The 61,605-nt window shown below is 34.0% G+C and overlaps 6 protein-coding genes and 1 non-coding gene across 9 annotated transcripts in view; 4 read left to right on the top strand and 3 right to left on the bottom strand.

Moving 5' to 3' along the window:
• Positions 1-14,391: 14,391 nt before the first annotated feature.
• Positions 14,392-16,217, top strand: LOC147401205 (glyoxal oxidase-related protein). The gene has a single exon (XM_086442388.1). The coding sequence runs from the start codon at positions 14,422-14,424 to the stop codon at positions 16,126-16,128; it is 1,707 nt and encodes a 568-aa protein (XP_086298514.1). The 5' UTR covers positions 14,392-14,421; the 3' UTR covers positions 16,129-16,217.
• A 6,631-nt stretch (positions 16,218-22,848) lies between these two features.
• On the top strand, positions 22,849-23,858 carry LOC147401204 (transmembrane protein, putative (DUF1118)). The gene is made up of 2 exons (XM_086442387.1): positions 22,849-23,178; positions 23,262-23,858. The coding sequence occupies exons 1-2, from the start codon at positions 22,864-22,866 to the stop codon at positions 23,703-23,705; spliced, it is 759 nt and encodes a 252-aa protein (XP_086298513.1). The 5' UTR covers positions 22,849-22,863; the 3' UTR covers positions 23,706-23,858.
• Positions 23,859-26,198: 2,340 nt separating this feature from the next.
• Positions 26,199-26,271, bottom strand: TRNAA-AGC (transfer RNA alanine (anticodon AGC)). The gene has a single exon. It is a non-coding gene; the product is annotated as a tRNA-Ala (tRNA).
• An 85-nt stretch (positions 26,272-26,356) lies between these two features.
• Positions 26,357-35,755, top strand: LOC147401202 (NADH dehydrogenase ubiquinone complex I, assembly factor-like protein (DUF185)). 2 transcript variants are annotated; one of them, XM_086442386.1, is made up of 10 exons: positions 26,357-26,643; positions 26,742-26,803; positions 26,899-27,042; positions 27,572-27,682; positions 27,839-28,043; positions 30,849-30,907; positions 32,154-32,206; positions 32,316-32,538; positions 34,938-35,046; positions 35,218-35,755. In XM_086442386.1, exons 1-10 carry the CDS (start codon positions 26,418-26,420, stop codon positions 35,382-35,384), a joined length of 1,359 nt encoding a protein of 452 aa, XP_086298512.1. In that variant the 5' UTR covers positions 26,357-26,417; the 3' UTR covers positions 35,385-35,755. The 2 variants fall into 2 exon arrangements, with proteins under 2 accessions (XP_086298512.1, XP_086298511.1); XM_086442385.1 differs by having other exon boundaries at positions 26,358-26,643; positions 35,122-35,755.
• A 941-nt stretch (positions 35,756-36,696) lies between these two features.
• On the bottom strand, positions 36,697-38,745 carry LOC147401201 (Tetratricopeptide repeat (TPR)-like superfamily protein). The gene has a single exon (XM_086442384.1). It carries the CDS (start codon positions 38,614-38,616, stop codon positions 36,772-36,774), a length of 1,845 nt encoding a protein of 614 aa, XP_086298510.1. The 5' UTR covers positions 38,617-38,745; the 3' UTR covers positions 36,697-36,771.
• Positions 38,746-39,343: 598 nt separating this feature from the next.
• On the bottom strand, positions 39,344-48,438 carry LOC147401200 (coenzyme Q biosynthesis Coq4 family protein / ubiquinone biosynthesis Coq4 family protein). 2 transcript variants are annotated; one of them, XM_086442383.1, is made up of 3 exons: positions 48,262-48,438; positions 44,604-44,787; positions 39,344-40,148 (listed from the first exon to the last, which is right to left on the bottom strand). In XM_086442383.1, exons 2-3 carry the CDS (start codon positions 44,784-44,786, stop codon positions 39,642-39,644), a joined length of 690 nt encoding a protein of 229 aa, XP_086298509.1. In that variant the 5' UTR covers position 44,787; positions 48,262-48,438; the 3' UTR covers positions 39,344-39,641. The 2 variants fall into 2 exon arrangements, with proteins under 2 accessions (XP_086298509.1, XP_086298508.1); XM_086442382.1 differs by having other exon boundaries at positions 44,604-44,796; positions 48,262-48,436.
• Positions 48,439-60,637: 12,199 nt separating this feature from the next.
• The window catches only part of ATHB54 (Homeobox-leucine zipper protein family), a 2,495-nt gene continuing 1,527 nt past the window's right edge, over positions 60,638-61,605 (top strand). Inside the window, exon 1 of the mRNA XM_086442381.1 lies at positions 60,638-61,078. Within this exon, the coding sequence (XP_086298507.1) occupies positions 60,967-61,078 (112 nt within the window). The 5' untranslated portion in view covers positions 60,638-60,966. The remainder of the gene's footprint in view (positions 61,079-61,605) is intronic.

The raw sequence follows: 61,605 nt of genomic DNA, 5'->3' as shown, positions 1-61,605 counted from the left end.
GATACCCTCCCATACCATCGATAAGCTCTGACTTAGTCGAAAGGGTAGGGGTTGAAAAACCCTTTTCTAAATATTTTAAAAAAAAATCCCTACACTAATACACACACAAAAAAATGTTTGAAGACAGCCTTGGGCCCTTGACAAAAAAGTCTATATTTTTTAAAATTTGTCAAAGGTATGGATCATAGAAGGTCCCTTCCTCAATAAGGAAACCCTTAATGGTTCAAACCGAAATCAAAGTCCCTCGCGTTCGAAGGCACAAATCGGATTTTTTCGATTATTTATTTATTTTTTTAAATTGATCGAATCCAAAATTACCACCAGTGGTAGAGGAAAAAGGGTACTTAATACCTTCCCTACTCCCTAATATGAACCCCCTTACCTAGATCTAGGATGGACCAATGGGCCTTATCTGTACAAGAGTCACTACTAAATAATTTTTTTTTCAAAACCACTTTTCGGGTGCCCGTTCACACCATTTTCCCAAAAAAATGATTGCAACTCCAAACCTAAGTAGGAGAGATCTTCGGACTCGAAAATCTCATGTCTACAGTGATATTGTCACAACCATTATTTTATTACTATACCCCAAACTTATAATATAAAATGATTGCACATCATCTTATTATAAAATTGCATCATAAGTTAAAATCCCTGAGGAATTCATTTTCCTTGAAAATTAATTTCTTACAATCGTATGGATCCTAAATGTCATCTTCTTTGATCTATTATCAAAATTCTTGATTTTTCTCTAAAAATCCCATTGTCATGAATCTCTAGTTTGAAAATGTTTACCCTCATCTTCAATGTCAAGATTTTGTTTCCTTCAAGCTTCAAACCTCAAGAACAAGATACATTTTTGGAATTGAAGATAATGGATTTCTAGGGAGAAAGTTTAGGTTCATTAATAAGAACAATGGACTGAAGAACAACTTGACATGTTTTGGCATGGGAAACTCCATAAGTTTTTTTTCTCACCGATCTCACAAGATCCAGGATCGACCAATCATATTAGCCCATATGTGTTGAGGACATCCCCGAATTTACATAATTACCTTCATTAGAGTTCACATGTCACGCCATGGAGAATCTATGAGTGAATAATTTCTCAAAACTCAACCCCTCTTGAGAGTGTCAGGTCTTTTGTCTTTGAACCCTAGAAATAGGACAACCTTTAATGCTCCACTTACTTAAGGCTCGTTTGGATACATGAGCCAAAAGTACTTCAACAAAAGTATGGTCAAAAGTACTATCTGAAGGAAAGGAATAAGAGTCGTGCATTTGGATCTTGGTTCTGAGAAGTGTTGTCAAAAGTACTTCTGATAGAGTTTTGGTGTTTGGAACTATTCTGATTTCTGATAAAATGACAAGAATACCCTTATAATACTATTTTCTATTTTTAACATTATAACTCAACTAATTATGCTCTAAAAAGTAATAGATATTGTTTTAATCCATAAAAATGTCGGCCTAACCTCCCTTAAAACTTGAACATATTAAAACAAACATGTTTAAAGATTACTTGTATAAAAAATATGATAACTATAACATAGTAAAAAACATTATATCATCATACATACAACTATGTGTAGACACCTAATTTTTTGCATCCGTCTGACTTGATGATCCGTCACCCGGTTGTTGTGGATTCCTAATGATGAGCACAAAGAACTTGAAAGCTTGTGAGAAGCCTCCTTCCAATTCCTTCTGTCTTCTAATTCTATTCTCTTCTTCCTCCTAACCACATGATATAGAATTACGCACGCTTAGGATCGTTAAACTTTCCACTCGACTTAGTAAGCACGTACGCTTAGGTTCGCTACATAGTTCGATAACTTAGAGACCTCGCTACACTAAGAAAATATGATCTCAAGACTTAGAAATAATCACGTTGGGACTGAAAAAAATCTCACATCAAAATTCACAAAAATGGACAAAAGTCAATAAAATGACGAAAATACCCCTCATGAATTTCGGACCCCTGAAAAATCTTGAAAGTACCTTCATTGTCTTTAGAATATGATTTCGAGTCTAACGAGATTCAAATCGACAAAATCAGATAAATTTACAAAAAATCACAAAATGACAGAAACGCCCCTCGATGTCCAACTTGTACATAGAGACCTTGACTCATAGGAAAATCGAAATAAAACAACCTACTTGAAAATTTTAAAATCAAAATAAAAATTAAATTTTAAACGATCAACTTGAAAACTTTAAATCAATATTCAATCAAAAATTAATCTACCCATCAATATTTAAATTAAAATCCTAATCAACTAATTAACATTCAAATTAAAATCCAATCGATCAACCAACCAAAAATAAAATCGACCAATCAAAATGCAAATTAAAATTCAATCAACCGATTAACATTGAAATTAAAATCCGATCAACCAATTAACATTCAAATTAAAATCGAATCGATTAACCAACCAAAATATAAAACAAACCAATTAACATTAAAATTAAAATCTAAATTAAATTGAAACTAAAACTCAATCGACCAATCAAATTGAAACTAAAACACAATCAACCAATCGAAGTGAACTTTTAATTTAATCAACCAATCAAGATCGAAAAGTAAAACACAATTAACCCATTAAATTAAGATTTTAATTTAATCAATCAAAATTAAAAATCAAAAAATTAATCATCAATTATCCACCAATGTGTCACGAGTCGCGAAGCATAGGATTGCGGTCCCTTTCCTTTTAAACTCAAAATAGAGAGAGAGAGAGAGAGAGAGAGAGAGAGAGAGAGAGAGAGAGAGAGAGAGAGAGAGTTTCTCTTTGGTTCGGTAAAATAAAAAAATTAAAGAAAAAACCAATAAAAATGAAAAAAGAAAAGGGAAAGTAAGCAAAAGGGAAAACAATGATTTTTCTTGTCCAAAAGAGACTTCACTCTTTCTAAAAAGAAAGAACTAAAAAAAGGGAAGAAAGTGTAAATAAAAGGAGAGTCTAACGTAGCAGTCCAAAAAATCAGCCCCATTTCAATCTAAAATCAGTAAAAAAAACCAGCCCCATTCCAGCCATTAAAACAGTCCAAAACTAGCCTCTATTATCCTCTCCATTATCATCTTCTTCTCTTCTTACCACCACCATTAACACTCTCTTACAGCAGCCCCCATCATCCTCTCCATTATCATCTTCTTCTTTTCTTACCACCACCATTAACACTCTCTTACAGCAGCCCTCATCATCCTCTCCATTATCATCTTCTTCTCTTACCATCACCATTAACACTCTCTTACAGCAGCCCCCATCATCCTCTCCATCATCACCTTCCTCATCTTCTTCACTCATCACCCATTTACCTCTCTTTTATATCCCTCATGCTCTCAGTCTATACCATTTTCTTGTCAACCTTTTCAAACGCTCTCTAATTCAGCGACCAGTAGTAGTAGCCCATACCATCTTTTCCGTACCTCAGAATTTCTCTTTGTCCTCTCTCAGACCCTTCTTTTGTTTGGACAGAAGCCATAAGCATCTCTCCCTTCCATCAATTCGACCAACCACAACCTTCTTTCAATCTCAGATTTTGCAGGTTACTCTCATAATTCTAACATTGTTCAGGCATCCTGAAGGAATTCCACAGCAGCCACTTCTCCTTAGAGTAAGTTGTTGCCATTGGTTATTATTATTGTTAGAAGGTTTGCTTCTTGTACAGGTAACTTGGACTCCAGTCTTATAATTTCATATGGAATCTCTAATTCAGTGTATGGCCGATGGGTATGCTCCAACATCGCATGAATTAAGACACACGGTTTAATGTATCTATGTTGAATGCAAGAGACTGATTTCTTCTTTGATCATGGCAACTAGATTTTTCCTTTTTGTTCTTTATCTCGTTAAGATTATCAACTCATGGGTATCGGGAGCGAGTTAATTGATGTATTTTGCTGAGCATTGAGTCAATTTTTTTTCGTGTGGAAGTGGCATTAGTTGATTTGTTTTGAGATAAATATCCCCTAAACTGACTCCCTTATTTTTGTGTATATAAGAAGTCTAAAATCGATTTTTTCAATAAAATTGTTGTCGGAGTTGACTCACTGATTTTCGTGTACATAGGAAGTCTAAAATCGATTTTTTTCAATAAAATTGGCACGTGAGTCGACTCACTGATTTTTGTGTATATAGAAAGTTTAAAATAGATTTTCCTTATAAAATTGGTGTGGGAGTCGACTCACTAATTTTCGTGTACATAGGAAGTCTAAAATTGATTTTTTTAAATAAAATTGGCACGTGAGTCGACTCACTAATTTTTGTATATATAGAAAGCTTAAAATTGATTTTCCATATAAAATTGGCACGTGAGTCAACTCACTGATTTTTGTGTACAGAAGAAGTTTAAAATCAAATCTTTTCAATAAAATGGGCACGTACGTCAACTCACTGATTTTTGTGTACATAGGAAGTTTAAAATCGGATTCTTTCGATAAAACTTGCATGTGAGTTAACTCAATGATTTTGTGAACATCGGGGATGAAATTTTTTTTTTTTTACTTTTCAAAATGTCATCAATGAGTCGATTCACTGACTTTTGTGCACGTGACATAAATTAATTTCGTTTTTCCAAAATATGACCGCATCAATTCACTTTTTTTTTGTGCTACATAAGCATTATCAATCGTGGGACTCCACTATGCAAAATTCGAAGAATTCATGTGATAAAAATAAGTTTTAAAAAAATCATAATTTGCCAATTTTGGAGATTTGTGTAAATTCAATTTGTTCATTGGTTTGGTGAATTTCCTAAAATCATAATTTTTTATTCTGAAAAATTAATATTTATAAATTGTTAATTTGAAAATTTTAATATTCATAATTTTCTATTTTGAAAATTTATTTTTATAAAATTTTAATTTGGAATTCATTATATTTGAAAAGTTCTATTTTGGGGAAGTTTATTTTATCAAGTTTCCAACTTGGCAGCTCATCATGTATCCATAAACTTCTAATTTAAGAAATTTCAAATTTTCTAGTTAGAAACTCCATGAATTACCAAATTAGAAATTTCATTTTCATAATTTTCTAACTTAGAAAATCTTCATAAATTCCTATTTTAATTAATTGGGAAAGTATTTGCGTATGTGAGTTTCAATTGAAATATATTGCCACGTGAATTTTGGAGCATAGGCTAGAATTAAGGTTTTTTCAAATATTTTCATTTTTGTACGGAATTAGAGATATCATGTCACATTTGGGAGAATATTAGCCATAAGATTTGTGTAGCACATCCGATATAAATTGATGATGATGGGACCTTAGCTTGACTTTAGTTTCTGTCTATTGATCATTGGATAGTTTTAGATCGTAGTAAAGACCGATCATCTTGATCGGGTGAGTTCAGTGCCTAACTCCTTCCGAAACCCATAATCTGACCCTTACCCATTTATCTTATTCGTGGACCAACCTGATCCATTTTGGAGTTATCTATGATTTCTAGACCTAAACTATGTGGTGACTCCCTATTTTTTAAAAATCCTCAATTTACCAATCGGACCCCTATTAACTATTTAGTGGAAAACGAGTCGAGGCGATTTCATTATATGAAGATTTCATAAACTCATAACCTGTCATAAATAGTTATAAGAACAATGATCAACTGCGTTATAGTAAAAATAACATGTTTCATAATACATACAACTACCTAATAAAAATATGACAACTATAATAGATAACAAAAGCAATATCACTAATGCATATAAAAATCATTCATGTGCAAAAATATTTGGTATTATCTTTTTCTTCATATGCTTATTATCATCATAATCAATTTTCTCGGCTTCATCAACCCATAAGAAATCATTTTTATGATCTTGTAATTGAAAAATTTTATACATTTTATTTTAAAATAAATAATATCATATTTATAACTTATATAAATTAATGCAAATCATTCATTACCTTCTATGATGGGCACCCATAAAATTGTCTACTTTTGTTACTCTTCGTGTTGGAAATGTACAATCTCATAGCTACAATTATATAGTAGATAAATGTCCCTTCAAACTACAGTTGAGTGAGGTCCACATTATCTCACATTTTCTTTTTCCCCTTCAACTTTATTATCTTTCCTCTCTCTTTCTCCTTCCCTCTTTTTCAATAATATCCCTCTAACTTTACAATATTTCCTTTAAGCCCCTTTAACCCCAATGAGGATGGCATGCGTCATGGGTATAATGAGTAAAATATGTGATTTTTTTGAAAAAATTGCAATTAAATCACAATTTTAAATGTTGACAATTAAATCACGATTTTTTCAAAAAGACACGAAGTTTTTGAAAAAAACACAAATAATTTTAATTATTATTATTTTTTTTAATGTTATTTTATCATTTAATATATGAAATACATATTTTTTTTTTTTTACAATTTTTATATTTAAAAAAGTTATTTCTATTTTTAAATTTATCATATGTTTTTCCAACTTTTTCTGAAACTTTCTATTATTAAATTATTCTTGTTACTATGGGCATGAGTATAATCTAGTCTATATATCTATATAATAAAACACAACGGTGAATTCTACTCTTTTTGTCACACGATTTATACCTCATAAACAACATATCTTGAGGGTTGTTTTTACCTTTTCTGTTCTTCAACTTTCCAAAAATAACCCCTAGCTTTATTATCTTTCTTCTTCTCCTCCCTTTTTCAATATTACCTCTCCAACTTCAATCTCCCCCCCCCCCCAATTCTTAACAAAATCTCTCTAACTTTATTAGTTTTCCCTTTTACCCTTTTAATCCCAAAGTCTCTTAATAATACCTTTTTAACTTTATTATTTTTCTCTTTTACCTCTTAACTACCACTCATGCAAACTCCAATCTATATAATAAAACATAATAATGGGTAACACTCTCTTTATCTCAAGATTTATACTCCATAAACAACATATCTCGTGGGTAGGTTTCGCATTTTCTCTTCTTCCTCTTTCCAAAAATATCCACTATTTCTTCTACTCCCATTTTTCAATATTACCTCTCTAACTTCATTGGCTTTCCTCATCTCCCCATTTTCTTAATAATACCTCTCAAAAGTTATTATTTGTTTTTCAGTTTTACCCCTTAACCTTAAAGATTTATCAATAATACCCATCCAACTTTATTATTTTCCCTATTTTACTCTCTTAACCCAAAAAATGATGCCCATGTCGCAGGCACGAGCAAACTTTAGTATTATATCTCATAGAAACATGGTTTCAAATCTCAGTTTGATGAGTAGTCTCGTCTCGACCGAAATAAACCATTTAACTCGGTTTACATTATTTATTAAAATATATTTACATATAAATAAGTGTTATAAGGTCAAAATGGCATTCAATGTCACTTCTTAGTCTATCTAAGAAGACACGGAAAATGTTGATTTAAACTGGGGATGCTAGCTGTAGAAGTCAATTTTGTGATTACCTTGAGATTGCTTTTGCTCCGTGTGATGCACATCACTTCTAGAAAACTTACTTGTTACCTGTTCCACAAGCCTCCGATGCCTAAATTAGATTTTATCAAATTCTTTAGAATAGAGTTTTTACAACAAAAATTTATACTTTTAGTATGGGAATCCATCCTTATTTGTAGGGAAAGGATTCTTTATTTACACATTTCCACCTTATCTCCCTTTTTCATGGGATTGGCATTGTATAGGATCTATTATCTAAGAATTCCTTTTAATTTTGTCGACCAAATCTCGAGATCTTAAGGATTAGATCTCTTTTTGTTCACGTAGTTCCATCCTCCCAAGTAATATATACTCATAGAAATTTTGATCAGCTACTCAGACATAGTCAAAAAAAAGAGAATAACGAACTTCTCTGTTTCTAAATGACACATGCCATTATCCTATAGGTCGAAGAATTTATCCCTCCACAATACCCCTTTTCGGGAGGTCAAGAGTATCTTGGCCTTTCGAGAACTTCATAAATATTTTACCATTGAGTGATCAACTTTTTTGACCTATATCTCCTAAAACGACACGAGTTAACTCAGTTATGGTTCCCAATGTGCACATTAATTAGTCGTCACAGGTGTTTTGTCCTAGTTGGTCTACAACCTTGAGCCATTGCTTCTTTATGAGGACGCATTTATTTCTTTTATTCGACTTCCCCAACAGTTGATTTTTTCCATGTGGCAAATGGCATTCAGTTGCCTCATTCTTTGGGTACAATAATGCAATAGATAGCCCATTATGTGCCATTTATCTAAGGTAACCCCGATCGTAGGATGAGTAACGCATCTCGAGGTTATTTTCCTATAAATACTTTTCTTTTCTCCATTTTCCTTGTTAAAGTGCTGTCAATTTCTTTTCTCGAACTCCATCTCCATTTGAATTTTCCAATCAAAGCTCTATTTTCTTCTTCTCTGATTTTTCCATTTTCCTCTTCAGTAGGTAGCAGAATCTGAGCCGCTTAAGAGCATTGGAGAGGTTGTATTGGACCCGAATATCAACAAGACCGAGCTTTTGACCCTCGGGAAAATGGAAGTTCGAACCATACCAATCAAATTTCAGAACAACATGGGGAGATAAGGCAACAATATTTACTCATAATTACTTGGAAGGAGTAAAAAGTCTGCACAACGACGCCCTAATTGTTACATTGGCAGTAGAACCATAGACCTGAAAAGTGTGGTATACATTTTCTTCATATCGGCAACCACACAGATAGGGGTGCTTAGAGGGTCAGAGCAGGCTGAAGTTAGCGTGTATGAATTCAATGTAAGTCCAGTTAGTAAGGTAAAATGGTTAATTTACACATAGGGGCTCGGTCCAAGTATAATTACTTAAGAACTTGGAGTCAAATATTACTTAAAAAGGTATTACAAGTAGGATTTTAATAAATAAATGAATTTATTTAAATTGTAAGTAGGAGATTTACGTTATGAGACATAAAAGTTCTCCTACAATGTTTTTAATTTGGTTTGTGTTAATAATAAAAATGATATCTTTTGATTTATTTCGTATTATCGAAAAGGTAATTTGGTTCATTGAAATAGCCGAATCATATTATTTTAGGTTGAACATGACTAAGAAGGTCTAATAAAGCTAAGACTTGGTTCGTTGTAGGAACCAAGCCCTACTTATATGAGGTTGAGTAGGTTCAAGAAGGTTAAGTTTCAAAAATCTAACTTACAAGGAAGATCAAATTTGTAAAAAATAAGCTTGAGGGATTAAGAATTATACTAGTTCGAAAATCAAAGATGGTGCTTACTCAGGTCAGAAGTATTTATCGAAAGCGGATCTTGATACACCAATTTCCACCTTCGAGGGGGGCTATGTGGAGAGATAAAATTATTTCTTATCCGAATCGTTCATTCTTACCAATAACATGCTTCCTGAGATGGACACGTGGCGTCATTTGAAGTGTTTATTTATTAGAGAAGAATCCCAACTTAAGAATATTTTTTTCCTCTTATGTAATTACTAATTTGGATAAGGGGTAAATGTAATTTTATTAAAATTATGACTCTTTTTAGGACTTTTATATTTAAAGGCCATAAGACCGCTGTAAAGGGGAGGAAAAAAAAAGGGAGAGGGGAGGAGACTGAGGCGAGGAGGTTATGTAACAAATTTTTATTTATAGTGAAACGGATCCCTGAACCTATGGACGTAAGCAAATTTGCCAAACCACGTAAGAAATCCTTGTCTTCTCTATTTGTTCATGTTCTTTATATTATTTTGTAGATTTAATGATGAAATCATGATCGATGTTAATTGATTACAAAATCGTCTTTTACACTAACTAAAGTTAGATTTTTGTAAAGATGATGATTCTATAATAATGATTGCTTTGATGTTGGCCCTTGAGCTTCACTTTGGCGGGCCAACATCGATGAGACTTTATCATTATAAGGTAAAAATTGGCACATGCATTTTTGGTATGTAATTGGATTGGTTTTATATTTTTCTAAATTGATTTATTGGGGATATTTGTAAATGAAGGGAGAATTTTATAATTTTTCTTATATTTGGAGTATTTTTTGGGAATAATTGTAATTACAAGTGAAAGAGAGTTATTTTGTCATAATTATAAAGAAGAAGTGAGAAAGTTGTAGTAATTGTAGAAGTACAGATGGAGTACTATATAATAATTGTAAAATGTAAGTGAGGGAGTTGGTGAATAATTATAATATTCTCTCTATACATAGAAGAAAAATCTTAGAAAATTGGCATAATTTATGGAGATAATTTATTTCCATAATTGTTAGAGATCAGAGAATAAGAGATTTGGAGAAAATCAGAAAGAAAGAAAGAGAAAGTAGATTTAGATATTTAGAATAGAATAATGGAGAAAAAGATAAGAAAATTCCATTAATAGAGCTTCGAAAATCTATAAATTTTCTCGTTCTTCTTTATTTTCTTAATGAAATTCTAAAGTTATATTGCAATTCTCTTCTAATTTATTACTCTTCCTTCAATTTCTTTTGTTCTTTCATCTTTTTTGTTTTAATTATAAATTCATTAAGAACACCTCAAATTAGATCTCAAATGTATAATTGATCAGAGTCGATCACCTTGTCGTATTGCGGGGTTGGATCACAAATCCTCTTCCTTGCAGTGAGGATGAGATCAACCAAAAACTCATCATTGTTCCACTGATGTATTGGGATCTGAACCTCAAATTTGAAATATTGGACGAGGTATGAAGAGGGAAAACAAGTATAATTCTTTTTATATCATTTTATAAAATAAGGTAGATTATACGAACAAGATCTTTTTTATTTAAATCATAATAAAATAATTATTTCAATCAAAAATGCAAAATCCTGGTTGGCTTGGCCAAGTTTTACTTTCTCGATCTAGATTGTTAAAATATCATCTGAGTCGTCTTGCTTGTCCCATACAATGATTTGAAGCTTGATAAGCATTGTAATTCAATCTCCTTAGTGAATGATAACGAGATGACTCAGGCGTGTCATCTCGGTTTGGGATAAGATTTGAAACCCTGCATAGAGATGAGTATAGGGATGATTATAATGAGAATTATCCAAAAAACAAAAAGGTAAGTCTAAAATTTGTGATCCTATAAAAGCATGAATTAGGAGTCGTGGTTGGGTCATCTATTAATGAAAACCAAATGAATGGTTCGAGTTTTAACAACAACTGCTTGTTGATCAATTTCTCAAAAACTCTGTTGAATATCATCTTTATGATTAAAATTAGTCTTCAATAGATATATAATAAAACATAACGATGGATTCCACCCCTTTCTCCCCTACATAAAAAGGGGTTGGGATTTGATATCCCTAAGAATCTTGTGGACAATTTTTAACTTTATCGTCTATCCTCTATTTTTTCTTTTCCAAAATACCCTTCCAACTTTATTATCTTCTTCTTCTACCTCCATTTCCAAGAATACCTCTCCAATATTATTATCTTTATTCAACTACCTTTTTTTCAATAGTACTCCTCCAACTTTATTACCTTCCCTTTTATACCTACTTAACCTCAAAAAGAGGAGTCTCATGTCGTAGGCATGAGCAAACTCCTTTAGTATAGGGGAATGCTAATGTTCAAGACCTCATGGGGACTTTAACATTCTCCACCACATTCATTTTTCAATAATAATCTTGTCCATTATAAAACTTTTAAGCTCATCAAAATTAGTTTATTAGTTAACGATAAAAATTGACGATCGATGATTCTTCAACACTTTTGATGATGTTAGAAGTTTCGGAATTGACTGAATTTTTGTGAGGATGATCTCTATGGCGACAAGATCATCCTCACAAAAAAAAAATCAGCCCATTCCAAAACTTCTAACCCATATAGACGGTATGTTGTTGGCCATTTCTTTGACTTTTGATGTGCCCCCTTATATATATATGGGTCAGGATTCGTGTACACATATATCTACAATATGTTTTGTCCTATGTAGGCTGAAAGTTTTGGATTGAGATGATTTTTGGTGAGGATGATCTTTACGACAAGGAGATCATTCTTACAAAAAATCAGCTAATTCTAAAACTTCTAACCTTATATTTATGAGTTGAAGAATCGTGAACCGTCTATTTTTTGTAAATCACTTTTGACGAGGTTAGAAGTTTTAGATTGAGCTGATTTTTTGTGATGATAATCTCCTTATCATAGATATCATCCTCACCAAAAATCAGCTTAATCTAAAACTTTTAGCCCACATAGGACAAAACACGTTGTACATATATGAGTAGATATATGTGTACCCGGATATGTGTGTGTGGAAAAGGTTGTATGGACCAAGGGACCATGTAGAACATTGACTAAGGTCCATATTTAGGCCATGTGAACTGCTTTGTTGGTCCAAATGACTTTTATATTAACACTTAATTCATGCTCTAAAAGAAAAAAAAAATGATAAATACATTTTAAGAAAATAATAGTTGTAGAGAAGGCATTAGTCCATATGAAACATTTGACGTTAGCATTCTCCGTATATTTATTTTTCTATACAAGCAAAATTAATGGTCAATAATTATTAATTGAAGGTGGGATTTGTACCGTGATCACTATATGAACACAATTAGCAAGTTTGGACCTTCAAATCATTCCTATATGCGTCCTACCTAATTGTGTAAAAAATTTGTGTAGAAACATCCATGGCCTTTTGGGTCCCAACCAGGGATATATTGATATTTAGACCATACAAACCATTGTTTTTCTATTGGAAAATATATATTTTTTTTTATAAATGTATTTTGAATATTAGAAAACAAAGTTTGGGACCAAGATATAATAAGAAGGAGTACAAGGGCCCAATTAAATTTGGGGAAAGTGTGAAGGTTGTAGAGCATTAACTCCCTTAATTAGTTCCAACCCTTTGTGGTCCCACCAAGAAAACGATAACGAACATGTACCAATTCACACTCTCATAACCACGCACACCAAGAAAACTACCATCATAACTCATGACTGTCTTTCCTTTAATAAGGTCCTCATCAATGATAAAAATTACATGAACCCTAATTTCTTAAAGGGTAATTTTGACATGCCCCCTCCACTTTTATCAATGTTAGAGATACCCCTTGTTATCAAACGGATGACATCTCCCCTTTATCTAGGTCGGAAGGGTTTAAATGCCCTTATTTTCAACCTCTAGTAAGAACACTTGATTTTCCTCCCAACTCTATCATCTTCAAGCTATTAACCTTTAGGATGATATATTTTTAACGTAATCAACATGTAAGATTTTCTATATATTTTATGATAGGGGATAGGGGTATTCTGACTCGTAGGTTCGACTAGCAAGGACGATGAGGCAACTAACCTCTTAGGGTATCATATCTCGTTCAAATCTCCAGAGTACATGTAATATCCCGTAAACCACACATACTAGTCCAACATTGGGGTTTGAATTTAAGATCTCTCTCAAAATTTTATCTTGTTCTTGATGTTTGTTATTAAGATTAAATCTATCTGAAAAAATTGTTATTTTCAAATTGTTATAACATCTAAGACCAATCGATTTTAACCTTTCAATATCTTATAAAAATCCTTGATTTGTTTTAATATGAAAAGCCTTCCTTCTACTTCTCCGATATTCCTAACTTGTTCTTGAGGTTCGAAGAAAGAATCCTAACGATGAATATAAGAGTTAAAAACATCACACTAAGTTAAAAGATGACCGATCAGAGTATAAAATCAAGTGGGTTTCAACTAGGTGATAAAGTTGAGGGTATTTAAGTCGTTTATATTAGTCTTTCAAAGAAGACCAAGGTCAAAAGCCATGTTTTACATCTCCAATGTTGACTTAAACGTGCAGGGCATGTCTAAAACTCTAAGCACCGTTTCCTTAACTTAGGAAACCCCACCACAACCCTTTTTCATAATTTTTCATAATTCAAGTTGGTTGATTTTTGTTTTTTTTTAGTTCCCCTAAACTCACAAAGTAAGTATTCACGCTTACAATGGGCCTTTGGGAAAAAGATATTCAAAATATATATATATATATATATATATATATATATATATATATATAATATATATATATATATATATATATATATATATATATATATATATCTATATATATATATATATTTTTCACTTAAAATTTTAATTTTAAATCTAAGAGTTAAGAGAAAAATCTATAGCCGCCGTTTTCAAAATCTTGAATTAAGTTTAAAAATAAATATTTATTTATTTATTTTTATTTTTATTAATTTTTTAATCTAAGTGGTGTTGGATTATGACGTGGTAATCCATTTGAGTAAAACGACCCTTAGTACGGCCTTAAATCTTACCAAAGCTAGCAAGGAAAGTGTGGTGGGGGTATCTATAAAAACTTTAAATGACCTTTACCAAATCCCACTCACAATGACCTTTTTCGTAATTTCAATTTTTCTCTCCTATTTCTGGACCTTAAACTCTTATACTCACGTCACGTCAACGTCTCTTGCTGACTTTGAGTCTTATATACAAACAAGAACAAAATCTCATCTCACGAATGGCCACTGTAAAGAACCCACTCTCCTATTTTTTATTCCTCCTCTCACTTCTCTTTCTCCTCGTCAAATCCCAAGATGTGGGTCAGATACCGGTACCAACTTCCGTAGTGTCGTCAAACACCGGCGGAGAATGGGTTGTTCTTCAATCCAGCATTGGCCTCTCAGCCATGCACATGCAGCTCCTCCACAACGACAAAGTCGTCATCTTCGACCGTACAGATTTCGGTCCATCAAACATCTCTCTCCCTTTCGCACGTTGTCGCATCGATCCTAACGACATTGCACTCAAAACCGACTGCACTGCACACTCTTTACTATACGATGTCGCATCCAACACTGTCCGACCGCTCATGGTGCAAACCGACACGTGGTGTTCCTCGGGATCTGTACTCCCCAATGGGACACTCGTTCAAACAGGTGGTTACAATGACGGAGATCGCGTCGTGCGCACATTAGCACCTTGCAGTGATGATGACCAATGTGATTGGACTGAGTTGCCGGAGTATCTTTCTGTCCGGCGATGGTACTCCAGTAATCAGATTCTTCCAGACGGTCGGGTCATCGTTGTTGGTGGTCGGAGAGCCTTTAATTACGAATTTTTTCCCAGAAATTCGATTAGCGACTCTTCTTCTTCGATTTTTTATCTTAATTTCTTGAAAGACACCAGAGATTATAACGATGAGAACAATCTTTATCCGTTCTTGCATCTATTACCAGACGGAAATCTCTTCATCTTCGCTAACAGACGTTCGATCTTACTCGATTACGTCGGAAATCGTGTTCTGAGAGAGTTTCCTGCGTTTCCTGGCTTCGATAAGAGGAATTATCCGAGTACCGGATCATCAGTGTTGTTACCGCTTAATCTCGCCGACGGGAATGAAACTGAGACGCCGAAATCGGAGGTGATGGTTTGTGGTGGTGCGCCACCCGGCGCATTTTATCAAGCGGGGCATGGTATCTTCTTGGGTGCATCGAACACCTGTGGTCGCCTCAAAGTAAATGATCCGAAACCCAAATGGGTCATCGAAAAGATGCCAATGGGTCGGGTCATGTCCGACATGCTGCTTCTTCCAACTGGAGATGTGATCATCATCAATGGTGCAGGAAATGGTACGGCGGGTTGGGAGTATGCGATGAACCCTGTTTTGAATCCGGTTCTTTATCGGACTTATGAACCCGACCCGACCCAAAGATTCAATGTTCTGAACCCGTCACAGATTCCGAGACTGTACCATTCAGCTGCGATTGTGCTATCCGATGGGCGCATTTTAGTGGGAGGCAGTAATCCTCACCGTTTGTATAACTTCGCTAACGTACTTTACCCAACTGAGTTGAGTTTGGAATCGTTCTCTCCTCATTACTTGGGCCCACAGTACACGGATATCCGCCCTACGATCGTATCAGTAAGCGGGAATTTATTATCGTATCGGCAATTGTTTACTGTAACGCTTTTCGTATCGGCTTATCATCCGGAACAAGGGATATCCGTTACGCTACTGGCTCCTTCGTTTACTACACATTCGTTCGCAATGAATCAGAGATTATTGTTGTTAAAAGTAGTAAGCTTTCTACAGATGTCCACGTCATCGTATGAGGTTAGTGTGATTGGGCCCACAACAGCTGCAATCGCGCCACCTGGATATTATTTGTTGTTTCTTGTCCACGTTGGCATTCCAAGTCGTGGTGTATGGGTGAAGATCGAGTGATGGTCGTAGCTATGGTAATACCATGGTTGTATGTATTTGTATGGAATTGATTATTGTTGGAAGTAATTGATTTATATCAGATTTGGTCAGATTTGATGATTCTTTGGTCTGTCATGAATCATGATGGTGGGCCCAACTGCAAAACGGTACAGTTTATGTACATCAATCAAAAATTATGGACCACAATTTGATCGATATGTTCTCTGGCTCTCAAATAAATAGCATCTTCAATGTTTTCAATTTTTCTGAAACAGCATTGTTTTTTAGAACTTCTATTGCCACACTAACTTTTACTAGTGCCACCCCAACACGTCTGCTAATTCTTAAGCTATTTGGGTGTGAATTAGTGTGGTGTTAGCAAAAGTTGGTGTGGTAATAGAGTCTCTTGTTTTTCACTTAAGGGTATGTTTAAATGCATGAAAAGTGATTTTCCATGAAATTGAAAATTCATGAAAAAATTGTGATGAAAAATATGTAGAGTTGAAAAATCAAATTCTATTGTTTGATTTTATTTGGATAAACTTATGGAAAAAATTATATAAGAAAAAAGAAGAAGGAGAGGAGGAGGAAGAGGAGGAGAAAGAAGATGAGAGGAAGGGGAGAGGAAGAAGAAGATGAGAAAGAAGAGGAAGGGGGAGAATGTGGTGGTGGTAACGGCGTTGATGGAGATAAGTGATGAAGAAGATGATGAGAGAACGTGGTGGTGGTGGCGGAGGTGAGGGATGGAGAAGGAGAAGAAGAAGAAGAGAGAGAGAGAATGTAATCGGAGATGATGACGACGGCGACGGTAACAACGGTGAGGTTAGTGTGACGATAGTGTTAGGGAAGAATAAGATATGAACGTGAAAGAATTAAGGATGGAAAATATGAGTAGATTTCACTTTTCCACCCATATGAATGAAAAAGTGAGATCCATGATTTGATAGACTTTTTGATTGAGGTGGAAAATGAATTTTCATTTTCATGTGCAATGAAACACATGAAAAATGTCATTTTACATGAAAATTACTTTTCTACCCTATTTCCATGTGCAATCAAACATACCCTTAAGCTGCGTCGACAAGTTTTCTAAGTTTTAGTAATGCCACATGGAGTGATTATTTGCTCACAACCAAACAACCATTTGACATGTGTGAATAACATTACTAGTAGGGAGAAAGTTCTCCCTCTCTTACCCACACATGTGCCCACTTAATCACAAATTAATTTTTTAAAGAATTCAAATCTTAAAAAGTATCCTAAGCCCACATTTATTATCGTATTGACAATCTAAAGATAACACAGCCTCGTAGATTTCAAGAAAATATTTATATTCAAATAAATATATATATATATATATATATTTGAATTTGATTATAAGTGTTAAAAATAGACAGCTACCACACACCTAAATTTAAAAGTAAAATTCAACAGTGAAAAATAACTATTTTGTAGAATTTATATAATTTTGTCATCTACAACCCTATTGCATCATATCATGTTTTTGAATGTCATAAGATAATCAAATAAATTTTTTTTCTTTTTTTCACTATGGGCAAGAGAGAGAATATTTCTCTCTCATGGTTGATGTCATTCACGCCACATGTCAAACAGTTGTTAGGCTATGAGTATAGTATTAAATATCAACATATTTTCTCGAAATATTTTTATTTCCACAAGTTCCAATACAAAATTTAACTCACATTTTTTTTTTTTTTGTGTATATATTTCGGTGAAAATCATTGTTCATTTCTTAAAATATTTTGATGAATAGTGAATTTCGATTGACATGAACAAATTTTAGGTATAAAATGCAATATTTCGGTGAAAATATTTTAATGAATGATAAATTTTGACCGAAATATTATGTTTTGAAAAAGTTTTTAATTGCTTTGAGAAAGAACTTGTAAATTATATAGTAATAATAAAAAATTGCATATGACATTCATCTGTTAGTATAAATGAATTAGGATTAGTTAGTTATCTATTATATATTATTTTAATGTATTCTAAGCATATTAATACGTTTATATAAGCATGCATACAATCGATCGTGTTTTAATTAGTTGGATCCATTAGCAATTTAGTTATTCTTATTCAAAAAATTAAAAATATATAATAACACATGAATGCAATACTTAATTTTAGTGTCTTACATATTAAGTTGTATGTAGTTAATGTACCGTTATTATTCTTCCTCTGCCAGCTTTTCAATACATGTGTGTATGTGTAGAAGAATGTTTTAATGCTTATTTTATTATTTCCCATATGAACAATTAAAATTTCTTCAATATGTTTGTCATTTGCAAATATTGTATTCATTTCCACACTAATCACAATATTTCCACGAAATATTTTCATTTCCAGACTAATTGAAATAGATATCGAAATCAAAATTTAATACCTTGCTCTGAGCTAACTTGCTCATAGCACATGGTAGTGTGATTTTTTGCTCACTACGTGCCTCTTCATGACTATTAAAAAAAAAAAAAGAAGGGGTGATTTACATGAAACCCCTTCATTTTGGTCAATATTAGAAATACCCCTTATATTTTCAAACTAATGACATACCGCCCTTGTTGTTCTTTCATACATTGAAGTAAATGACTTATACGCCTTCGTTTTCAACCTCCAACATAAAATACCTTGATTTTATTGTCAAAAGCGGTCTTCTTCAATTTGAAATTTCTATCTACTTCAATGTCTAGAATCAAAGAATGAGAAGGATATTGGGGATTTAGAAGACGATATCTTTTACCTTCATCTTGAACCTGAAAATTCTACCTACTTCAACCTACTAGCCCCATCAACGAAGATGGATTTTCAAGAAAGTAGAAAATATAATCTCCTACTCTCATCTTCAACCTGAAAATTCTTCTCCAACTTCATCATTCAGACCTCAAGAACGAGATGGATTTTTGGGTGAGCTGAAAATATTGAAAATAATGAATTAAAGATATGGTCTCTTGGACAAAACTTACGACATGAAAAAAGAATAATACTAAATTGACTACAAAACTGGACACTCAAACACACCCAATTACATGGAATGTGCCCATAAACATAAATTTTTTCTTGTGTATCTCAAGAAAAAAATCTATGGTTCTATGTACATTTCATGTCAATTGAGTGTTTTTTTTTTAGTCATTTAGCGGCTCATTAAAAAACGAGCTATGCTAAAATGACTAAAAAAGACACTCAATTGACATGCAACGTGCACAAAACCATAGATTTTTTTCCTTATGTATTTGAAAGGAAGAAATCTATAGTTATGTGCTCATTCCACACTAGTTGAGTGTATTGGAGGGTTTTTTTTCTTTTTTGAGCCAGTTTACGTTCTAAACTAACTGAAAAAACACTTGCTTGGTAGTTTATAATAAATCATATATTTTTTCTCGAGATACACAAGGAAAAAAGCATTAGTTCCATGTACACTACTACACAAGTGAGTATATTTGAGCATCTGTATTTTTTTTTTTTTTTTGAATCATTTTAGTTATTACGCTAAAAAAGATAAGCTTCATAACTAATTTATTTGCATCCAAAATCATTATCCTATAGTACAAGGACGTAGAGCACACACACACACACACACACACACATATATATATATATATATATATATATATATATATAAAATTATTTTTACGATAAGATAATTTTCATCATTAAATTTTAATTTTAAATTTGGGAGTTCAATGACCAACCATTCTCAAAGTTTTTGCTCAAATATATTTTTTAAAAAAAAACATATAATCAAGATTATGCACAGTAGATAGTTGAGGTATTACTGCCTGCATGGTAACAATGAGGTCCAACAAGCCTTGATAAGGTTACGAGAGCCTAACTCATTGTTAAACCAAAGGAGCAGCATTGTCAAGCAGCAACAGTTAGTGCAATATATCCATTAAATAGGAGAGTCTTTCTTAGTGTGCGTCTTTAATATAAACAACTCGAGATCTAAACCTCGAGACTTCAAAAAGGTGAGTCTTTCTTAGTGTGCATCTGTAATATAAACAAGCTCTAGCCTCCAAGGGGTTGGATTAGAAGTAGAACTTGCAAAATGATTTTGCTATCTTTGGCCATATGTTCAAATTAGGTAGCCTTCTGATGGTATATGTTGGAAAACTTTAGTGGGATTAAGGCGTGGGATCGTAGGGACTAATCCCATCCTAAAGGGTGTGAGGATATCTTGCAATAATAAAAAAATAGTTCTTTTTTTTATTATTACAAATGAAATATTAGTTATGATTCAGAACGGACAAAACTATTTATTTATTTATTATTATTTTTTTTGAAATGAAAGATGCAGGACGATAACATAATACATCATCTAGATCGGATGCATGACACTCAAAAGTGCCTATTGTTAGGATTTTTTTAATTTATAAAATTTATAATTTAAAAATAAATTATGTGTTTATAATTTATTTTAAAATTTCTAAAATTTTGAATTTTCAAAAGATTTGTTTAAAAGTAGTTGCATTTGTACTTTTAAACTATTTTTGTCCTTTAATAAATTTCAAATGTTTTTTTAAGGAAATTCAAATTTCTTTTAAAAACTTTTAGCATTATGGAGTTATAATTTTTTTTTTAATCCAACATGGAATATGAATAAGACTCACCGCAAGTTTATAAATGACTCCTTACTTATAATAATAATTATTTTAATATATTGATTTTGTTGTATATGCATAGCGGTAACTCACGCATGCGTGTCATGCGAAAGGGTGGTTGGACATTTAGGATGTTTTAGAGGTGCACTTTGCAATATTAGGCATAGGATGTTTTAGGACCATTGAGGAGTGGATCAACATAGTTTGACTGTGCAATGACTTGTCAATAGGTATGATTGTGAGTCAAACAGAATGAAGCAACAATCATGGTGCCTATTCAAAGTAATACAATCATTCTATAAAATTCAAATTTTTGAGAACCCTTTTTACTACACTGATATTACAGATTTCTTGTATTTTCAAATCTCTATTTTTATTTTTCTTGGGCATAATTTTTTTTTATTAGTGCAAAAACAATGAGAGATAATAGAAAGATTGGACGGTATCCTGGAATGTGTTTGTTAAAACTCTTTTTACATTCTTGATTCAATTCCGAAATGAAGCAAATAAAGGTTAAAGAAAACGTTGATTCAATTCCATACGATTTTTTCAACATGTATCTCAATGCTAGAGCCTATCCAAGTATTTATGCCAAGAAACTAGCTATCACATGTCCGAGATGCAATCTAGGCATGAATCTTGAGATCTGGATTATATTTGTCTATAGTGCCATGTGAGACAAATATAATTAAGGTATAAGCTTATCTGATTAGGAAAAGAATGTTCAAATGTAAAGATTCTTAATTAATGGAGTAGTCACCTTATTTGCATTATTATGGATTGGACAGTTACAATTTCTGGATTAGACTTTGGGTTTTATGTAATATTTTCTTTCAGAAATTAGTGAAACAGTTCCTCAATGCTCTGGGATTCATCGTTAGATTTTCAATGAATTGCGTAAACAAATTTATCCCATGTAACATTCGAATCCCCCCATCCCTTCCCTACAAAATGGAATAGTCCATGAGAACAAACAAGAAATCATGCTTGTGGGTGTGTAATTACGTTTTATGACATAGACTAGTAAAACGCATCCACATGACTGCAAAAAGCAAAGTAAGGTTGACTAAGGAGAGACATGGGTCTCTTCCTTAAAGTCAATAAGCCCACTTGACAAGCGTGTTATTTAGTCGAGGCAGCCACGTATCAGTTCACTCGACTAGTTGAGAGGACTCAATCTAAGTGACCTTGGTGGAACTTAGAACACTCGATTGACCACGACTGAATAGCTAATTCACTAAGGAAAGGAACAAAAGAATCACAGCGAACATCAAAAAAATGATTTCCTAGAATCATTATAATTCTACATAAATATAAATTCTCAAATCAACTTAGGAATAGACCAATGTAAGAAAGAATTATGACTCATTATGAAATCGATAAGATAAAGAAAAAAAATCCTAATTCTTTTATATTTATCAAATAAAATATCAAAGTATCTGCAAGATCTTTGAGAAAGAAGTTATTAATGTGAAAAGGACGAAGTCTATACACAACTGAGAAGTGCTAGGGTGACACATGATTTATTGTGATTCTCACAATTCTGACGTGGAGATGCATATATAAAGATGACTCTCTACTCGTGTTGTGAAAAAACATATCTATGGTTATTTGCACATCCCAAGTCAGACTTGTGAGAATCACAATAAATACCCTGTGTCATTCTAACATTTTCCTAAACAAATAAATCAACACACAAATAAAAAAACTTTTTGACTCGTGGTCTTACTCAACCTTTCTTGATTCTTAGTAACTTGAATATTGAAGGGTCTTGACATAGGAATCTTCTTAGATTTAAGACTTTTTGCAAAGAATAAGAAATAGACCATTCTCGAGATACGAGTATAGACATGATGTATTTTTTATTTTTATTGACAATACTCTTTCATATTCAATTTTATACTATCTACTTTACTAAACGAGTGGGGACCATCTCGAAAGGTGTACATTAGTGGTTCAAATAGGACATCAAATCGTGGAATCTTCGAGCCCTAATCCAGGAAGATGAATCACATATGATTGAGATCAAAGATTTGATTGATGGAAGGTGATGGACCATTTCCTATCTAACCCTAGTTGTTCCAAATCCCTTGTTTACATTGAGAAAAAAGCAGTCCTAGGGCTGTTCACAAGCCTTTCTATGGCTTGCGAGGAGTTCAAGACACTTGTGCATGGTAGCATGGATAGGCCTCAAGAGCATTTGATTGGCTGTAATAATTCGACCTCATTGAGAAAATTCCACGTGGCAGTTCAAATCCATTGCTTACAACAGAAGAGGAGAAAAACAAACAGAGAAAAAAGCTCTAAACTTTCATCAATGGCGATAGCAGCATCAGGTCCGGCTGCTTATCTTCGAAAATTCGAACCCACTCTCTCTACTTTTAATTCCCAACTCTCTCGCATTTCTCCAGCCAAAAAAGCCCTAACAATTGTCGCCATGGCACCACAGAAAAAGGTAGTAATCCCCCAATTTCGATCTCTGTAACTCCTTTGATTCAAATCAGACTAAAGTTTAGATTTTTTTTCTTGTTTTTTCAGGTTAACAAATATAACCCTAAATGGAAGAAACAATGGTACGGGGCGGGAATCTTCGTAGAAGGAAGCGAAGATGTCGAATTCGATGTTTTTAAGGAATTGGAGAAGAAGAAAGTTCTCAGTAACGTAGAGAAAGCTGGACTGTTATCTAAAGCAGAGAAATTAGGGTTTACTCTGTCTTCTATAGAGAAATTAGGGGTTTTCTCTAAAGCTGAAGAACTAGGGTTGCTGAGTTTGCTTGAAAAGGTGGCTAGTGTCTCTCCTGCGGCCATGGCTTCGGCGTCGCTACCACTGTTCGTGGCTGCGATCGCTGCTATCGTTTTGATTCCTGATGACTCAGTCGCTCTTGTGGTGGTGCAGGCAACGATTGCTGGTGCGCTTGGTGCTGGCGCGGCTGGGTTGTTGGTTGGCTCGGTCGTGTTGGATGGGTTGCAAGAGGCGGATTAGGGCACACAGCCACACACGTGTGTGTGTGTGTGTGTTTGGATGGAAAGTTTACAAGTACTAGTCGTTTATTATAAGACCACATTTTGTCTGTTTCGAGTAATATATGTGTTGATAGGATTTTGATTAATATAAGTTTTTTTTTGTGTCGACTAACTTTGAAATAATGTATTTTTTCTAACCTACCCACCAAAGCTTTCAAAAATAGCTCAAACAACATACACTTTTAATCATCCAAACCCTAATTTTAAGATATTTATGCGCAAACAATTGTCTGCAAGTTTGTTGGATTTGTGATTCTCAATTTGCCATTCTAGAATGAATTTGATTTGTTCGGTAGTTCAATTTACTTGTGCACACGAGTATAATTCAAGCATGCAAGTTACAAATACAGCTGTAACATTAAAAAATCGTAAGAGTTGAATACAAATTGCATCTCTTTATACATCCACGAGAAAGAAGAAGGAAGATGGAGAGATATAATTGGAATTTTTCTAAAAAAATACGTTGTATCTTTCACAATTTGCTTGCCCAACGTTGTATTCCATGAAGTTAGAACGAACAATATGATGGTTTCATGCTGGGTCAAAATTTGCTCCAATAGGAATAAATTTGGTAAAATAGATCCGAAGGAAAAACCTATCTTAGGTTACAAGGAATTTCTATATATCATATTCTAGAAGTTGTCTTAGATCATGACTTTTGTTGCCATGATATCCTTTTCATTGTAGTTCTTCCATGGTTCCATTTTTCTTTTCTTCCTTTAATCTCACAATCTCATTTAGGTAGAAATTTCTCTCCTTTTTGTTATTAAGCTCTCTTTTGATTGAGGGTGGAAGAGATGTGAGGATGCTTGCGAGATCGATAGAGTATTTCCAATGCATTAATGATTCTATTCTAAGGTAGTATTAGTAGAATGCATTTAAATGTGAATAATGATAAGCTGATTCCTCCTCTACTTTCCTGAAGTGGCATGTGTATATAATCATAGATTTTTTTCTTGGGATACACAACTATACATTCTTATAAATATGTACAATTGTTATTCCAAGGAAAAATCTATGGTTCTATTCACATGCTACGTCAAGAGAGTAGATGGGAGTATGTCAAAGGAGAGTTAGACAATCAAGACTCTTTTAACATTATTTCTATGGAGAGAGAGAGTGCAAGAACCAAAACTTGCTCTTTAAACAATGGATAAAAAGTGAAGAACTCAAAGAGATTTACTAAGAACAAGATGATTCTATTCTAATTTAAATTTAAATAATCAAATGCTCTCTTTTTCTTTTTCTCTACATTTGCAAACGAAATGTATTATTTTAGATGCTATTTCATTGTTAGCCTATGAGGAAGGGATGGCAATCTCAACACAACTTGAAATTAGTGGGTTTCGATCAAGTCTAATTAGGTTTGGATCATAATAATATCAACCCATCTAACATGATTATTAAATTGGTTGGATTTGGGTTTTGGACATCAATCTGCCTAACCCGTTTAGATATGTTTAATTATTTTATTGTTAATGTGTAATTTTTAAATAAATCAACAATTATTTAAATTATTCATTTTTTCTAGAATTTCTTAGAACTTTTTCATATTATATTTTTTTTAATATCAAATTTTATAAAATAGAAAAAGGTGTTTTGAGATATTTTTAAATTAATAAATGGTTAAGTATGAGTTTTGGAAAGAAAAATCACTTTTCTTATTAAGTTGTTTATTTATATTTGTATATATTTTTTTTAATCTAAAGTAATGTAGTGTTTGAATCCTAATATTGGCAAAATGACCCTCCGTAAATTTAAAATCTTACTAAGTAGGGCTATTATGTCTCATGTGATAATGAAATGCACTTTGCTTAGTTATTGAAAAATACTTTCCTTACTAAGTTATTAAAAAAAGTTTTCTGACCACATTACCTTATAGTGTCCAAAAACATGATCTGATGTCATATAGTTGTAAAGGAAAAAAATTCTAGAAACTTTAAATTTAGAAGAAAAAAAAAAATTACTTTTCACTATTAAATTTAGTTTACAGTTGTGTAACTTTATTTTTAATAATGATATTTTTTACTTTTAATGGTGGAAATGAAACTTATTTTTTTAATAAAAATTATAATTTTATTAAATAAATTATATATGAGTTGGGTTTTGGTTTAGGTTTGTAACACGATTAATAAATGAGTTGGATTTAGGTTTGATAAATTTTCATAATATCGTTATCTCAACACGAAGATGACTCGACTTGATCCATTGCCACCCCTAACAGTAAGGGATGTAAGTGCAATTGTCGAAATGTTAAGGGATCAACATAGAATTATGCCAAATCATAGGGGTGTAAGTATAATTTAGAGGATGTAGATGCAATTGTCAAAATGTTAGGGGATCAACATAAAATTACGCCAAATCATAGGGGTGAAAGAATAATTTAGTGGATGTAAATGCAATTGTCGAAATGTAAGTGAAAGTATAATTTAGCGAACAAAAAACTATTAAATGGAGATGCGGGGTATCGATCCCCGTACCTCTCGCATGCTAAGCGAGCGCTCTACCATCTGAGCTACATCCCCATTTTTGAAAAGCACCTAACATGATTAATATTATTATTATAATTTTTAACTTGTTAAGCCTTGGTTTCAGTTAATCCCAATGGTTCACACTACACAGAGGAAGTCACGACTTACGATTCACGAAGGACGTAGAACACAAGAGAGAAATGCTGAAAAGGTTCCTACTTTCTCCACTGATCTCTAATGGAGTTCGCCGAACCATTCCTTCGATTCAATCCTTCAACAGAGACTTCTCTTCTTCTTCGTCCCAATCCCAAAACCATTCTCCTCCTCTCCAAGACAACCACCTCGACAATTCAAACCAAACCACTGAAACCCTTCATCCTTCTTCCAAAATCTCCATCGATCGCTCCGGATTATTCAATCCTTCAGGTTTTTATCATACTTTCACTCCAATCCACTTTTCTCATTGATTTCGATATAGCAAAAGATTTGATTTTTATTTTTTCTCACTAATTTCTTATTTGCAGAGCATTCTCATGAACCATCTTCTGATTCCGAGCTCATTAAACATTTAAGGGGCATAATCAAGGTCAGATTGAACTAATTATTTTGTTTCTGTTATTGTTTGGAAATTGGACTGTGTTTGATTTTTCCCCCCTCTATTTTGTGTTGCTGGTTTCTCAGTTTCGTGGTGGACCAATCTCCGTTGCAGAGTATATGGAGGAGGTTTTGACGAATCCTAAAGCTGGGTTTTACATCAATCGAGATGTATTTGGGTTAGAGGGAGATTTCATTACTTCTCCTGAAGTTAGCCAGATGTTTGGAGAGGTAAATTTAAATTTTAGACTTAATGGGTGGCTTTGCATTTCTTCTATCTACTCTGAACATTTTATTAGTCGAAATTAGCGGAAAATATAAGCATCATTGAGTAACATTGGGGATATTTCAGATGACTACAAGACCAAACAAGTGAGACTTTTTTACTTAAAAATGAATAAAACAATAATCTTGGGTCATTTTGTAAGTGTGGTGGGGTACAATTTTGGGTCTCCTAAACACATTGAATCCAAATTGTAGTTGTTAAACATTCAATATAGTTCCAATTAGAATCCAGAGTTGGCCGTTTCAAACAAAATTATTGCTCGTTGATCATCGAAATCATCACCTACATCTTATGCCGGGGTCGGCAACTTGAATTCTATTTCTCCATTTAACTTCATATTGAACCATATCTTCTCTCAACTTTATTTAATCTCAGTGCTAATATGCTTGAACTTTTGTTACCTTTCACATGCACCCGTTCAAGATTTCGTACAAAGCGAATGTGGTTTTATTCATATTGACAATATTCCTTTAGATGGTTGGTGTTTGGACTATGTGTCTATGGGAGCAAATGGGACAACCAGAAAAAGTGAACCTGATTGAACTTGGTCCTGGAAGAGGAACCCTCATGGCTGATCTTCTCCGTGTAAGGCGCCTCAATTTTCATGTATTATCGATCTTTGTTTAGGATTTGTATGTTCCTGTTAATAATACAAAGCAATGGAATGCATAGATATTTATTTTCCCCTTGTTAAGTTTACCTGTCCAGTTTCAAATTACAAGGTGTGGGTCTTTCTTGTAGGGTACATCGAAATTTGGAAAGTTTACAAAGTCGTTGCATATACACATGGTAGAATGTAGTCCCGCACTGCAAAAACTTCAGTACTCTAGATTGAAGTGTGCAGATGAAGATATAGTAGAAAGCAATGGTGATAAAAGGACTATTAGCATGTTGACAGGATCTCCAGTATCTTGGCATGCCATGCTGGAACAGGTTCCATCTGGATGTATGGAGTTCTTCCTAAACTTCTGCGTTTTTTTTTTCTCTTGTGCATTGAAATGTATCATTTTTATTTTGTTTGATTATAATGATTTTTTTAATCTTTCAATATCTCTATCTACCTTTCTTTACATCCATATCTATGTAACGGCTATATTCATTTGTAATTATGTATATATTTCCTAAGGATCATTCTTGGGCATAGGAGGGTAGTCTGTATTAGAAAGACTCATATAGATGTTTTATGGAAAGTTCAAGAATCTTTATCAGTTGTGTGGGTATGAGGGTCATAGTAACCTTTTAAGTTCCATGATTTTTACTATACCTGTGATTAGTTAGTTTGGATCCATCCATAGCTGCTTAGTGGATTCTTCAGCTGAGACATCAGAGTGATATACCGTTACAATATGTGAATGCTATTGTAATGCATGGAGAAGTCAAACTGAGATACAAAACATTTTATTAGTGGGTAAGCTGGACTAGAACCCAATACAAGTGTTTTGTCATTTGATGGTATCTCAAGATCCTAGTCTGACTCATAGTCACAAAGTCGGAGTACGGGTTTAAAACGGCAAGGGAAAACTTCGAAAAAAATGGGAAAATAGGAGAAAGAAATGAAAAAAAAAACGATGAAAAATAAAAGATAACAAATATATATTGAAAATTATGAAAAATGTATATATCTAATTTATTTTAATTTATTCTATATTTCCAATGTAACATGTTCTCGAACATAATTAAACATGTTAGGATGCCAAAAAAAAGTTTACTCATCAACATCTTTTGTTCAAAATAATACACTATTGAAAAAAAAAAAATGAAAAATCAAGATATTAGCATCAAATCCCATATTTTTACATATATGAATCACCGAATTCTATTATGTAACAAACATTAAAAAAGAAAGTGTTCAGTTTTTTTTTTTTTTTTTTGAATTAAAACATAAAAAATACGCGTTTAAAAAAAAAACGTGACTTTATATATATATATATATATAAATGAGACTTTTTTCAAAAGTAGTGTTTTTTTTCTTTTTTCTTTTTTTTTTCTATCGTTTTAATCATTAGAGGTACTAGACACTTTTTTTTTTTTAATTATAAAAAAATGCCCTTTCAAAAAAAAAAAAAAAAAAAAACACCGTTTTTTGTTACTATGGTCTGACTGCATTGGTGAATGAGGATCAGCACCTCACTTGAAGAAAACTTTAAACTATTGAAACTTGTCCTCTCTTGCTCATGCTCAATGGTGATTCACTCCACTTTGACCAGAAAAAAGCAAGAACAAGAATAAAGAGAACTAACCCAAATAGTGAATTTTAATGTGCCTGACGATGAACTCTTCATCATTCGTATTCAGTGTACCATATAGGTATGTAACTTAGATTTGGATGCTTGTGAAATTTGACTACAGTTTGTGGTGCAATGGAAACTCAAGTATAAATGACTAACTGTGAACCATACAGACCTTGTATAGTTTTTCAAAGTACTTCAATCTTGTGCTAATGCATTAAATTTCAAGATATTCATGTTGGTACTTATGCCATGTGATATTATTCAGTTGTCATCATGATGTCTATGGCACTGCCAATTGAATGAGCATGCTTGACTTGTAGTCGTAAAAGAATATCTTACTGGGAACAGGAATAAGTGATCTGGTTACGTTTCCCCTTGGGAGTTGTAGACTTGTAGTGAGATTCTCTCACAGAATTCCCTTTTATTTGTATTCTTGGCCTCTTTCCTGCTGCCCCTTTTTAATATTATTGTCCTTTAACATGATCATAAAAGTGATTTATTTACTGGGTTTTAAAGTTTGCTAATACAAACAATTATCAGCTCCATTGGGAATGAAGAAAAAAAAAAGGTTTTGGCCACCATACCATGTGAATTTTGTAATATAGAAATCAGGGTCAAAGCTTTGGATTTGTAGTTTGGTATCATGTCAGTGAGATGCTTGGCTACATCATTGGCACTGAGGTATATTTCAGTTGCAAATTGTTATATTTGAAGTGATGAAGTGATCTTTACTGAGTTGTGGGACCTTTATTCATGCATTTTTTTTTGGAGTAATCCAAACTTGAATAGCATTCTTCCAAGTTTTTATAGACAACATGAGTAGAAGTCGTCTTAGTGAGGAAGCAAGCACATAAAGTTCTTCACATAATATTAAATTATTTTCTTGTTTGCCTGATTATTTTTTTCTTCTTCTCAATTTTGTAATAGTGGGATGGTTCACTTAATGTTTGCTGCCAAATTAAACTGACCACCAGCTGAGCTGCCATTTATGTGTTTGTTTTCTATTGTAAGTTTTATACAAGAAAGGTTCTGCGATGTTGATTTTCTCTATAACTAACTGCTAGTCTATTAGTTAGTAACTTTGCTAACAAGTCTTTATTTTCCTGAATCTTGATTAGCAATATTTACCAAATAATGACACTTCCCGGTTACTTTCCTAGTCTTACTATATTTCCCAATCCCAGCACTCTTTCACCCGACTATATGCTCATTTACTCTTTCACTTGTTCAGTCATTTCCTTTTGTTATCAAGTTCATGAAACCTTAAACTCTGAAGCATGTTTTTTTGCTTTGCAAGAAGTTCTGAGTCTTCTACTTAATGTTGATGGCTCAATGGCCATTTTAAATTGTGATAAATGAGAAGGAAAGAAAGGATGGCATGTCATATAATGGAGGTGTTACTCTCATTTTAAATTGACTGGATATTGTTGTGAACTCGTGAGTTTTTTTCTTAGATTGCATTGAAAATATTGATTTGTTTCTCCACTTGACACATGGTTTTGCTTTTCTTTTTCTTTCAGTTCCAACCATCATCATTGCCCATGAATTTTATGATGCTCTGCCAGTTCATCAATTTCAGGTTGGTTTCCTATTACTTTTGTCACAAGGAGGTTTCTTATTAAGTGATCCCTGTTTCTGATATATTTTAAATGGACTCTCTCCTTGTTAAGATTTATATTTACGGGAATATATTTGGTTTCAAATTTCAGGTTGTTTTTTTTTTTTTTTGAAAAGTAAATTTCAGGTTGTTATTAAGAGGTAAGGATGATAGCAATGATATTTATCCACAGTGTGCCTGTCATAGCATATCTTTTGAAACTGTTGAAATTTTAGTTGTTTGATTATTCTTATAAAATGATTGAATTTACCTCATCAAATGAATATAAATAGGACCTTCATGCGTTTGTTGGATTTCTGTTTTGGAAAAGTTTGGGTTATGTTACTCTTTTATAAAGAATAAGATAAATTCTCACTTAATAATTTGTCTTATAATATTGCTTCATTCTTGTGTCATGTTAATAAATTGAGCGCGGTCTTTTCAAAAAAAATAAATTGAGCACAGCAGTGATGAGGATATTGCGATGGATCAGTGTAGAGACTAGGAAATATAAAATTAGAAACAAATATATTCGGGAAAAATTTATAAGTAGCTCCAATAGGGGATAAACCAAGACAAAGTTGACTGAGATGATTGGGGCATGTTCAGTGAAGGCTGATTACAGCCCCAGTTAGAAGAAATATTCAAGTTGGAGGCCTAAAAGAGCAAGAGAACACCCCCAAAAGAATGTGGATGGAGGTAGTGAAAGCAAATATGAACTCACATTCAAGTTTCAATAACATAAAATTTGGCTCTGTATGTATCACTCTTTGTATTATAAGGGGAGAACCTTTTATATTTCCATCCATGAGATTATAGATATATGGAATCTCCAAACTTGTTGAGTCCTTTGATGGACCCGTAAGGTTGTCTGAGATTCTTTCAAAAGAGGTTTTTTTTTTTTTTTTTCTTTTCATTTCTTTCAAAAGATGGCTCCATTGATATACTTGAAGGGGTATTTGATTAAGTTCTTAATAAAATATACGCATGGAGTACCTATGTATACTGTATTCATAGGTTCTTTGAAAATCTGAAATCAATTATCTAAATGACAATATTGTTAATTTCCATTTCTAAGAGTTAGATACTAGAGCATCTCAAGGTAATTATAAATAATAAAAAAATTCAGTACCTGGATGTATGGCATTTCTTTGAAACTCAAAGTAAATGAGTTTGAGCAAATCTGTAATTCACTTTTTTTTCCTTCCTAATTTCATACTGTCTGCAGAGGACTTCTCGTGGTTGGTGTGAGAAGATGGTTGATGTGGCAGATGATTCATCGTAAGGGTTTGGGAATATACTCTGTTTAAATTATAGCATCTTGTGTACATATCTGCAGGTTCCAGAAAGAAAGTAAAGTGTTTTTTTCTTTCTTATTTATGTTGGTTAGGTTTCGTTTTGTTCTATCTCCACAACCTACACCTGCAACTCTTTATTTGATAGAACGGTGCAAGTGGGCTGCAAAGGAAGAAATCACTAAGCTTGATCACATTGAGGTTTGCCCAAAGGCAACTGAATTGACTCATGCAATTGCTAAGAGAATAGGTTCTGATGGTGGCGGGGCTCTTATAATTGATTATGGCCTGAATGGAATAGTTTCAGATAGTCTGCAGGTGTGAGAACTCTTGCCTTCCCCTTGAAACATGCACAATTTTTCATTTAAAAAAGAAAATTAAAAATTAAAAAATTAATTTTGACTATTTTTCTAATTGATTGATGATGTGTATGATGGGTTGTCCAATTTTTTTTTCTACTGCTATGCTTATAGTTTTTGGGGCATTGATTCTTTTCTTCTTCATTTAGTTGCTGAAAATTTCTACATTCAAAGGATTAGAATTCACCAATTTATTAAAAGAGGTCTATGGTATCAAGATTCTCCATTTACAAGTATTCTGTCCCCAGACCAAAGTATTATTCTAAGTTATGTTGTCAAAGTCAAAACAGATTGGGAAATTATAAGGGGTGGGACTAAAATTCTAGTCAATATTCAAATCATTAGATTGTAAGTTTCATAAATATTCCTCTTTGCGAATTAAGGGAAATATTAAATAATATTGAGTAATTAAAAATAAAATAAAATGCTTAAATCTTCCATAATCCATTATATAATGAGAAAGTTTGCTACGAAACATTTCATGAGTACTAATGACATAATTTACCTGATAATCCTGATATGGACTACAAGACAGTAATCGATATTCACAATTTATACAAACAAAACATAAATTCACAATTATACAGTAATCTTTCAGTTGCATGCATGGGTGGTATTTCTTCTCATCCATGCTAGATCGCGATTCATGGGGGAAATGCCATAATGAAATGGTAAATAAGTGCTATCTGAACTTCGTGGGTTCAAGTTCAGCTTACCTATCAAAAAAAGAAAAGAAAACGAATGCTTGTTGTAGAATATTAAGTTATGCCTAAAGCAGCACCATCTCACCATCATGAAACTATGCCTGCCTTGACTGGAAGAGAGATTGTTAGTTTGAAAAACAAACAAACAAACAAACAAACAAACAAAAACAAAAAAACTACTCATGAAATATTATATTTTACTTCATTTGAGCACAGTTTTGCCTAGTCAAAGTGTATCTTGTCTTTATCATGAATTATTTTCCTTGGTAAACAATAATTGTCACTTTGTTGATGTCTGTGGGCTTGAACATCAACTTTCTGTTATGACTTTGAATTCCTCGTCCGGTTTTTTAGACTGACTGGTTGCTTCCAATCATGTCACAGACAAGCCTAAAACTTATGGTCAGGAATCAATGTGTGATATCGAGTTGATGAACACATCTTTATGCCTCTTATTAGAAAGTTAAGTTAACCCACACTATACTGAAATGGAGCAAAGATAGAGAAAATAGATTAGAAATGGTCCCTATGTAAAGAATGCTTGTCTCCCATACCCTGATGACTTAGGAGTTGTAAAGCCATAATATTGGAATTTAGGCATCCGGTGTTGGCCTATCTCACTGTGGTGTAAAACCATCTAGATTCTAGAGCAATTATGAAACCTAGTGAGTTATCAAGCACTGAGAAGTTAATGCCTTCAATGATGGAATTGGTATTGGCCGGTCTTGTTATCGTGTAAAATCAATTTTGTGAAATAATGAAACCTAATGAGTTTTATAGCCACACTATTGGGATTTACACAGCTGGTGTTGTCCAGCCTGACAATTGTATAAGACCATGTTCTTGGGATACCGAGTGAAGGGTTATGAAGTGAAACCATTTTTATTGCCTTCTTGTAACTAATGAGAAGTGTACATTAAGAAGAAGAAAGTGGACCGAAGCCAGTATACAAAGAAGCCTCCATACAAAATAGCTAATGGGAGGGATACCACATTAGCTCGAATGAATACACTATACAAGCACTGATATAAGTTAATGCTTTCAATTATGGCGTTCTGTGTTGGGAGAGTGGGTGGGTCTTCCAGGACAACATATGCTTGTGGAGTTTAAAAAGGGGTACTTAAGATTCTTCCAAATTTTTGAAGGAGGATTGCCTTCAAAGTAGGTGAAGGGAGCAGATTTCCCTTTTTGGAGGATCTGTGTTCTGTGGTGTGGCAAGTCTCCTTTGAAGGACCAATTCACAATTCTTTATTTTATATCATTAAAAAAGTATGCTTTAGTAGAGTCGTCTAGTGTTCAACAAGAGGAAGTTTGTTGGGACCTCGGATTTTAGGAGAAAGATGGAAATATGTGGCTTAGATTATTAGAGGCTTGGCAGCCAATGTAGGTTTCAAGGTAATCATCTTACCTCTAGGCAATATTATAAACTGCCAAATCTCTATATCTAAGATTTCATGCTTGATCTGAAATTTAGCTGGAACTTCATTTCATATCAGAATCATAGACATGAAAAAGGAGCTTTTGATTTTAGGCCAGCTCAATGATCTACTATGTTTTATTAAACTTTTGTTTCAGTGTGCCTTACTACTGTTTATTTGTGGAACTTTGAAATAAATCATTTTCATATTCTCCAACCAACGTTGCTTGCGTGCAGGCTATTCGAAAGCACAAATTTGTGGACATATTAGATAATCCTGGTTCGGCCGATCTTAGTGCTTACGTTGATTTTGCATCCATCAGGCATTCTGCAGAAGAAGCTTCAGGTCTTTATCCGTGTAGTTGATATTTGTAAAAGAATTTTTGAGGATTTACGATTCAAATTTTTATCGTTTATACAGGTAATGTTTCCATATATGGCCCAATTTCTCAATCTCAATTTTTGGGTTCGCTTGGTATAAACTTCCGAGTTGAAGCTCTATTAGAGAACTGTACAGACGAGCAAGTGGAGTCTCTAAGGACTGGATACTGGCAACTGGTGGGAGATGGAGAAGCCCCATTTTGGGAGGGACCCGAAGATCAAACACCCATTGGAATGGGTAACCGATACTTGGCTATGGCAATTGTAAACAAGAAGCAAGGCATTCCAGTTTCATTTCAATGAAGTTTGGGCTAGTAAGATATCTGGCACTATTGAATCCGAAAATTTATGCAAAATACATATTCAGAGTGCAGGCTAAAGTGAATCATCTCACAGAGAGTAGAAAAACTTTGTTCAGTTTTTCCGCGGCATCATTAGAGGGGGTTCGATTCCAGTTCTGAGTTATACCAACTTCTAGGAAGCCAGATTGCATCTATTTTCTAGACCATTTTCCAAGGAAATGCCAGTTTGTGTGGGAGTTGAAATTTTGTTGGTGTAAGGTCCGTCGTGTTGCTATTTAGAGGCTTCACGATCTTACTGAGATTGCTTCTTTAGTTGGGAACTATTTGTATCAACACCTGATAAATATATTTATTTTTGTTACTTTCTTTTCATTGCATTTGTAATGGGTGTTCATCTAAGTGTGCTTACGTTTGTTTGTGTACGGTACTGATCTGAAAAGATTTTTAAATTCACTCATGAGATAAAAACCATCAAAGAAAACTAGAAAAAGAAATCCCAACCAAGAATTTTTGTAAGAGAATGATTAGTACAAGATGAGGCACAAGACCCAAAATTTGAATTGATTTGCAAATTAATTGAGAATGTTAGCTGCTTTCATGGTATGGATGTCAATGATGATGCCAATGAAAAATGGTACAATTAGGGCTGCAACTGGGACAGATTGGGTCGGTTTTGGATCAATTCATGCCTAACCCACACTTGACAAACACCAACTTGTGCCCGCACCCAACCCGACCTTGGGCATGAAATGCCCAACCCAAGTCAGGTTGGCTCATTCCTCATTAATATTAGATAATCTAGTAGTGATAATGACTTATATATAGCTAAGTGGCATCTTAAAAAATATAAAATTTACAATTATTTGTTCTAAAAAATTGCATTTCAAAGTTTACATACACGAAATTATAAGTAAATGTTAAGAAAAAGATGAAGATGATTACCTAAAGTTTGAAATGTGAATTGTGCATAACAAATAAACAAAGATATTTAAAAATTATTTCAAATTATAACCATATTAAGTTCGGTTTGGGCAAATTGAGCAACCCAGTGTTTATGCCCGAATCCAACCTGATTTAGTTCGGTCAAAAATTAAAATTTCCCAAACCTGGGCCCAAATCCTAGCTATGTGCCTGAGCCTGACCCAAGGTCAGGTTGAACCCATCAGGTTCATGTTTGGCACGGCCCAAGCTATATTGTAGAGTTAACAGGAAATATTAATAATTCATAACAAGCCTCTTGTCCAAATTAAGAGTTTAAAATCCACATTTTCAGGTAAACAAAAGAGAATGTGTCTAGTGTTTGCTGACTTGCACAAAAACAGTAACCCCCATAAGTTTGTTATGAACTCTTTATGGAAGAAAGAATAAAGAAGCTTAAATTATAAAAATCACCAATAATCCTTACAAGAACATTTCCCATCTTTAAAATGGTGGAATCTGTTCCTATCCCTCACAATAATCTCCCTATTAAAAACCCAAGATATGATCTTCGTAACATCATGACAATCCCCACATACCCTAAGATTCTTCACAATCCTGATGGGCACACCTTCACCCAAACTAATCAACCCAAAAGCAATGGCCACCTTCTCACTATGCCTACACAAAGCATCCTCTTTCTCTTCTTCCTCTATATCAAACAACACAGGGTTAGTGTTAGCTACATACCCTGATAGTCTCAACCTCCTTGAAATCTCACCCAACATCACCTCAATTTCACCATACCTTTGGTGTGTTTTATCCCCCACAAAGAACTCATGAACCTCACCATCAACCTCTATAACACTGCACCCTGGTACCTTCCTCACACCTTTATCCTTCATTAACTGCCTTACATTACTAACCCCATCCCAATCCCTAGAATTTGCATATATGTTCGATAAGAGAACATAGGCGGCATCATTCTTGGCCTCTAGTTCTACTATCTTCCTCGATGCAATCTCACCCAACTTCATATCTCCATGGATTTTACAAGCATTAAGCAATGCCCCCCAAGCACCAACATGAGGTTTCATTGGCATGTTGTTGATGAAGTTAATGGCATCGTCTAGGCAGCCAGCTCGTCCATACAAGTCGACCATGCACCCGTAATGCTCAAGCTGAGGCTCAAGCCCATAAACTTGGGTCATCGAGTCGAAATGCTCGCGGCCTTCCTCAACTAGTCCAACCACACTACAACCCCGTAGTACCGATACAAATGTGACTTCATTAGGTTGAACCCCTTCTTGTTTCATCAGGGAAAAAAGCTCAAGACACTCCTTTCCTGCACCATTCATGGTTAACCCGCTCATTGCACTACTCCATGTGTAGACATTCTTCTCTCTCATCTTCCAAAAGACTTCCATGGCCCTACCCATGTTCCCACACTTAGCGTACATGTCTATGAGAGCGGTCCCTAGTGTCACCGTGATTCGGAGCTTGTTTCTTTCTATATAAATATGGGTCCATCTCCCTTGATCCAATGCTCCTAAGTGCGAGCAAGCCAATAAAACTGAAACCATCGTTGCTTCATTAACCATCACACCATCCATTTGCATCAAATGGAACAAATTCAAGGCTTCCTTTGATTGCCCACATTGCGAATACCCAGCAATCATCGCATTCCATGCTATTGGGTCCCTAAAAGGCATTTCATCAAACAATTTCCGCGCAAGATCAACTTCACCAGTTCTTGCACAAGCACTCACCATTGCTGTCTGTGAGACCAAATCTGGTTCGGATATTTCCGAAAAAACCCGACGGGAACAATCCAAGTAACCCAATTCGGCATACATGTAAATCAACCCGCTTTGAACATGAGGGTCAGACTCAAAGCCGTGTTTGATAACAGTGGTGTGAACGGCAGGACCAGTGTCACGTGATGCGATCTGGGCACACGTGCGAACGAGAAAGGTGAAGGTGTAGTTATCCGGCGAGAGATTATTAGATCGAAGAATTCGGTGATAGAAGTGAAAGCTACGGTGGGGAGTTGAGCTTTTGGAGTGGGCTCTGATCATGGAGTTCAAAGTGAAGACCGTTGGATAATGACATTGATCAAGGAGTTGATTGGAATAATGGAGATTGTGAGGGTGTTTGAGAGCTATAGAAGCAACAAATTGGCCAAAGAGGAGAGAGTCGTTAAGATGACCGTTAATGAGAAGTTGAGTGTGAATTTGGTTGATCTCTCTAAGGCTGGTGCATGATTCTACTAGGGAAATTGTTGAGTGCTTTGCTATGTATCTTAATGAGCTCATGATCTCTAGCTTGAAAGATGGTTTCTCCCGCGCTTTAACAAGTTTATTGTTTCCGTTGGTGGTTTAAAAATTTAAATTATAATGATGAAATTACCATTCTAGCCTTTGGTGAAAATTTGAGTTGCCCTGGGCTTTGAAATCGATGGTATAGGTCTCTTGAACTCAGTCTTCTTTGAGAGATTTAAAAAAAATGACCTAAATGCCCTTGACTTTAACCTCTGCAATCATAAATGCTTTAAATTATTGGACAATCTTTGAAAGAAAAAAAAAAAACATATTTACATTCAATACAATTTTTTTTATTTATTATTTTTTAAAGGCGATCTATTGCTTGCTTTCTTCCTCTTAACTTGAAGAGCTAAAGCAACCAACCCAACGAGGTCCTTTAAGCTCAACTCAAGGGTCTTGCTTCAGACCGAAGAGCTCAACTCAAAACTATTTAACTTGAATAAGACTTACAAGGCCTGGACTCGAGCTCCTGCTTTTTTTTCTCAGACAAAAGCTCCTAGCTCAAGCAGCAAAATTAAGGGAAGGTCCCTGAAAGGGATATGTTCAACTTTATACTTCTAACTCCAAAAGAGAGATTTAAAAACTAAAGAACAAGTCTTATGGTTTGAATAATTAAGCAAATGGTGATCTTTTCGCCATAATTGAGTCTATCTCAGTTGTTAACAATGATGAAGAAGAAGAAAGCATTTTGGGCACAATTGAGAGAGACCTAACCAAATGTTGTAAGCCTGTAACTGACAATTCTGCTTTATTTACAAAGAAATAACAACAATCTTGAAACAAATGGAGTCTTGCAACTCTTCTACAAACTAAAAATTTAAATATCTGAATTCCAACAGACAGACTAAATGCTCATTATCATTAACTAGAGAAACAAGAAATATATAGGAACCTGTCCTGCTGGAAACTGAGATGGATTGCTCAAAACAATTGCCGTTTCTTTTTCCAATTATAGCATAAAAGAAAATGGGATCAAACCCACAATCTGATGAGGTCACAACCAACATCGATTCAGGTCAGACTTCATTTGGTTTGGGATGGGCAGGAGCAGGAATGATCCCCCATTTTTTTCGGACATCCTCCAAATCCTCCTCAAAATGCCGCTCATAGTATACACACATGAGATCTGTGCACCGCATACCAGCCCGTGTGGCCCAGGGAAAGTAGTGCTGGAAGAATAGTGCTCTCTGCTTCTCATTGAACCTCGCTGTGCCTCCGACAACAGATAACAGACACATGGGAAGGAGCATCTGCTCGAACTCTATCACCTTTAGTGCCGACTCGCCAATTAAGTTGGTAGGAAGGCCAAAGAGGGTATGCCAGAAGTCATGCACCTCACGTGCCCGCATGGTTACATATGCCAGCTCTTCTGTGTCCATGAACCGTACCGGTGGGCGGTCATCTGGGGAAAAGTTTCTCGATCCCATGAACCTTGCATATGCTGCACCAAACGTGTTTTCTGGTAGGTCCCATGCATGTCCCACATTTGCAGATATTACACGAGGACGTTCCAAGAGTATAGCCTAAACGATATACAATTGAATGTAATGTAAACTACCACACCATGACTAGAAGCCAGCTACCAACAAGAAAATATTGGAAAAGATAATAATTTAAAAAAGTGGGGACTTGATATTGCCAATGAAATAGGAAATACATAATCTACTAAAATAAAATTACAGAATTATTTAATAGCATAAGAACAAGACAGTGTAAAACATTTTGTTGGAACTTTTTCTATTAAAAACTCATTAATTAAGAAATATGTCTGGCTTCCTAATGATCCTTGCCTGGAATGTGCATGTGCTTAAACACTTATTTTGTTTAATGCCTAATGATCTGGCTTAAGCATTTCATTCTCCATAATAATCCCAAAACTGATCAAGTGAATAATTATTATGTGCTGTTTTATAGCCCAAAAACAGACCTATATAGTCTGATGTAGCCTATTATACAATACTTTTGAGCCCTAAATTTCAGATCTTTTACAGATTTATTTCCCACTTAGTTATTAGTCATTTGTCCCCTGAACCTTGAATTCATATGGGAAGCTGTAATAGATGAATGTGCTTAGGGTTGAAGGTGTATAAGGTATTGCTTACTTGGTGTGATGATTCGAAGTAAGGTAGCTCTTGACTTCTGCTTGAAACAAGTTAATGCTGTTTTGTTGCCATGGCATCAAGGAGATGATGCAGGAAAAAGAGCAGGGTGAAGGATATGCAGTCGAAGCCTTGCAAAGTACCTAGGAGATCATAACCATAACCCTTGAAAAGTGTCAAGTGAAAGGATTTTGATTTCCCAATTTTGCCAATTATGTCTTTTTAGAGTTATTGACCCTCTAAAACAAAATACAGATTCTTATGATAGAGTCCTATTCCTAGCAAAAGATGTAGTGAAAAGTAAAACAACTTTTCAATCCCTTCATTGAACCCTACTACTAGGATTTTTTTTTTCTGTTGCTAGATTGTTCTCAATAGAAACCCATAAATCCTAAACTTATTGCACTGCTGCTCTACCATTCTTGTTTTTATTCATTGCCTAGAGAAGTAAAACTTCCTCCAACCCCTTCATTAGCATTCTTCTCGACCATAGTAATCAATATTGGACGTTAAAAGCTTTGTTTTTCTTTAACACTAAATTCTAACTAGAGTTATCGCCTATAGCACCCAAATACTTCAAAAAAGTTTTTTATTTTCATGCTGCTTTTTTTTTTTTTTTTGAAAGGTATAATATATTGATAAAGAGGGAAAACAGAATACAAGGAGGCCGAGAAAGCCTCCAAAAGATGAACAAGAAAAACTACAATTACATTAGTCACAAAAGGAGTGCCATCTAAAAACAAAATCCTCAAAAGTCGTCCCCGCGAACTGTATGTTCTGTTTCGACCACATGTATAAAAAGCCCAATATTTCCAAGAAGCATGCATGAGAACTACTAGATTTATTATTGAACACTCTATTATTTCTCTCATTCCAGACCCCCCAAGCAATAGCCGTCGGTAGCATATCCCACAAGATCCGTTTTTTGGTGTAAAAAGCTTTACTGGTCCACTCTACTAACAAAGAGGAAAACTCACGAGGGGGAACCCAAAATACATGGAAAAGCCCAAGGAAATTTGACCAAATATTATACGCAAAAGAACAGTGGATTAAAATATGATCAACAGATTCCCCGTCTCTCAAGCAAAGGGGACAACAATTGGGGGTGATCCATCCCCGCACAATCAGATTATCCAACGTAAGAATCCTACCAAGGGAGGCCAACCAAACAAAGAAAGATATTTTAGAGGGGACTAACCTTGACCAAATGGTGGAAACCGAGAGTGATCGTTCTGCACAAGAAATGAGCCACTTATAGAAAGATCTGACCGAAAATCTCAAGTCCTTAGCCCTTATCCACTCCCATTTATCATGCTCGCTATCGTTGATGTGAACCGTATGCAGGAGATCAAGGAAAGATGTCACTTCAGTTAGTTCCCAATCATTAAAGTTCCTTCTGAACCCCAAATCCCAAGTAGGACTGGACACGTTGGCAATCAAACACTGCTGGATAGAGCGGTTCTTCTTAATAGAACAAGCGTACAAAGATGGATATTGAGAAGCCAGAGGCAAGGTGCCACACCAAATGTCCTCCCAAAATCTAATTCTATCTCCCCCTCCTGCTTTGAACCTAATCCCTTTCTGAAAGTCCTCGCTAACCTTGAGAATCCCTTTCCAAACACTACACCCGAATGAACCCTTAGACTCACCACTGTACCATCCTAACCTCCTCTCCCCGTATTTGGCCATAATCACCTTCCTCCACAAACTACCCCTCTCCTCACCAAATCTCCACAGCCATTTTCCTAAAAGCGCTCTATTAGCTATTCTAAGACCCCTTATGCCTAGCCCCCCGTTCTTCTTGGGTGTGCAAATAATATTCCATCTGACTAAATGGTACTTCTTCTTACCTTTCATATCATTCCACAAGAAGTTCCTCATAAGCCTTTCCATTCTCCCTTCAACAGACCTCGGGAGCGTGAATAAAGAGAGAACGTAAACCGGGATACTCGATAAAGTGCTTTTGATCAAAGTTATTTTCCCTCCTTTCGACAAATAGTTTGCCTTCCAAATGCTCAACCTTTTCTCCATTCTCTCGATCACTCCATCCCAGATTCTTATACTATTATAAGGAGCTCCCAACGGTAGTCCCAAATAAGACGTGGGCAATGTATCATACCCACAACCCAACGTTATGGCCATCAAATGGATATCATGAACCTCTCCTACCCCGAACAATTTACTCTTCTGCAAATTAATGTGAAGACCAGACATGGCCTCAAAGCAGCACAACAACACCCGAAGCACCCTCACCTGATCTTTCGAGTGATCCAAAAAAACTATTGTGTCGTCCGCAAATTGGAGATGAGAAATCAAAGGTCCATTCTCAACCCTAAACCCCGAAAGCTTACCTAGATCAACTGCTCTTCTAAACAATCTACCCAAGGCTTCAGCTATAATGAGAAACAAGAACGGGGATAAGGGATCCCCTTGTCTCAAACCTCTCGTACCCCTAAAGAAACCAGTCGGACTCCCATTGATAAGAATCGAGTACGATACCGTGGTGACACATTTCATTATCCAACCAATCCACTTCTCTCCAAAACCCATCCTCCCCATCATGTACTCCAAAAAATCCCAATTCACGTGATCGTAAGCCTTTTGCAAGTCAATTTTTCCAATCATCCCCACTTTCTTACTCTTAATCCTAGAATCAATACATTCATTGGCCATCAAAACTCCATCTAAAATTTGTCTTCCCCTAACGAAAGCCCCTTGCTCGTCACTAATCAGACTAGGAAGAACTTTTTTCAATCTTGACGCTAGCACCTTTGATATAATCTTGACGCTAGCACCTTTCATGCTGCTTTTAGTGTAACAACAACAATAGTATCTCATATTTTTCCAGTATTAGTGACACAAATCAATTTTAAATAGGAAATCATTTGTCTTCTCACCAATTGTTCTCATTCTATTCACAAGTGTCTCCATACATCCGCTTAGGCCTCCTTTTATCCCTAGTACCCACTACCCACCAAATTAATTCTCTAGGTACATTGTCGTTGCTTTATATGACTTATCCTAAATATTTGGGGTGTCATATGCTTTATCTAAGTTTTATAAAAAATTGGAATTGGAGATTCTTCTTTTCTCCCAAGACTTCTCGTTGGCATGTGACTTTGTTAATTCACTTTGGGACTAGTTTTGATTTGGTAATGAGGAGATAATCCCTGAATATCAATAATGGCATTTCTATAAATATCCAATAGGACTGGCCTCACACTTTGACATTTCCTTTTCATGTTATGGTAAATCTAAAGCATTCCTTTGCAAAGCCCTTTAATTTATATATTACAACATGCTAGCGTCTAATAGAATGTTTCCTGACCACCATCTAATATTCCTAAAATCTACCAAACAAAAAACTAAGCTATGAAAAAATCCATTGCTAGTAGAGAAAGGATGCTAACTTCACTTGAAAAACCAATAGCAACCCAAGTAAAGATATTTCCAATAGCCTTTGAAAGGTTCTTCCCACCACAAAAGGCAGAGTTGTCAGTTATGGGAAAGATTGATACTGTGACGCCCACTAGGAGAAAGCTCCGTTCTTGAAGAAGCAAAATAATTCTACTTTGAAGGAATAACAGATTCCAATGGTCCAAATAGTCCACATGAAGACATCAACAATCAACTTAGAGGATTCTTTAAAATCACAACGTGCCCCAGATAGCCAAAAGAGTTGGAATGAAAACACATATGAGCAAATCAATGAGTAGTCTCAAAAACACTTTGTGAAGCTTCACTTTGTTGCAAATGATCAGTTGCAATATTTTGGTTTTTTATTTTATTTTTTTCCAATTGGTAATATTTTGGTATGTTACTCGCCTCCTAATCAATTTCATGAAAAATGATAACCGAGGGTTGATTTTAAAAACTTACTCTGCCTTCTGGGCTCTTTTTCATCCTTTCGAGAACTCTCTCGAAAGCCGGTTTTCCAGTTGTCTCCCCCAAAGCTGCTATTAAATCTGCCCTTCTTGGGTCCAGCAATGCACCAAATGCCGAACCAAGTGCAACCGCTGCCTGCTGCCACCCTTTAAGCCGAACATGCCCACCTTCTAGCATTCTGCCACACCTTTTTACGATCCAAATTTAATAGACAGAAAGAAATTCTTTAGAGAGACCATACAAATCAAACACTCTGGTTTAGGAATTTTATCAAACACCTTGTTGTGTCAAAAAAAATGTTTTATCAAATTTTAGTTCATGAATATTATGAAATTTTGCCACTGTATCATAAATAAATGAATGTGAGTTGTTAGGTTTGTTCGCAAATGCAAAAACAAATCTCACATTTTAGTTCGATAAATTATAGTAAAATTCACAAAAATAATCATATAAGACAAGAAAAGAAAATTGACAGAAAAAAAAAATAAAGATATTGATGTTATAAGAATAACCAAAAATATTATGGCTCCAATGCGTCTTTTGGTTTTCTTACCTTCTCTTGTCGATCAAACCCTAGCTTTGAGGATGAGAATTTTGTAGAAGCAAAGAGATCATCCTCACAAAAAATCAGCCCAATTTGAAACTTCTAACCCCATCAAAAGTGGCTTACAAATTAACGGTAAAAAATCAACGGTCCACAAATTCTAATACACTTTTGATGGGGTTAAAAGTTTCAGATTGGGCTGATTTTTTGTGAGGATGATCTCCTCACCATAGAGATCATCCTCACAAATAAGGCCCTGTTCAGGGGACAACATTAAGTAGACAATGTTGGAAGACAAAAATTGTCCTATATAGCTTAAAAGTCTTTGGTTTAGGCTGATTTTTTGTGAGGATGTCTCTATTGTTAGGAGACCATCCTCACAAAAAATCAGCCCAATCCGAAACTTTCAAGTCATAGGACAAATTTTTTCTCTCTTACGTTGTCCCCCAAACGCTACCCATGTATGTATATATATATTGTGTGAACCAAGGTTCTTAATTTTAAAATGGACAACTACTTAATTCCCACTGGACTCGCAAATTTAAAATTAAATGTTAAAGGTGACAAATAACCTTCTTTTAAGCATTTTTTTTTAATCGTGATGAACTGACTTGAAGAAGGTCACTCTAAAATCACTCAACTGCACAAAACCATTGATATTTTTCCTCATGTATCCCAAGGAAACATATCTATGGCTCTGTGCACATGCCACCTCAGTTGAGTGAATTTCGAGTTTATCACGAATTTTTTTCATAGAATTTTGTCCTCTACTTCCCTGTGGCATCAAATCATTTTTTTATGCCAAAAGGTGACCTCAACAACCCTTAGTAAGATTTGAATCAAATCTTACTAAGTAAGGCTAGCCTTACTTTGGGCCCGTTTGGATAGAAAGTAGAAAGTAACTGTAAAGAAAATAACTTTGAAAAAAATACTTTTTAAAAAGTAAAAAAAGTATATTTGGTAAGCACTTACTGTTAAAAAGTCAAAAAGTAATACATATAAATTATTAAGAGAGATTATTTTGCCACACAACCTTTTGCGAATGCCACCCCAATTCATCTGTAAACCATCAAAGAATTACCCACATATCGGGTGGCGTTAGCAATAGTTGGTGGGAAAATTAAAGCTCTCACTATTAATCAATATCAATGTTGATGAAAAACATCACAACCTCCTCATCTACCACTCCAACATTATAACAACCACCACAACCTAAAAAAACAATATGTCGGACAATGAATTAAAATAGGAACATGAGCATAAAAAAAAGTTTTTAAATTTTAATTCCTTAAAGGTCTATCAAAATATAAAAAATTACATAGGTAAGCAATAATGAATGGTAATTCTCCTACATATCTCATTTCTCATGACCCCCATTTCTCGTCATCATCTCTGGCTCACATCTACATTTGTAGACGTCTAATCCACTTCATTAGGAACAACTATGTCATCTCTTGCATAGATATCAAACATATCATTTGCGAGAATGAGTTCCAACTTCTCCATATTTACAAAATAATTAGTTCACTTGTCTTAAATTGATTACACCTGTGTTTAGATCCCTTTATCCTTCTCCATGTAAAAAGGATTAACTTTTTTTTTTTAGATAAGATGTTCAAACCATCAAACTTTGACTAATTTAGGTTCCAACAGAGTTTACAATCCACAAATTCCTTAATAGAAATCAATAAGGATGCTTCACTAAAATTGGTGCAATAAAATTGCTATGAACCAAAGGGTGAAATACAACCAATTCCTTAATAGAGTTTACAATCCACAAATTCCTTAATAGAAATCAACAAGGATGCTTCACTAAAATTGGTGCAATAAAATCACTATGAACCAAAGGAAATACAACCAATCCTTACTATTTCACATCCTAATCCAAAATTTATGAGCTGACCCTGAAATAACAATATAATTGAAGAGGTTTAAAGGGCACTGAAATCCAAAACTTAGAATTATTTTCATATTCTTTCAATTAAGCCAATCAATCATCAATTGAAACTCATTACTCACAACAAAAATTCAACCAAAAATATACTAGAACTTATGCTATATCTTAGGTCTCTAACTATCTAACCAATCTATGATATTCTAATTATCTAAAACACAAAAGTGGTTTAACCAAAGCCCACAACCAAATATAAAATCTAAAACAGTGCTCTCACAAAATCTAAAACCCAAACTTGAAAACCCTCATTGAACCCTATTTGACTTTGAATTATATCTCTTGATCCACCATAACTATCAAATCCAAGATAAAAACATAAAATTAGAATACTTAAACTACTTTTAAAAAAAATTGCACTCAGATGTAGCACACAAAAATTCAACAAAACTTTAAAGCCAATATCCAAATTCAAAACACCCTAACCAATCCAAAAGACATAACTAAAAGAATCTACCACTTATTGATCATAATAAATAGAACCAATTTATGCCAAACTTGAAATTTCTATATGGGTATTTGTAGGTTTCCATTGTTAGATCATCAGCAACATTAATGTTTTTTGGCAATTGATCAAGACCACAAATCCACGGAAGAAAAAAAAACCAAATTCCTCAAATGTGTATCCTTGTCACCTCTATTTTTTGCAAAAAATCGAGAAGAAAAAAAAAACCCACACAAGTCTCAAAAAAGAGTTTTCTTCCTTCAAGTATTGAAAATCTACAAGGGATTAGAACCCAGCAACTTTGGAAATATTCAAAGTTTCCCACAATTAACTAACACCCTTTCAAATTTTGACTTCAAGTTGGCAATTTCTCAAACATGATCTAACATACATAAATCCTTCAAAGTTTCCCATAACTAGCACCCTTTCAAATTTCAACTTCAACTAGGCAATTTCTCAAACATCTAACCTGCATATAACTTCAAAGTTTTCCACAAATGAAAAAACTAAACATTAAACCTTTTCAAATTCGAATCCCAACCTTCAACAGCCCAAATCAGAATTTGATAAAATACCAAATAAAATTCCTTAATGGATTGAAGAACCAATCAAAACCTGTGAATTTGAGTTCAACCAATCTAAATTTCTTTCAAACCAAGATGGATTCGAGGTTCCATCAAAGAATCCAAAAGATACATTAGAGAGAGCTTACCGTATGATATGGAAGAGATTCTCTAGAGTTAGGATTCTCTCCTAGATCGACTGAGAAGAACGATGAAGAACCATGAGCGGAGCGAGAGCGCAAGGGCCACAGAAGAGATCGATCGAGAGCTTTTTAATTTAAGAGATTTTCCCGGCAGACCAAGTGTCGCATTTTTATTGCAAAAACTCTTTTGGAATTCTGACAATTCTAAGTAAACCTTACTTAATGAAGTTTATTACCCACCAAACCACATTTTACCGACCAGACCCTGGAATACGGATCCACGTCATAAAATTTAAATTTATACTGTTAATTTGTTTCCTAACATACCTTGGAGTGGATTCTAACCGCACCAAAATTGTGAACAAAATTTTAACAACTTTAAAAAAAATAATTAATTAATTAATTTTCACATTTTAATTTTAGTTTTAAATCTGAAAGTTCTATATCCATCCATTTTCAGCACTTAGATCAAGCTCAAAAGGGGTTTCCATTTTTTTTCCATGAAAACTAGAAGACTGTGTTGTTGAATTACTGAGTTTTTAATCTATGTGGGCTTTAAGTAAGATTTGAAATCTTACTAAGTTAGTCACTGTAGCATGATTGATAAAGTAAGTTCGTTCAATTAACAAACTTGATAAAGCAAAAGAGATTTGCAATAAAATTGCAACAGAAAGATCTTTCCGGTAAATCCCTCTTTCAATTTTTCACTTTCAAAAGTAGAAAATTATTATTTTAAAAAAAGTTAAATAATCGTGATAAATCGACGGAGCAAAACATATGTGATTTGTATACGATTAACGTGACAAAGGTAATAGGGTATAGAACCATAGATCTTTTTCTTTGGGATACACAAGGAAAAAGATAAACGATTATGTGCCTTGCCATGTCAGCCATATACGGACAACGAATGTTTTACCATGTCGATTTATCATTAGTTAAAAATTTTACTTTTAAAAAAGACTAATGATAAATTGACATAGCAAAACATACGCGATTGACATGACAATGGTACAAAACCTTTGATATTTTCTTTGTTTATCCGGAAGAAAAAGATCTACGATTCTATGCTCTTGCCACATCAATCGCGTATGTTTTGTCTTGTCGATTATTACTATTCTTTTTTATAGTAAATTTTTAATTGAATCCAAACATATTTTTTTATCTATGAGTCTTGTTAACTTATGTCCTAAAGGAGAAGGGCGTATGTTAAAGTGCATTAAATACAAATTGGGAACAAACACATGGAGGTATTTTGGGTCAAAAAAATATTTTCTGAGGGTAATTTCAATACAAAAATCAGATTCCAAGGCATGTTTAATGAACTTTTTAGCGACAAAATCCTTTATTTTTTTTTTCCTTATAAAAGTCAAAAAAGTTAGGACTCGTATGGATACTAGAGTCAAAAGTACTCTACCAAAGAGTTGGAGTTGAAGTACTATATGAAGGAATTAGGGAAGTACTTTGAAACAAGATACAAGTTTGTGAACAAAACTCTAAGAAGTACTTCTATGTTGGAATTACATTTGGAAATTATTTTGACTTTTGACAAAAAGATTATAATACCCTTATATTGAACATGTTACTATTTTATTTATTTTTTCATTTTTGATAATAGAGAATTTCATAAATAATGAAAAGATTTTTCTTTAGAAGCGCATTTCCAACCAAGCTTAACTGAAACACCTAAAATTACGTATAATACTAAAAAAAACAGACTTAAGTGTTCTAATTTCATTGTAAGAGATTTTTAGCTACAAGTTTGGACTAGAACAAAATCCAACCTTTCAAGTTTGGAAGATAAAAGAGACAAAAATAGCATATGCGTTTTGCACATATGAAATTATTAAATAAATTAATTGTGATGGATGCAATAATCATAAATTTTTAAAACAATTACTTGTTTCAAATGAATTGATTGCCATGGAATAGAGTAACATCAAAGACGATCAAATTAGTTATTATTTCTAAATTTGAACAAATTAATTCAAATCTGATATGTCTAAACAAAATTAGTTGGAAGTTCAAAGGGAAATTTTGAAAGAAATTGATTGCCATGGAACACATCTTTAATTTGTGCGATCGATAGAGATCATGTGTTGGGAAACACATTTCATGGAAGGACCTATTCGTCATCATTTTTAAAACAAATTCAAAACAAAAATAACATTTCTAATGATGGAGAAGGAGAACACGACAACTGAAGTCACAACATCTAGAAATGGAAATCAGAGAAGAGAGGGATTAATGGAGAAGATGATGAGTTTGTGTAATTAAAGAAGGGGTATGTATTGAATTTCATAAATATATGAGGGGCACAAATGTCATTAAGAGCCTTTTTTTTTTTTTTTTGGTTGTTGTAAATGTCGTTGTAGACACCCATTTTTGCATCAGCCTGATTAATCAACTCGTCAACCCGATCGCAATGATTCCCAATGATGGATGTGTATTCCATTGCTTTATTTTGTTACCCGATATGTTTCAGAAATCCGGATGAGGTATCTTGAATTGACAAAACCTTAGAAACCACGCTACGCTAGGAAAATACGACCCCAGAAACATAGAAATCATCATCTTGCAGACCAAAAAGAAGCTTCACGATAAAAATCACTAAAAATTGGCCAAATTACCAAAATACCCCTAACCTCAAAACAACCCTAGTGCCTACGTTACGCTTAAGAAAACTCTCTCAAACACATAAAACAACAAATCGAAACCAAATAAATCATTTCACCAATTTTAACAGAATTTGACAAAATTACGAAAATGCCCCTCATAAAGTTCATAACCATTTCACACAAAAAATTTCATAAATGACACAAACCAATATTTCCATTGAATTCTTTACGAAAAATCGATTCTAAAACATCCTAGAACATAAAAAACCGACTTAAAACGTGAAAAGTCCTCTCCGAGGGGCAAAACGGTAATTTCACAATTTTCATAATTAAAAAATTCAAAATTAATAAATAAAACATTAAATAATTGAAGTGAAACATTAATGAAATTAATTTAAAATTTTGAACCGAAGAAATCGATCAATCGGATTTTCAAGTAAAATTGTTGAGGGTTCGTCAGATATTTCTTTAAGGACCCCTCCATTTGGGGGTCCAAAGAATTAAAGATATTTTAGAGGGGGGTTCTCCCAAAATTTAAAGTCAATCAAGCAAGACTAAGGTCAAGGTATTAAAGTCAATCAAGTGAGACTAAAGTCAAAATTAAAGTCAATTAAGCAAGACTGAAGTCAAGATATTAAAAGTCAATTAATTAAGACTAAAGTCAAAACATTAAAAGTCAATCAAATAAGACCAAAAGTCATAATAGAGTTCTAATTAAATAATAACTCAATCTAATAGAGTTCTAACTTAAAAACAATTCTACCTAAAACAATTCTAATTAAAACACAATTCTACCTAAAACAAGTCTAACTAAAACACAATTCTAATTAAAAAAACTCTAATTAAACACTAACTCTATCCAAATCAATCCCTAAAAACATCTATAAATAGAGGTGCTCACACCCTATTTTCGTATAAAATGATAAACCTTAAGAGAAGTAGGTCTAAAAGTCCCATAGCCTCCCATAAACCCTAGTTTTGGAGCCCCAACTCCTTACCTAACATCCCTCTTTCGATTTTAGCATAAGAAACGCCTAAAAGCCTTCCAAAAACATCTCAAAATCCGCAACAAACTTGAAGAGTTCAGATCCAAAAATAAGGAGATACCTTGTCTCGGAGATTCGAAATCAAATCCGGAGACAGAACGGAGCAAGGGAGTACGGTACAAGGAGCTATTTTTGTCAGATCTGAGGGAACAAAATCCTTGCTATCGGAAAAGTATAAAAATTTTTATTTTTATTTTTATCTAGGTTTTTAGCAATGTGATTTATTTAGGAAGTTAGTAGAGACCGGCTTTGGCCGAGCGAGGTTGGTGCCTAACACCTTCCAACCTCGTAACGTGATCCTCGGACTTTTTTTTCTCTTTCGTAGATTAGTTTGCCTTTTTTAGAGTCAGTTTGGTTCCTAGACCTTAACAACTAGGTGGCGACTCCCAAACCTCAAGGGTCAAAAGCGGATCCGCGCACCCCGCGGATCGAGGCGCTTTCAGTCGCTCCCTGCAAGAGCAATCTTAGGAACACCTTTTTGTTACTTTTTTGCTAGAGAGCTTTTAGCTCCTGCACAGAGGCAAAAGCACTTGGAACTTTTTTTACCAAACGCACTTAAGAGAACTTCTAACTCTCCACAGGATCAGAAGTACTTGAGAAATTGTATCCAAATGTCACCTTACTTTTTTACTTGTATTCGAATAGGCTCTTTATTTGAAATACTCAAATAAAACTGTGTGTTCAATAGATGATTTGTTAAATAGGGGCAAGGCAACTGGCCTCTTAGAAAACCATAACTCATCCAAATCCCTTGGGAACATTCTATACCCCACCAACCACATATATTAGACAAGACAAGATTAATTATTGTGGGTGCCAAACAAAATGTAAGATTCGTAAGGTTCTCATGTTCTGTTGCATTTTGATTCGCATTTCCTCTGTTTGATTATATGCACTCAACAAGTTCCTTACTTACGCGAGAAGTGCATTGTTTACCAAAATCCACATTGATTATTTTTCTTTTGAGTTGTGTGGAAGTGACTCTAAAATTGACATCGATTCACACTTTGCTGACATGGAGGTGCACACATAACCATAAATGCTTTTCATTCGTATCTCAATGAAAATCAGCTATGGTTCTATGTACACATTAACACCACCAAAGTGTGACTTGATGTCAATTTTAAAGTCACTTCAGCATTTTTCTTCTCTATTTAAATTACAAAATGTTGTTACAGTATACTTCTACGTAAGAGCATTCTATCGTAACAAGATGTAAGTCCATTTTGACTAGTTAGTTTGTGATGCATGGACATAGAAGTATAACACGACAACATTTTGTAATATGTGGGTTAATAATTTTGAATTGAGTTGATTTTTTGTGAGGATGATCTCTATGATAAGGAGATCATTTCCTCACCAAAAATCAGTCCAATATGGAACTTCTAACCCCATCAAAATTATTTCAGAATTGTAAACCATTGATTTTTTTTCGAAATTTTGTAAACTATTTTTGATGGACTTAGAAGTTTCAGATTAAGTTTATTTTTGGCGAGGATGATCTCCTCGCCGTAAATATCATCCTCACAAAAAATCAGCCCCAAAAATTTTAAATCATATAAGACAAATTTTGTCAGTCAATGTTGTCATCTTAAGATTGTCAACCGTTAGCTTTTATATGTTCGGCATTCTACTATTTGCCTTAATTGTTTTGTCCTATATGGATTAGAAGTTTTAGAATAGGCTGATTTTTTTGTGAGGATGATCTTCTTATCATAGAAATCATCCTATAAAAAAAATCAATTCATTCTAAAATTTCTAATCCCATCAAAACTGATTTACAAAAAACGGACAATCCACAATTCTTCAACTTATAAATATGGGACTAGAAATTTTGGAATGAGCTGGTTTTTTGTGAGAATAGTCTCTATACGAAAAATCAGCTCATTATAAAACTTCTAACCCATGTAAGATAAAACATGTAGAGCAAATAGTAGGGTGCCGCTTGGTGAGGAGATCATCCTCACCAAAAATCAGTCCATTCCAAAACTTCTAACACATAGGGGAAATAGTAGGGTGCCGAACATTTCCCATGTATATATTTAAAAAATAGTTTGATCACTGTCATTTTCATTCACACGACTAATCTTATATTTTTGTAGTTGACATGTGATTCATATTTGTATTTTTCACTGAGGTGCATTCCACTAATGTTGTATATCCTATAAAACATTTTTTCTAAACCTAACATGATTCAAAGTACCTAAACTTTTTTTTTAATTTTTTTTTTGACTTCGATCAACTTTTATATTTATATATTCATTAGCCACATTATTTAAATATATTATAACCTATCTTATACATAGGTGGGTTGGTAAGCATTTATGCTTTTCGTCAGTTGGTTTTATGATGTGTACGGGTGTCAATGGGTCGGTTCTAGATCCGGGTCCAAAATAAATAGAATCGGAATAACCAAAAATCACTGTACCCATCAACATCGATTCTAATTCTCAAGAATCTAATGAGAAAAAAAATATTTCAAATCATTAAAAATAAAAAATCTTTTCAAAAAATTAACATATCATCAATAAAATTATTAACTTAGTTATAATTTATTATACCAAAGATACAAATTAATGATCTTTTAAAAAAGAAAATTAATCTTAATTAAAAGTGATAAATTTTTACAAGAGTAACTCATTTTAAGCTTCAATCAATAATTTATATGAAAAGTTGAAGAATTTTATATAACATGTATTTATTTTGAAATAAAAAAAAATACCTTAAATCATCTATAACGTGGAAAGAAATGAAAAATAAATCAATTCTGGGTACCCGTGTGTGCCCATTGGATAGAACCTAACAGCTTCGATTTTATTGGTTCGGTTTCATTTTAGATCCGATTCTAATTGATTCCAATAAAAAGGGAATCAAAATGGAGGTTATTTATTCTGATTCCGATTCGGTTTCGGTAAAATGGGTACCCATTGACTCCCCCTGGTTGAATTGAATCAACTCAGATGAGATACAACTCAACCTATCATGTCTCTCTACTTGTACCAAAGTGGTATTTTAAAGAAAGAGAGTTGCTATTGGCACCCTAATTTTTTACTTATTGCACTCCAATTCTTAACGAGTTGTGATTTCCTGACTTGAAAATTGCCACTTGGTTTGTACATTGATAAGGGCATAGAACCATAGATTTTTTTCTTTGGGATAAACAACGAAAAAAGATCAACAATTTTGTGTTCTTGCCACGTCAGCCATGTACAGACCGAGTAAAAATTTTTAAGTTAGAAAATCATTAGTGTTTCTTAAATTATCTATCACACTCCAATTCAAAATTAAAACACGCTCTTCAAAACATTACAAAGGTTTGGCTCAAATTATAAGCTCAACATTGCAAAACATTGTAGCACTCCTTCAAATAATTTCAATAGTTGTTTACAATTATGATAAGGCTCATATAAAAATACTAAACCCAAAAAATAGAAAATCTAGCAAAAACAAAGTCGAGAGAGAAATTCTAGTGGCACTCCAACTTGTACGTAGCCTCAACCATTCACTTTTTATAATAAAATAGGTTGATTCTATTTCTCAAGAGCTTTCGAGAATTTTTTTTGATGATGTAACTTGTAATTATTCGCAGAGGTAATATAATAAAAAGGGTGGATCCCTTTTGTTAGAATTTATAGGGTTGAATTTTGAAAACCCTTAAATATTCAATAGGTTTTAACCATTTGGTAAAACAATCTTTTAACCATAGAGTAATACAATCCCATATTTGTTTTATGATTTATGCTTTATTTATTTACAAGATTTAATCGATGTAACACACTTTATTTTCTATGTTATTTTATTTTCGACTACCAGTACATCTTTATTCTTCATTGTGAGAGCACACAAAATTATCGAGTTTGAAGTTACATTCCAATTTAGAGTATCATTTTAAATACTTGGATTGTTGTATCCTGCAGAACAAACGGCTACAGACTGTGGTACTATAGCAGGGGCGAATTTCGTTTTAAGACAGTGCTTTGTGCACGTCTCAATCATTTTTAAAAAAAATAATTTTCTATTACATTTAATCTGAAAATCAAGATTTGTTCAAATTTCTTCTCTCTCTGTCCATAAAAAATTAATACTCAGTAGATAACACCTTTAACCCCATCTTATCGATAAAAAAAATCACTCATTGATCTTCTTTATTTTTTATTAGGATGTAATAAATAAAAGTAGGGGTGCCAATAACAGCTCTATAAAGAAAAGTAGCTACAATAGGGTAGATTGAGAAATTGATTGCCAAACATGCCCGAAACAGTTGAACATATTTGTCCAATTCAGGGATAAGGTTACTCCAAGGACAATGTCAAGTCAATTGGCTAGATCAATATAGATGGACCACTAGTACAGGGTGCAAGGAACTCATAAAGGGACCACAACCCTCCAATTGCCTTGGAAGTATGCAACGTTAAGAGCCGTGGCATGACCAAAAGGTCCCATAAACATAGTACAATGCATATGCAGAGGAATCAGGATGCATGTTTTAATCAATCACTCCTAATTAAGCTCAATTTGATAACATTTTTAGATTAAAAGATGGAATTATAACAACATTGAACTTCATAAATCGAATGATTATGATAAATCGATCCAATTTTCCTCAATTTCATGCTAATGTGTGTCGTACTCATAGTTACATGTTTAAAGTAATCAAAAATTAGCCTGATCGGTATACCGCACGTGTGCATATGTGGCTTGAGTGTGACATTGGCAGTGGTCGGTGCTCTTAAAGCATAATCGCTTAACTTGGATGTCACGGATTTAGTTAGTATCTCCTCACGGGGCACTCAAATTAATTGTCCAATATAATCCAAAGTCACTTTTTCAATGAATCGTAAAAGATTTTGTGCGTACAAATCTATTTCATTTGTTCCATACCTTCTCTTCTTCTGGTAATTGTTGATTTTGTATTCTTCACCTTTGATCATTAAGATCACATTTGAACAATCAAATTAGTAATTTTTTTAATAAAGTAATCGAAGGTTTGGGATAAAGAAATGGTATCTTTGTCTTCGGAACTTGTTATTTATGTATAGATAATTAATTCCCGATCTTACCAAACTCATTTATGTCGGTCAAATCGTAATTATTGCATGTCCCCAATGAAATTTAATTTACAAGAATCCAAATTTGTTGGTGACACTTACTCTACATTATCAGATGCATATTACTTTGGGTGGATATAATTGCATATTTCCTAGAATCAAGGTTTGAAAACTTGTCGAGACTGAGACGTATCGCCTGAGTTAATTCGATATCGGGGTTGAATGAGACCAACGCACAAGTCACTTTTTTGACCGAGATTTAATATTTCATATTCAATTTTTGAACGAGACTTCTCAAACATATCGGAAAACTCTTCCGAGACGACTCGATATCAGGCCTGGACAAGATGAAACTTGAAACCGAATTTTAAAACCATGCTTAGAATTCAAGTTCTTATTTGTAGGACTTGGGTTGTCAATAGATCGGGTTTGGATTGAATTGTTATTGATTTGGGACCAATTCGATAAGGATCAAATCAGACTTGGAATCGATCTGATAAGAATAAGATCAGACTTTTATTCGATTGGATATTTATCTGATCTCAATATTAAGATCCAAACTCAATTTGAAATATAAAATCTAAATAAATCTCATAAATAAAATAAAATATATAATTTAAATTTGTGTACTCTCAAATTTTACTAGATCGGATCGGATCCAATTATAACCTATTGGTTTTGAATTATCGAATTTGGGTCTGACCCGATCCATTGATATTCCTAACCAAGACATGATAATAGTTTCTTTTGCTCCAATAATTAGATCAATTCTCAAAAGGCACTTAATCAAGAGATCACTCCCAATCATCCGAAAAGATCAATCACATCAATTGATCCATAAGATTATAGCATATAAATCCATAGCCAGTTAGGCACTTTAGCAACTTCCATGGCCCCCTGTTCCCCCCTAATATATATCCAACATTGGTGCACTCAAGTAATTTCTATATTTCAGAGGGTCTCATTTGTATCAAAATTAAAAGGTTCAACCGTCCTAAGGGAATGATACTGTGCTTCGCCCTTTTTTTGTGCTCACTACACAATCCCTTATCATCCTTCAATTTTAATGGGGACCACACATGTATGTTTTTTATTCCAGATTTTTCTAGAGGAATGAGTGACTAGAGCTGAGCCGTCAAGATGTGATAGGAAACAAGCGATCCACGATCGCTCTGACACGTTCTGTAGAATCCAATGTGAGCGACTAATGTGTGGAGCCGAAGTTGTGGGTGTGAATCGGCTAAGCGTGAGCCGAATGAAGCGGTGGCTGAGGGAAAGCGAAATGGGCCCGTGGGCCCAATGGCCAGGCAGACTGATCGCATCGGTCCAAAACAAAAGCCGGTGAGTCATCACGCTCTCCCTAAATTCCGAGCTTCCCCACTGATAGCGATTGATTGGACTCGATTCCTTGTTTTCTTTCGCACCCTTCCCTCGTTGTCATCTCCATCTCCTTACGCTCTTCGTTCATTTACTAAAATACCCTTTCTTTCACTTTCGTCATATTTTGTCTTTCCTATTTTTGACCAGGAGGCCTTGCAAGGTAAATATTTTTTTCCGCTACTGTGTTGCCTAAAGAGAGTATGTGTGGTACCATGATGTCATTTGAGATGGAATGAATCCGTGCTAGTTGTGGAGGGTTACTTTTTCAATCTCATTCCTCATGTTCATGATGTTAGAGTAACAATATTAGGTTTTTTTATATTTAAAAAAAAAATAAAAAAATCAAGAGTAATTTCGGAGATCAAATTCAAAATTCAATTAATTTCTGAGATAATTTAAAATTTATGTTTAATCTTAGACGGATGATTTCTCAACAAATGAGATAAATTTTATGAGAGATTTACCTGAACGTAATACGAAAATGATCCAAGTTGATTTAAATAAGTTTGAGATTTTTATAATAAGGGATAGTCAAAATTTGTAAAACTAGCTAATCTAGTCCCTAGTGAAAATATTATTTTGATCCTGATTCTCGAGTCTACAAGAATTTAGTCTCCAATCCGAATATTATTTGATCCTAAGTCAAAAGATTATTCTTACAGAGTCAAAGGTACCTAAAGGTGGGATGAATCTAAAGTGCAACATGTAAAAAAATATTATGATTTTTGAGAAAGTAAGAACATGAATAAAAATTCAACAATTGATCAATCGAGAATTGAGACACTACTCAACGACATGTACCTTAACATCTGGAAAGACAAAAAGACTGAGAGATGACACCAATCAAGCATGATACAACATAGTGTTGTAATATAATTAGCTAACAAAATGACACAATTAGAAATTTTGAAGAAAAAAAATCTATAAATATGAACAATATCTAAAATATAATACAAAAGGGGGGGGGGGTTATAATTTGCCACAAAATGTCTTAATCAAGGAATTTGAAAAAAAAAATAAGAACAATACTTAAAATATAATAGAGAGCTAATTCATAACATAAGGATGCTTTAATGAAATGGCTTTGTTCACCAAGGGACATGGTAGATGGTTCAAACGATGCATTTGGTTCTTGATGTTTCTTTGATTGTGACTGTTAAAACATAATTATCAAGATAAAATCGCAGAGGGATGAACAACTTCTCAAACTTTTTAACCCACCTCCTTTTATGATAGATCTTTTTTATATTATTTAAAGCTAACAAGATTATATAATCATTTTTCCTGGACTCCATGATTTGTTAGAGACATCATTTTCATCCTAGATTATTGTGGATGCAAAATCCAAAATCCACCTTAAGGGGTCCATAGATTAGTTAGAATTCCATGAGATATGATATTTATTGAACGTTACTTCTCCCACAAGCTCTTGGGTGTTTTTGTACCCAGACTCTCTGATGTCCAAGTTAGTATCAAAATAATTCCTATGGGTTTTTGGAGTTATAATAAAAGTTTTATACCTTTCATGTGTTGAATGCCCTATTTATGAAGAATATAAAGAATCCTAGTTTGTTTTGATTTTCTGATTCATCTTTATTCAAAATAATAAATTTTCTTAATTAGAAGTCAATCCGTCTTGTGATCCTTCTTTCTAAATTTTCTTCCCCAAATGTTTCATCAGATAGAAAGAAATTTAGTTGTATCGCATTCCTGATTTTTTTGGGATCAACCTGATCCATTGTCATGTCGTGGTCTTGAGTTCTCGGGGTCTAGCTATCATGGGAGATCTTGACTCTTGACTTTTCGAGTATATCGTCTTGGCATACTTCTTCGAACCACTCGGATTGTCCTATCATGATCTAAAACCCTAAATGACCCATGGTGCCATTTTAGGATTAAGTGATTTTGCCCTACACAATTATGATCATGTTACTATTATTTGTTTCAAAATTTTCGTTGAGTTTGCCTAAAGCCATACAGAAATACAACTCTTGATATTGTCCTTGTTTTGAGCATTTGTAAATGTCGAGTCCAATTTTATAAGATAAGATGTTCATTTGGGAATTTGACTTATTTGGCTTGTATATTGAGTTGACACGTGTTCCCCTAATTCGCTTTAACCTTATAAGTTATATACTTGTTAAAAACTTGATAAGTAAACGTAAATTTAATTTCTTTAATTTCTTTTTTATAACATGATTGAGGGCATTATAGTAAATGCACATTCACCTTGTCCACTCGCTCAAGAAAAAAGCCCCTTCGCTAAGCTTATTAAATCCCACCATGGCCTTCCATCCAACAGAAGGAAAGCTTCTTTCCCTTTCTCTCTCTTCCTTTCTCTCTCCAACGTTTTCCGTCAAATCTAACAGTTGGAGCTCTGACCACTTCACCTATTTCTCTCTAACGCCGTTAACTTTCTGGGTTTCACCCATTCTTCTTCTTCTGAGTGATGGGTGTGAGTTGCCGTTGGTCTCATACGTCTCACATAACTGAGATCCTCGTTACGAGCTTCTTCCGTCATAAGCCGTAAGTCAAGATTAAATTATGACCGTTGGATCTTCGTGCGAGTTTATGACCGTTTGAAGTGTCCTGACAATTCGAATTCAGGAAAAGCTGGAAGCTATGGCGGGTGGGAGGGTCTATGGTAGTTCCAATATGACCGTTTTACTTCAAAACGAAGGGATTCCTTGTTCTTCTGAGACTTTTGAGGCTCTCTTGACCAACTCTTTCCATGGTAATAATCTCTCAAAACTTCCCTTTATTTTTCTGTCAAAAATTTTTTTTTTTTGTTGAAATAATTCAAAGTAAAAGTAGTATTTTTTTTTTCTTTAGATGTTTGGGTGTTCATCTGTTGCTTGGAAATCCATGAATTTCAATTGAAATTTTGTTCAAGATTGGATTTTTTCATGCTTCATCGTTTATACTTTTGTTTTTGTGTTGAAATCTGTTAGTTTTCTTGATTAACATGCCTTTTGTGGTTAAGTTGATGATTTTTAGTGATTAATTGGGAGATTTGTGTTCTTAATTTACTCTCAAAATGTCAAATTTGCTTTGTGTTTTTTATTTAGACTATAAATACTGACCTACTGAATTGGAGTATTTTATTTATTGTTCCTTTATAGATTAGATTCAGTTGCAGAACAGTACCCATTATCAGACTTAATTATGAAGACATAAGGTCAAGGTTATTGTGTTTGGTTGTACTTCACAATCTACCTTCAAGTCTTTAGGTTTCTTATTAAATTTACAATCCCAAGTGGT

This window comes from Akebia trifoliata, chromosome 5 (assembly GCF_017979445.1).
Source record: "Akebia trifoliata isolate Shusen 1 chromosome 5, ASM1797944v1, whole genome shotgun sequence".
Classification (NCBI taxonomy): domain Eukaryota; kingdom Viridiplantae; phylum Streptophyta; class Magnoliopsida; order Ranunculales; family Lardizabalaceae; genus Akebia; species Akebia trifoliata.
This window is presented reverse-complemented; position numbering and strand designations above follow the sequence as displayed.

Coding starts and splice junctions, on each gene's coding strand:
- LOC147401200 (XM_086442383.1), bottom strand. CDS start 44,786: ATGCTAGAAGGTGGGCATGTTCGGCTTAAAGGGTGGCAGCAGGCAGCG. Junction 40,149..44,603: donor AAAAGAGCCCAGAAGGCAGA/GTAAGTTTTTAA, acceptor TATATCGTTTAG/GCTATACTCTTGGAACGTCC.
- LOC147401204 (XM_086442387.1), top strand. CDS start 22,864: ATGGCTTGCGAGGAGTTCAAGACACTTGTGCATGGTAGCATGGATAGG. Junction 23,179..23,261: donor CCATGGCACCACAGAAAAAG/GTAGTAATCCCC, acceptor TTGTTTTTTCAG/GTTAACAAATATAACCCTAA.
- LOC147401205 (XM_086442388.1), top strand. CDS start 14,422: ATGGCCACTGTAAAGAACCCACTCTCCTATTTTTTATTCCTCCTCTCA.
- LOC147401201 (XM_086442384.1), bottom strand. CDS start 38,616: ATGAGCTCATTAAGATACATAGCAAAGCACTCAACAATTTCCCTAGTA.
- LOC147401202 (XM_086442385.1), top strand. CDS start 26,418: ATGCTGAAAAGGTTCCTACTTTCTCCACTGATCTCTAATGGAGTTCGC. Junction 27,683..27,838: donor TCATGGCTGATCTTCTCCGT/GTAAGGCGCCTC, acceptor TCTTTCTTGTAG/GGTACATCGAAATTTGGAAA. Junction 32,207..32,315: donor GATGTGGCAGATGATTCATC/GTAAGGGTTTGG, acceptor TATGTTGGTTAG/GTTTCGTTTTGTTCTATCTC.